The following is a 71,461-nucleotide window of genomic DNA, read 5'->3' as shown; positions in this document are numbered from 1 at the left end:
CTCATAGTCCAAAAAGTTATTTTGGAGTTTTAGATATTTTTTGATCTTTTAATGTGTTTTTATATGACACAAGAATAGAAAAATATCCTAAAAACACATTATAATTCGCACATAAAGCTTAATGGAAATCAAGAGTTAATGGCGTGAATAGTTTGATGGGTCAAATTGACTCATTTAAAAAATCTCAAATAATAAAGAATTAGAAAAAGTATATAGAAGGATCCACTAAGAGTGGGTGTTGTATTCAATTACTTCCGTCAACAAATCTATTGACGACGAAAAATATAACTCACGACTTATAAATCATAGTTGAGAAGGGATTCTAAATAATTTTAAAATTCCGACATGAAGATAATATTAATGGCTAGTGTAGTACTCCAAACAAAAATCCATTACTTGAAAACGAAATCTTTTGACCTTTGAGAAGGGAAATTGAAGTGGATGAGAAAGATTATACCTTTGGCCATTGAAGTGGATGAGAAAGATTATACCTTTGGCCATAAAGAGATTACTTTCCTAACAAAAATATTTAAATTTTTAATTAAAAATTAATTTTATTATAGTTATTACTTATTAAAGCTTACCATTGCAAATAAAAATTGAAAAGTAACCCTAAAACTTAAGTAGAATTAATGGACAATCAATTGTAGCATAATAATATACATATATATATATATATGTACCTATTTGTGTATGCATTAGTCAACCACCTATGATTTTGCTTCATGGAGCAGAAAGGAAAGATTCTTTCAGTAGCTAGGGGCAGCTGATGGGATCAATCTAAAACCTCCTCCATAACAATTATTGATGAACAATTTTTTTAATTCAACTTCTTAATTTGCAAGTTACAGCCCATTGGTTCAACCAATGCCTTCTGATATTGTTCTTGAGAAATGTCACCTGACACATGAAAATATTTATAAGACTAGAGTTTTGGTTTTTTATAGAATTTTTAACTATCAAACAAGGACTCGAAAAATACTCGTGTTTATCTACTAAAGATGTATCATTTATATATATAGGTGACCATTTAATTGGCGAGTGAGATTACTCTCCATAATTTTTCAAATGGTATAATGGGGCATTTGAGATGCGGTGGTACCCTCGAGCAATGAAGGAAAAAAATGTGATACGCGACATCTTTTGATAGAATAGACACATGAGATGTCACAATTGACTTGTCACAAAAAAAAAAATTATATAAATATAAATTTTCCGTCAAGTTGCAAATCACAAAAGAATTAAATAAGCTTTTAAATAAATTTTACAATATGTTTTTCATCATTAATTATTTGTGGTCCCCTAATACATGTCCAATAAGTTTAAGGGTCGGAGAGTTAATAATATTATTTTAAATAGAAAACAAGTACATGTTGAATTTAATTTACTAAATTGAAAAATAGCACCATGTGTAGCTAGGTGGTCAACCTAACTTTTTTCACTAAAGTAATCATAATTACAAGAATGACTCTTGCATTATGCTGACTAAAGTTTAAGCTAATTCCATACAATATTGACCCATCAAGGACAATAAACAAACCTTGATCAAAAGGGGAAAAGATGCTGAAACACCAAGGAACAGGGCAAAAAGAAAAACAATACATTATAATATGTTCTGATGTCAACCAAAAGATTAGACAAAGATGGCATACAAAATAAAACAAAATATATAGGATTTATATATATTTCCCTACTATGTGAATGACAAATGATTCAACTATGTACAATGCAACACCTATTTGTGGCCCTCCTTCATTTTTATACCTTAGATTATAGAATTTAAAAACATTACTTTTACCAACTCATTAAGTTGGTAGTTTCATTGGTGAGATGATGCTAATATTAGGGTTTGAATTTAGGGAGTGTCTTATAATTTATGAGTTTAAAATGAAAGGGTTAGTGTTATTGTCTTACGATTATTAACAAAAATTTATTTTTGTTATTACAAATAATCCGAATAATTTTGCAAGATTCTGATAGGTTAAGGGTTTAAATCAACTTAATTTTTTGAATGCAGAACACATATACAAATGGTAAAATGAAAATTTGAAGAGAAGTATATCGTTAAACTCCATTGAATATCAATAAACTCTCAAAATTATAAGAACTAATATATTATTATACAAGTAATAGAAGTATCTATTTTGAAAAATCCAGAAGTGAGTCAGCTGGTATTCAACTGTAGCTTGGTCAACCAGATGACTAATTGGATGCACAAAAGCTTCACTTGGGAGTGCACAATCTAATTATTTCTTGATAAGCTTTAGGGTTCTACAATAATGTTGAATGTGCAGCGATGCCAAACATTAGCAGTGTACAATATTCCAAAAAAAAAAAAAAAGAGTTATGGATCCATCATTTGAGGTGGAACACACTTCTCTATGCCAAATTGAAGTCAGAAAAAGCATATAAGATATGGATGATAATTAATGGAGTCAACTCCCCACATAAGAGGTCAAGTTTTAAATTAAAAAATATAAAAAATTAGGAGCAGAGAATGATGGCATTAATTCTTATTAGTGTCCAAATAATTAGTATATAAATACAATAGAAATAAAAATGAAAATTTTGTAACAGTATGTATCAAATGGGTTATATTTGACACACCTAGCTAGCAAGGATGCCTTTTAATTTGAGATGTAAATAAATATAAATATAGTTATAATTGTAGAAGGGTAATGAGGCCATCCAAATAATTGTATTCCTTCTGTAAAGTCAACAACTGCAATCTAAAGAACATCTCTTCTGGGGAAGCACCTAGGTCCATGTGCCAGCAGCTAGCAGGTCGAATCACTAGAAAAATGTAAACAAATGTTTGCAACTCTAGTGAAAATTAAAGCATCTGGACTAGTATAATAAATTAATATATGGAGGCAAGTCAATGTTACATGTAACCTACATCTTTGATGGATTATTTTTGTCAAGAGTAATGTTAATTTATTGGGGTAATAGTTAAGTTGTAATTAATAAATATTTTTTTGTTTATTGATTAACAACATGTTGTAAAATACCGTACATTTACTATAGACTAATATGAATATTTTTAAATGAGATATAATTACTCACTTAAACTGTAGTCTCTAAGACAATAGTTAATTGTATAGGCGGCCAACCCTAAACCCTCCCATATTAGATACAAAGAAAAATCAAAAAACGTAAGTATGATAATTTTGTAAAGAAAAGCCAAAATCTGATGGGCTCAACTCTCTTTTATTTATACATTAATTTTTATTTTTATTTTTTTTTGTAAAAATATATCACCCTTAAGCTTTACACTTGTCCCGTGAAGTTTAACTTAATAGATGGAACCAGCCACCAGGACTACTCCCTTCAACACATAGATATCTATCTGTTGAAATTCAGACTTATCTCTTTTATTTAAATGAAAAACAAAATTTAAATATTGCTAAAGAATATGGTTATCAAAGGTCATAGCATGAATTTAATTGAGACTTTTGTTCAAAAGTTTTCCTGAAAGGCTGAAAGTTAAGATGGTATTTGACAAACAAATCCCTCAGATTCATTGCATATATATATGTTTTTAATTGCTCACCAACCCACAAAACAAAAAACAACAAACAGATGAGAAAAAGAAAGAATCTATGGAGGTAAGGTTTCTCTTTGTCAGTGTGAACAAATAAATTAATTAAATTACTGTGTTTCCACGGGGTTGTAAAGTAAAAGCAGTTATCTAGAAGAGTTGAAACTGCGTCAAAGTTTCACGAGGAACAGTATCATTAAGCACCACATGCTCCTTGCAAATATTCCACCCCTACCCTAGTGGATTCAAACTCTCTCTTTCAGGGTTTACAGGGCTCCTTAACCTGGACCACTGCCCATTATATAATTACTTTTTTAAAAGCAAATCTCTATCACTAATAACTTTTATTTATCTTTTTTGTGTGTTTGTGAATTATATTACATGTGTAAAGTATTGGCTGGATATATTAAAATTGTCTATAAATACAAAGTCAGAGATGGAGGAGCCTAGCTAGAAAGCAAATTTGTCCAGTACTAACTCGCTAGTTTCAGCAGGTGCAGACATGAGAGCTCCATCTGCAGCTTTCTTCCTTATTTCCCTCATTTTCTTGGTAAGCAAACAAGCCCAGTACATATGATTCTATAATTTCCATTCTCATCCAACTTCATATGTAATTAATCTTAAAGATATTATGCAATACATATGAAGTAACGTTCTTCTTAATTTGTGGATCATCATCAGTTTGCCAACCTCAGTGATGCAAGAAAAGATCCAGAAGACTACTGGAAGAGCATAATGAAAGAGGAGGCTATGCCCGAAGCCATCCAAGAACTTCTCCAGAAAGACCCATCATCATCTTCCTCAGAAGAGAAGAACGAGCCATCTACAAACATGGAACACTTCATTAAAGACTTTGATCCTAAGCCTAATGTGATACTTTATCACAAGCATGGAGGGCAGCATCATCAAGAAGCCAAGCCGTGCCACAAGGGCTTAAAGCAGCTGCAAGCTGAATCACATAACAAGGCGAAGAAAGAGTAGACATATACATATATATATATATATATTCATGGGTTAATTAATCAGATTAATTACCAGATGATTAGTGTGCTTGAGATGGGCTTTGAGTTTCTGGCTTTGTTGATGGATCAGTATAGTAGAGTGAGTCCGCGATTAATGTTGTTGTAAGTTAATTACTGTGTGGTTGAATCTATATATAGTTAATATATATATATATATAAATATATTTGTATCTGTAAGCCAGTGAAGTTGCCAATGAACAAGATTTTGCTGTATTTGCCTAATCTGTAGTCCAATCTGTAGTTCTCGATGATCTTATTTCACTGTGATATACTCAAATAATTAACTAACTTCAATTCTGAGATTATTTTCTGCTTTCAGCTGTCTTGCTAAGATCCATGACAGAAGCAAAAATTAAAAGAAAAGGAAAATGATAGATTTTTATGTGTTAATTTAGTGTTTGTGATCTGTGAATTACTACGTCTATTCGTGAATTTATTTGAGATAGTACTGGTGAGCTTTTTCATTATTAAAACAAAATTAAAAAGAAAAAACAAAAAGGATCATAAAACATCGTGGTGTCAGATTATCTCTTTAAAGCAGTCAACCCTTATCTATAGATAGTGCTATCATGTGTGTATCTATACAGGTGGATAGATGACACAAGACTGATTCAACATTTGATGTTGATTTCATGTATCAGGAGGGAAAACTCATCAAATTCACACTGTATGTTCTTCAGTATGCTATATATATATATATATATATATATGAAGATGTCAAATTTTTGATTGATTAATTACCCAGAAAGTGGTCACCAAATTAATGAGTGCCCTCCATGTACTAAAGAAATCCCCAACTACTTGTTTTGGAATATTGGTTGGGCTGTGTTGTGCCTGAAAATGACAAAAATGGTTCTTTGCCATCCAGTGGTTTGACTTTGGGCAGTGCTCTTTTTGCTTGCTGGTTGGGCACTGCATGCCACTACCCCATATGTCTATTTCTCTATATATATCTCTGCAGAAATATATGTATGCATATATATATCTATAGATATATGTCCAGGGTATGGAATTATATATAACACTCTTATGGCATTCGGTATTAATAATTTGTATATTTTTATGATAAATGATTTTATGAAAAAGAATAATATGCTATATTAAGTGTCGTGTGATATATAAAAACTCGGTATCCAAATAATATTTCTGTGTATATATATGAAATTCGTCACACCACAAGTATAATCCTTGTTGGGGTCACATCCCACCACAAGAGTTTTTCAACTCTTTTCTAAAGTCTCCTCTCTTGTGTCCACATGCAGTGCATGCACACAAAGTGTTCTCAATCCTCAAATACAGTACCCCTCAAGAAAAAGGCATTTGAGAGCATCAAATGTATGGGCAACTTCAGCTCACAAAGCTACTTACTTCCACGTAAGAGTTTTGAGTGATGCAGCTGCAGGTTGGTCTCCACTCATAAGGGTTTAAACCCACATATTATCTCTTCATTGGACAACCATATATATGTTAGGTAATTAATAATAGTGTCGTTGTTTCATTCTTTGTGATTAAAACATTAATTAAGAGTATTTATGACTTTGGATAGACTCGAAAATCAAATCAAGTCAATGCGATTGGTTCAATCTTTCTAATGGATCAGTTTGGTCGTGGGTTCAAAAAATTGGATCCAATATAGAGATTGATTCAGTTATAAGTGGAGGCCTTTAGGTCCATTGAATCCGAACCGATCTAATATATAAATAAATTAAAAATATTTAGTATAATAATTACATAAACATTAATTACTTTCTCGTTTAAAGCAAATTGATAATTACTTGGGGTAAATTGCAACAACTATTTATGAGTTTCACATAGTTGCAAGAATGTCTCTTAGGTTTTAGAAATAGTAATAAATTCCTTTACGCTAAATAAAGGAATAAAATAATTAATTTATTCTTATTTTTTACTATTTCCTCTAATTGAAACATAAAAAATAACCCCACACTATACGAAGTCTACTGGATTCATAGCCCCTCAAACCTAGATTTAGGTTTGAAATGAATAATGAACTCACTAAGTTTTTTGTTGGCGTCGATGAGGAACCCAATGGGTTCTATGTCGGCATATGAAAAACTTATTTGGGTTCATCACTATCTTGAATCCATATTTGAGTTAAAAAATTGAAAGAGAGACTTCTATTAACTTTGTCATTTTTGTTGGGCTTTTTAGCATAAAAAAATTAAATATTTTTTGTATTTTTGTGATTTTATCCAAACTTTTAATTTTGCTAATAAAGACCTAATTTGAAAAATTGGGTATAATTTTATCCCGCAATCAAAATTGATTTGAGAGACATGTGACTTGTCACCTAACAATTTGAGTGGGCCCATGTTGACTGTTGTTGAAAAAAAAAATCAAATCAAAACAAAGGCGCTAACCGATTTAAAAAACAAAGGGCCGTGGATCTTATGTTTCTAAAAGTGTACTACGGACTGATTGCACTACCCTCAAAAGTTTCTTTTACTTTATGTTCTCTCGTGTATAATTATTAACTTAAATATTAAATGTGTGTTTGATTGTATTTAGTTAGAAAATAAAATATTTTTTAATTTTCATAGAAAATAAAAATTATCCCCTTCTTAAAATCATTTTTTCATGAAAAATAAGTCAAAACATACTTTAAAAGATTATACCATAAAATTTAATTTCTCAAATATAATATTTTTTATAAAATTTTTATACTATCAAACACACCCTAAATAGTACTTTTACTATCATTTCGAACTGTATTCTCCCTGAGGGATGTTGATGCAGGATAGGGCAAAAGGTGAGAGGCCGAATCCAACCCATTTCTTGAGGGCCCAATTCACCACGTCTCAATGGTATCATTGGTATTGGGTTGAAAGACACTTAGAATTCACATATATTAAATGGTTCATGGTTGTATACAATCAAACATCCTTTGTTAATGTCTTTAAGTTAAAGCAGTTAGCCATGCAAGGAGCAGATTTTGCACGCAAGTTTGTGGTCTATCAGGATATGTAAATAAAAGGATACTCTGGGTGATGATATTTTCTTAAAATAAGCAAATTCTGTGATGATTGTACAAAAATAGTAACTTTTATTTTGACTCATATGATGGTTATGAGCAAAATCCTCTCACTTGGTGACTTCTACAACTAAATGGTCCAAAGAAGTACGAAGGGTGAACAAAAGTTTAATTTACTCAAATTAATTGAATCGAATCAATTGAATTTGTCAGTTTGGTTCAGTTTTTTTTTTTATATTAGTTTGATTCGGTTAATTTTTTTCAAAAGTTTGGTTTTTAATTTTTGGTTCAATTTTTTAGTTGGAATAATCGAATTGACTGAACTGCCAAAACTTTAAAATAATATTATTTTGATATTTATAAAATGACATTATTTTCTTTAATTTTGTATATGTTACTTTAATTTTTTTCTTCTTTTTTTTTAATTTTTTCAATTTAATCAATTTGATTTTGGGGGGTTAATCAGTTGGTTCAGTTTGATTTTGTTTCTCGATTCAATTTAATCGGTTAATGAATTTTGATCAATTTGATAATCAAACCAACTGTTTACGCACCCCAACAAAATGTCAAGTTTAAATGAAGCTAGAGGACTTGGTGAATATTGGAGCAAATTCAAAGTAAATTTTAATAAAAAAATTTGAAATAGGATCAGCTTGTTCAAAGTGAAACTCTCCAAATTGAAAGTCTCCAAGTGAAACTCTCCAAATTCAAAGTGAAACTCTCCAAATTTAAAGGAATTCAAAGTAAATTTGATTTAAAGAAAAAATAGGATCTTTTTAGATTTAATTTGAAATTCTAAGTTAGGTTTTTTAGGAGAGTCTCAGTCATTTTTGGATTCCAAGAAGAACAAGTATGATGATGTTCTTGAGGAGTCATCAATGTATTTGTAGATCATTTGTGTTGAACTGTGAGCTACATACAGAGGTGGATGTAAAGGGGGTATTGGGATTGAGTTATATTAATGTTTAGTTGGGATTGAGTTGCCTGAATTTTATACATATATATATATTATTGTTTAGTTGAGAGCTCGTGCCAGCCCTACATCCGCCTTGGCGACATAGGTAATGTAAGTTTGAAAAGGAATTTTGCAATATTGATACTATTAAAAGAGCATACCTATTGAAATGTTCTCTTACTCTATTTATGCAGGTTTGTCAATGACACGCTTTGGTGTTGTTATATTACACCTATGATTGTAAGTGAGAGAATGGATCATATCAGTCATCTGGGGTTGCCCCAGCAGTCAGCAGGAAGTGGTAGATGGCTTGAATTTTTAGATTCGAATTTACTCTCTGCGCAATCACTGTAGATTAAACTTAGATTTATCTATTTTGTCAAAATTATGAGACCGAGCGACGAGAGCTACTGCAAGAAAAGGGTATCCCAAGAATAGATCACATCATGAGCAAATATGTGATTAATCTAGTTATGAGGTTTTATCTTATATTGTAAGACAAGTATAAAATTCAAATTATAAACGTCTCTAATGTCATCTACACATTTATAATAATCACCGCTCACCTTTTCAGTATCCTATTTTTAGTATCCTAGGCATGATTATTGCATGATTTTGGACATCTTCGTGATATCCTAGGATTGAACGAGGCCTTTCGTCGCTCAAGAGCATTTCATTAGTCTAAAAACAAATAATTTATTTTAGATTAAACAAAGTTGAATCGGTCACTATGCCCGAAGGAAACCCCATCCAAGGGTCTCATCCTTTTCATGCGATAGCTATGTTTGCGTTAGGTGTATTACAGTAAGACTTCAAAAACTCAATACTTGATTTGGGTTCTTTTGTTTAAACTCCGCATATGAGTTTTTCAATTTAATAAATGAGAAAAAAGGAACAAAAAGAGGGAATAAGAACGATTAAGTGTGAGAGGATAAGAGAATTACAAAAAAAAAAAAAAAGAGATAGAAGAAAATTAGTGAAATCTATTTATGCATGTAAAAATATGTATCTTGTCGTAAGAAAATTTGAATTATGGTCGCATAATAAATGATAAAATTAATAGTATAAAATATAAGATTGCTTTTTGTTCAACGAGTTAAACTTTTGAATGGAACGATATTCAATAATTTGACATGGTATTAGAGTAAATAAAGATTCTGAATTCAAATCTCATTTCTAACTCGATGTTTAAATTGTTACATGTACTTGATCTAGTTATATAGTAAAATTTAGCCACACTTGGACATAAAATTTCCTATTTTTTCTTCCTAATTTTTTCCCTTGAGTTAAAGGATAAAAAAAATACAAACGGGAAAATCGATATAACACATAAATTTTTATTAACTTACTTAATGCATACAAGAAAAGAGGGAACATCGATATAAAGATTGAAGCATCTTCATACTTTTTCTTGGGCAATTAGATAGATACTCTAAATAATTTTAAATTTGTATTTTGTTATATTGGCTGTTATGTAGTTTTTAATTTTAGTCTTTGAAGTTGTATTAAAAGGTAACTATTTTTCAAAAATGCTATTTGGGTACTTAAATTTGACAATTATGGTGGCACTTTATACTAACATTTTATATTTTATGTTATATCAATAGAAATATACAAGACATCAATACAGAGTTTTATCCAAAATGTCAATTTTAGTGTTTGAATAACATTTTAAAATATTTTTGTTGTTACTAAGATTCAATAATGAATTTATTCACGCAGGAGAATGTCTCAACAAGGATATGAGAGTGTGTATTGTGGAGTCTTTAGGAGACTTACAACAAAGAAATCAGTTAAGGGCATGAGCGAAGTCATTCATAAATTTTCTGATGCTTAAATTAATCTCGTGCTAAAAATGAAATTATAGTCTTAGCAGGGTTGTGTGCATACATTTGCTACAAAAAGAGTATTTTATTTATAAGGGAGAGAAGATTAATAGGTGGAAGGAGACCTTTAATTTTCGACGGGCATTTCGAACTCTTATCTGGATTTGTAGGCAAAAATATATAAATAGTTAATCTACTAGAGTTTTTCAAATAATAGATGCCAAGTGACTCATGAATTATTGAGATAATCTCTTGAAGGCATCAAGTGAGACTCCGAATAAGATTACTCTTTTTTGGTCTCAATCACTTGGATTGAGGGTTAATCAGGTTGAGACCTTGGTGACGTCAGTTGATTTCAATCATTTCGTCACTCAGGCAATGTCATATGATCTGTCATCAAAATCTCTCAATAAATTGTGAGTTTTTTTTTTTTTTTTACTTGAGTTTATTATTAGGCGGCACGAGTCTACTTTGTTAGACATCATAATTTTTATATATTATATATATATTTTTCTAAAATATCTTAATAAGATGTAAAATTATTTAAATATCTTTTATTATACATGTATTTATATATATAATAAAACTAATTTAATTTAATTAATTTCATACCCAGTCTAACAAAAACATGCCAGAAGTCCTAAAAATGGGCATCACATTATATAATTAAATCAAATTAAACTGTAATTTATGATTTCACGCTAAGGGCTCTGAAGTTCCGCCAATATTAATTGATTGAGAGCTGTGATTGCAGAAGTTTGCCATTTCCTTGGAAAGGGTAATATCTCCTTGGCTGTATCAATTTTCTCATGATTGCTTGAGTTCACATACATCGTCAGGCTGCTGCACATTTTGCAATTTCCAATCTGCGCCGTTACAATAATAGAAACCTTTTATATCATGAAACTGCACGGCTGAGATTAGTTTTCCTGGGCTACGCATGATAACATGCGTAGACCGCCGGTACAGAGGACCGGCACGATAGATACAAGAATGGTGTGTATCTTCGAGGAGTGTGAATCGAGACCCCAAACAAGCCCTTAGATGGAGGAGAAGCGCAAGGATACCGGGAATCCGCCGGCGGGGAGTTCTGCGGCCGCCGGGACGCCCCAGAAGCCTGCGGAGGTGGCGCCGGCGGCCGAGGCACCTTCTTCGAGGCGGAGAGGCGGTGGGCAGAAGAGAAAAGCCGGCAGCGGCGGTGGCGGAAACGCATCGACGCCACCAACGAGTTCATCGAAGCGTCAAGCTCGTGAGAAGCCCTCGGTGGCGGCCTCTCACGCTCCGATCCACAACGGTCCGTGCACCAGAGCTCGCCAGACGCCGAGCGGTGCCGCCGGAGTGGGGTCGTCCTCCGTGGGCGCGTCGTTTGGTGCAGCTATGAAAAATGAAAAGGAGGGGATGGTGACACTGGAGTCTGGCGGTGGAGAGAAGGCAAAGGCGGGGGAGGAAACGGGGATGGTTGAAGAGGATTGGGAGGCGTTGGAGGAAAAGATTGAAGCTGAATATGAAGCAATTAGATCTCGCGATGTTAATGCTCATGTGGTTCCAGCTCCAGCCGGTGAGTGTAATGCACCTTCTCAAACCCTAATTTGCGTGCCATGGGTTGATTTTGTAGACGAGAAATCGATTATTTTGCAGGAAAGGTGTGGATTACTTGGAATTTGCTTGTGCAATGCAAAGAAAATTGTGTGTCTATCTAAAAAAATGGACACTATCACTCCCTCGTTATTCGTTTCTGAATTTCTTCCTAAAATACGAACTGTTTAGGGTTTTTATACAGAATGGTGAAAGCTGCCCTAAATCTCTCTCTCTCTCTCGGGTATGCAGGTTGGTTTTCATGGACAAAGGTTCATCCGTTAGAGGAACGAGCATTGCCTTCCTTCTTCAATGGCAGGTCAAAAGATAGGACTCCTGAAATGTATAAGGAGATACGTAACTGGATTATGAGAAAGTTTCATGCTAACCCTAGTATACTAATTGAACTGAAAGATTTATCGGAGCTTTCCGTCGGGGAGTTGGATGCTAGGCAAGAGGTGATGGAGTTTTTGGACTATTGGGGTTTAATTAATTACCATCCATTTCCAGAGAATGATACTGCCATGGTGAGCTCTGACGGTGATGGGGCATCAAAGACAGATTCTTTGGTTGAAAAGTTGTACTGCTTTGAAGCAGAACAATCATGTGTCCCAGTGGTTCCAAAAAATAGCGTGACAACTCCAGCTGTGCCATCTGGTTTGTTTCCAGAGTCTGCCATCGCTGAAGAGTTGATGAGGCCTGAGGGGCCATCTGTTGAATATCATTGCAATTCTTGTTCAGCTGATTGCTCACGCAAGCGCTACCATTGCCAGAAGCAGGTTTGTTGTTTCCTAGAAGTTAGTTATTTTGTTGTTGGGCTGCGTACTGCCAGAGGGACAGACTGGTTGGCTGATTCCACTTTTGTGTTTTACTAAAGATGAATTCTGGAGCCAAAACCTCATGTTAGTTCACATTTCTTTAATGTATTTTTCCTGTATTGGTCTGTGAAATAGATTATACATGGAAATGCAGGATAATATTCACGGAACTATAACATGTGGGTGCAATGTAATTCTTGTGGTGTTCAAGCTTGCAGTTTACAAGTTTTTGGAACTCATTAATATCAACTATCAAGAGGATGTATTTTAGGTGAATGGACTGGGTTGAGGTCTAGAGATGTATTTAATGTATTATTATTTTTTTCAATTTATGAGGGATATATTTGAAGGATTCTATTTGTAGCTTAACATATTCCCTGATACTTTATAAAATTTTGTTTTATTTGAAGACTTCTAATTTGCATTTGATATACAAATATGAGTGTAATCGAGATGAGCATGTTTCGATGAAACGGTCATACAAGAACAAATAGAATTGAAAACAAGATTCTGCATGATAGGATTGGCACTAGACGTTCTTAGACAATTTAGACACGTGATAGGAACACCAATAGTCCATAGACACATCCATGAGTAGGGTGGATATGATGGAAGGAGTTTACAGTGAAAGTTGTAGAGAAAGAGTAAAAGTGGATTGGATGGAAGAAGTTTGTAGCAAAAGAGAGAGAGTGTAGAAGATAAAGGAGAATTCAAAAAGAGGACTGCCTTGAAGACTCCTACATTATAGGAGATAAGATTTATAAAGATAAGATTATCTAGTTCTAATTATTCTCCTAAATTTTAGAGATAGATTATTTGTATTTTAGATAACATAAATATCTTATAAAGTAGATTAGATTAGACTCTTACATCATGTAGATGTCTTGTGTATATATTGATATCATATCCAAGGGAAATAATAACGATTTATTCTCTCTAGGATTAATTTTCTGCATGGTATCAGAGCAGAATTCTCTTCTCCTTTCTCCCTGTTAGTCCTAACCAATTTCCGCCGATTCACTAAGGCGTTTCTGTTCGATTTGTTCCCTTTCATAGTCGCCGGACTTGATCAACTTGTGTCATGGCCAGAGTGAGCAGCCAACCCTCTGAAATTGTTCCTTTCCAAATCACCAATTCTGTGAACATGGACAACAACAGTCCATTCACAATCACCGGTCATAAACTGAATGGTCAGAATTTCATTCAGTGGTCACAATCCGTTATGATGTTCACATGCGGAAAATGGAAGGATGATTACCTCCCTGGAGCAGTCAGCAAACCGAAGGAGGATGAAGCACAATATCGGATCTGGAAGGCCGAAAACAACATGGTGATGTCTTGGCTGATTAACTCGATGAACAATGAGATAGGTGAGAATTTCTTGTTATACAATAGTTCCCAAGAAATTTGGGAGGCTTCCCAAGAAATTTGGGAGGCTGTTAAGGAAGCCTACTCCCATGTTGAGAATACTTCTGAGTTGTTTGAGATAGAAAGTGTTCTCAATGATTTAAGGCAAGGTGAGTCCCAAGTCACTCAATATTTCAATTCTTTGAATAAGTTTTGGCTTCAATTGGATAAGTGTGATACTATCCAATGGAAGTGCACTGAAGATTCAGCCAAATACAAAGAAATAGTGGAGAAGAAGCGGCTGTATAAGTTCTTGATTGGTTTAAATAAAAACCTAGATGGTGTGAGGGGTAGGATTCTTGGCACAAAACCTCTACCAAGCCTCAGGGAGGCGTTTGTTGAGGTTCGCAGAGAAGAAAGTAGGCTGAAACTGATGTTGAAGCCCTCAAATTCAGGCCTGGATCATTCTGCCCTATTTACCTGAGGAGGCAGCCTATCAAATCCCAAGTAGAAGAAGGGCCGTCCTTGGTGTGATCATTGCCACAAACCTGGTCACACAAAGGATACATGCTGGGATATCCATGGCAAGCCCCTGGATTGGAAACCAGCACATGAAAGGAAGAGTAAGGGTAATTTTACAGTAACCGAAGAGACAACTTCTGCCTCAAACTCAAGCTTATTTAGCAAAGAGCAGATGGAGTGGCTGCATCATAATTTTGGGAAAACCCAGCTGCAGGGTTCTACAGTGGCAGCAGGTTCTATAGCCCACAAAGGTAATCCTCTACATGTTTTTATTGCTAATAGTAAGCTATCTATCCTATGGATTGTTGACAGGAGCTTCCGATCACATGACTAGTAATGGTGGACTGTTAACAAATATTCAGCCATGTGACAAAGAGTGGAAGGTAAGGATTGCTGATGGATCATTAGCAAAAGTAACAGGAATTGGATCGGCTGTTCTGTCCACTGGTTTGACACTAAAAGATGTCCTATTTGTGCCTAATCTGGACTGCAACCTTTTATCTGTTAGTAAGCTCACTATTGACATGAAGTGTATTGCAAAATTCTCAAAAGATATATGTGAATTTCAGGATCGGATTTCAGGGAAGATGATTGGCAGTGTTGAGGCATGTTTGGGACTCTACATTATTCAAGGGACTGACTCCAGAAAAACTGAAGTAAAATCCAGCTATTGTCATTCCACTTCACCTCCTTGTTTCTCTAATTTTTATTCCAATAATAGTGCAATTATGTTGTGGCACTATAGATTAGGACATCCAAACTTTGCTTATCTTCAGAAATTGTTTCCTTCTTTGTTCAAGAATTTAGATTTACACATGTTTCAATGTGAAATTTGTCAATATTCCAAGCATGTTCGGACTCATTTATCCTAGTCTCAAGTATACTCCATTCTATCCGTTTTCTTTGATTCATAGTGATGTGTGGGGGCCTTCTAAAGTCAAAAATGTTACCGAGGCTTGTTGGTTTATTTCTTTCATTGATGACCATACCCGTCTTACTTGGGTCTTTCTCATGAAAGAGAAATCTGAAGCTAGCCACATTTTTCAAACCTTCCATACCACGGTGAAAAGGCAATTCAATGCTAACATTCAAGTTTTTAGAACAGATAATGCTAAAGAATATTTCAATTCAATTCTAGGCACTTATTTGCCCCAACAAGGCATCATTCATCAAATTTCTTGTGCTGATACACCCCAACAAAACGGGATTGCAGAACGCAAGAATAGACACCTATTAGAAGTGGCCCGATCCTTAATATTTTCTGCTCATGCTCCTAAACATTTTTGGGGTGAAGCTATTCTTACGACTACCTACCTTATCAATGGAATGCCCTCGCCCATCCTCAAATTTCAAACTCCTAGTCAGCTTCTTCTTGCCTTTTTTCCTCACACCCGGGTGCTTTCTCACCTTCCTCTCAAGATTTTTGGCTGCACCTCATTTGTTCACATTCACTCTCAATTTCGGAGTAAACTTGACCCAAAATCCATCAAGTGTATATTCCTTGGCTATTCTCCACACCAACGAGGTTACAAATGTTATTCTCCCAGCCTTAAGCAGTTTTTCACATCCATGGATGTAACATTTTTTGAAACACAACCTTATTATCCCAAAACTGATATTCAGGGGGAAAATACTCTAAATCCTCAAGAATATCAGTTTTGGGATTCTTTTTGGGATCCTCAACCTAACCACCAGCAACCAGAACTTGGAATTTCTCTATCTAACCAACAACAACAGTTTGAAAATCAGCCACTGCCACTTGTAAACCCTATAAATCCGTCTCCCTCTCCTCATGAACTTCAAGTTTATTCTAGAAAAAGGTCTAAACAGGAAGAATGTGGGGAACCAACATGTCTCGAGGCTGACAAAAATTTTGATCCAGATTTGGAATTGTTGGAAAAGGGGAAGACTATGCCTACTGGACAAAATTCTGAAATTTTAGAAAATTCAGCCTTGGATGAGGATTTACATTAGCCTATAGCATTGAGAAAGGGAGTACGATCATGCACTCAACGCCCCATTCACAACTACATTTTCTACAAAGGTCTCTCACCTAATTTCAGTATTTTTATATCAAATATCAGTAAGGTGCAGGTTCCTAGAATAGTTCAGGAGGCTTTTCAACATCCTAAGTGGAAGGAGGCAGTTCTTGAGGAAATGAAGGCTTTGAAGAGAAATAGGACTTGGGTAATTACTGAATTACCTCTCGGAAAGCATCATGTTGGCTGCAAATGGGTATTTACAATTAAATACCGAGAAAATGGAGAAATTGACAGGTATAAAGCTTGTTTAGTGGCAAAAGGGCTCACTCAATCTTATGGTATAGATTACCAAGAGACTTTTGCTCCAGTAGCAAAATTGAATACAATCAGAGTCTTACTATCCCTAGCTGTAAACCTGGATTGGCCACTACCAATTGGATGTGAAGAATGTTTTTTTAAATGGAGACCTCGAAGAAGAGGTATATATGGAAATCCCTCATGGATTTGAAACTAATCTCACAAGGAACAAGGTATGCAAACTAAAGAAATCATTGTATGGGCTCAAATAGTCTCCTAGAGTTTGGTTCGAGAAATTTACAAAGGCAGTCAAGAAATATGGATATGTTCAATGTCAGGCAGACCACACATTATTCATCAAATACCCCTTGGGAGGTAAAATTTTCATACTTATTGTATATGTTGATGATATAATTGTTACAGGAGACAATATTTTTGAAATCAAGAAGCTTAAGGAAGTGTTGGCAAAAGAATTTGAAATCAAAGATCTTGGAAGCCTAAGGTATTTCTTAGGTATGGAAGTTGCAAGGTCCAAAGAAGGAATATCAATTTCTCAACGAAAGTATATCCTAGATCTCCTTACTGAAACAGGAATGTTAGGATGCAAACCAGTTGATACACCAATTGAAACCACTTTAAAGCTGGATGTGGGCAAAGAAAGTGATCCAGTGGACAAAGAAATATATTAAAGATTAGTGGGAAAGCTTATATACTTGTCTCATACAAGATCGGATATAGGCTTTCCCGTGAGTGTGGTAAGCCAATTCATGAATGATCCTAGAGAAGGACATTTGGAAGCTGTATATCGGATTCTAAGATATCTTAAGATGACACCAGACAAAGGGCTAATGTTCATGAAAACTGCTAACCAAGGGGTGAAGATTTACAATGATGCTAATTGGGCATGATCAATTTGTGATAGAAGGTCAACCTTCGGATATTGCTCATTTGTTTGGGGAAATTTAGTTAGTTGGTGCAGTAAGAAGCAATCTGTGGTATCTAGGAGCAGTGCAGAGGCTGAATTTAGGGCTATGGCCCATGGGTTTTGTGAGGGGATATGGCTAAAACGATTGCTACAAGAGTTACAGGTATCTATGGCACAACCAATACAAGTATTATGTGACAACCAATCGACTATCAGTATTGCCAAAAACCCTGTCCACCATGACCGAACAAAATATGTCGAAATTGACAGGCACTTCATTAAAGAGAAGTTAGAAGAAGGAGTTTTTCAACTGAACTATACTTCCACAAATAGCCAAGTTGCAAATATTCTAACTAAGCCACTACCAAGAAGAGTGTTTGATGAGCTAAGTACCAAGGTTGGCCTGAATAATATATTCAGCCCAGTTTGAGGGGGAGTGTAGAAGATAAAGAAGAATTCAAAAAGAAGACTGCCTTGAAGACTCCTAAATTATAGGAGATAAGATTTATAAAGATAAGATTATCTAGTTCTAATTATTCTCCTAAATTTTAGAGATAGATTATTTGTATTTTAGATAACGTAAATATCTTATAAAGTAGATTAGATTAGACTCCTACATCATGTAGATGTCTTGTGTATATATTGATATCATATCCAAGGGAAATAATAACGATTTATTCTCTCTAGGATTAATTTTCTGCAGAGAGGAAGACTAAAGAAAACTTGGTGAGAAACCCTTTGACATGACGTGGGATATAATGGCCTTACAAAAATATGACAATGAATAAAGATGGTTAGAAAGTTTGATTTCATGTAGTTCGCCCCATAGTGGGATTAAGATTTATTATTGTTATTGTTAATAATTTGTATGTGATACAACAATTATAGTGCTAATTATTTTATGAATTTTGTAGAGAAATATATGAAATTTTTATTTACCAAAATGTATAATATATATACATCTTAGTTATGCCCAGAAAATTAATAATAGCTAATCATATGACTTAATAAACTGAACAGGGAAGAAATCAGATAGTGAACAAACTATAAAAGGGGAAAGGAATCCAGCAATTGAAGATTTTTGAAAAAGAAATATGTAAAGGCTTCTTCTTGACTTTGTTGTTTGGACTTGGCCATATGCTCTCTGTGCATTCGAGCATTGTTTAATATTTAGTCTTTGCCTTCACTTAGTTACTAGAATTAGCATCCTTGAAAAAAAATGTTGGACACAACTGCCCTATGGTTAATGAGTGGAAATTGATCATCTTAATGAATTTATCTGGATTTTGTAAATGTGGTGTGTTATGACAACATAGAGTATATGTCCATCCATTTCTTAGTCCCCCCCCCCCCCTCTCTCTCTTCCCTTGTAGAAGTGACTTTACTATATCTTATTCAGTTCTAATTTAGTTTTCACCAAATCAACACTATATTCATATTCATTCCAACTAGCTGTAACATTTTTTGCAGAATAGATTTGTCAGACTTAAGCGAATCTGACAATGAATTCCAAAGAATTCCGAGAATTCTCTAGAGTTAGGGAGATAGAATCACGAGAAAGAGAGGGAAGAGAGATCGGGGAAGAGAGAGAGAATTGAGAAAGAATTCAGAATGAGTTTGATTAAAATTCAACACGCCTCAATACAGTTTGCGTGGTCCCTTATATAGAGAGGATTCCGCATTTCTATTCTCGCCAAAGGGAGTTTTATTTACAATAGCGCCCCTTCTAGAATTAATTACTCAACTGCCTACCCGCGTGCATGTGACAACTCGCCACTTGCATGATTTATTCCCCTGCTTATGGTTTATACCATGACAAACTCCCCCAAGCTTGAGACATTTCTTGTCCTCAAGAAGTAGGCTGGCCGCTTGCGGGAATTGCCTTAGTAGGTCAGGTTAGTATTCCCAAGTGCTGCTATCATGGGGAAGATTGGACCATTTAACCAGCACTTGAATAATTGGGGCCTCGTGCTTGTATAAGACCCTTCTGTCCAAGATTGAGCTAGGCTGAGCTGTCACTTCCGCCTCCTGTGACAGTTGCGGTAAATTAGAGGCCACCTGCTGATCTCCTACGGACTTTTTAAGTAATGATACATGAAAGACCGGGTGGGTCCTGGTCTCCTGTGGCAATTTCAGCCTATATGCCACATTTCCTACCTTGGCTTCAATGGAGTAGGGCCCATAGTACTTGGGAGTTGGGACTTAACTTGGTGATCTGTCCCTGGGCAATCTTCTTGTGGTGTGCTGGCTGGAGTTTCAAATAAACCTTTTCTCCTACATTGAATTCCCTCGCGCTTCTCTTTCTATCTGCGTATTGCTTCATGCAGTTTTGGGCCACGACAAATTCCTCCTTGAGCTGTTGTAAGACATCCTGCCTTTTTTCCAAATAAGCCTCCACCGTGGCCATCGTAGTGCCCTCCCCAACAGTTGGAAGGAATGAGGGTTGATAGCCAAACAACGCTTCAAAGGGTGACCTTTTGATCGAGGCTTGGTGGCTGGAGTTGTACCACCATTGGGCTAGAGAAAGCCATATGTGGCATCCCTTAGGGTGGAGGAAACATAGGCACCTTAGATACCCTTCTACACATTGATTCACCCTCTCAGTCTGGCCATCCGTTTGAGGATGGTAGGCTGTGGACATCTTCAATTTCACTCTTAAGGCCTTCATTAGCTCTTGCCAGAATAGACTAGTGAAAATCTTGTCTCGGTCAGAAATTATGGAGTGGGGAGCTCCATGCAGATTCATGACTTGGTCTAGGAAAGTCTTGGCCGCTTCCCAAGCAGAATAAGGATGAGTTAACCCAATAAAGTGTGCGAACTTGGTGAACCTGTCCACTATGACCATAATACAGTCTTTTCCTTCTGATTTAGGCAAACATAAAGTCCATGCTGATGCTCTCCCATGCTTGAGCAGGGATAGGTAGGGGTTGTAATAAACCTGGAGGGGCTACTTTTTCATGTTTACTATGATTGTAAGTATCACAGGCTATCACGAATCCAGTCACATATCTTTTTAGTTGAGGCCAATAGAAGATTTGCTTCACCTTGTGGTAGGTGTTCTGGATACCTGAGTGGCCCCCCACGGGTGACTCATGTAGGGAACTCAATATCTTCTTCTTGAAGATCTTGTTGCCCTCAATCATCAATCTCCCTTTATGTCTCATTACCCCTTGACGCAGTATATATCCCAACTTGCTTTGGGGCTTAGGATTAACTGTTCCTTAAGCTCTTGCATCTTTGGATCTCCTTCATAACTTTCCTCCACTTCTTTGTACCAATCCGGAGTCACTATCGTGAGGGCAGCACTGTGCCCTTCTTCAAAGCACCTAGAAAGGGCATCAACAGCCACATTCTCCTTTCATTTCTTGTATTGTATGGTGTAGTCCAACCCATAAGTTTGGCCATCCCTTTCCTTTGAAGATGCGTCTGCAGTTTCTGTTGGAGAAGAAACTTTAGATTTCATGGTCAGTGAGTATGATGAACTGACCTCCCTCTAAATAGTGTCTCCATCTTTCCACGACCATCACTACTGCTAACAACTCCTCCTCATACATGCTCACCCCCTCGTGTTTGGAAGATAAGGATTGACTGAGATAAGCCAGGGATGATGTAGCAGTAAGACTTGAAAATCAAGTTATTTTTATAAAATATCAATTTAAATATCTTGGATCAATTGTTCAAAGAAAGAAAGATCATCGAAAATGTTATTCATAGATTCAAGACGAGATGGTTAAAGTGGAAAAATTCGTTTGAGCACTTTGTATCAAGCCTAAATCCCACTATACTAGTCAATTACAAGAATTCTAGGTCTCCAATCATTTTTATTTATAGCTTTATCTTCGGTAAGATGAAGATGGTGTTGAAACTTTATCTCATCATTCCCTAACTAAAAGGTTGCTAGGATGGACATCCAATGTAAAATTTTGCCATATTGTTCTTTTGCATGGGTTTGTATTGTTAATATGACTTCTAGAAGTCAATTGACATTATGAATGTTGTGTCACTGTCCTAAACTTGGTTAGGATAAGGTGCGATTGATGACGACGACGACGACCCTTGTAACTCATATCATATCTAGGAATCTCCCACTAAGGTTTTCTTGGTTTTCTTTTGCCCCTTTTACAAGATACTTGTTTTATTCAATTTACTCTTGTCACATGAGCCTTTATTAGTCTTCTTCTCGCATTATTAGACCATCGTAATCACATCTCACATATCTTATTTTCAATAGGAGCACTCCAACCTCACTAAAGTTTTATCATTTCTTATATGGCACCACATCCATCTTAACGTCCTTATCTACATTAAGCTCATATTTTGCATATCTTAGTGTTTTACTTCTCAACATTTTGTGTCATATAACAAAGCTGATGTGATAATTGTCTTATTTTTTTTTTTTTAGCTTTAATGAAATCTTATCTTACCAATACATAAAACTTTGGATGCAATTTTTTATTTTAATTATTATGCCTTAATTCTATGGATAACATCCTCATTAATCTCTCAATCTTTTGGATGAATGATTCAAGATATTTGAACTGATCATTTCTTGGTATGACTTGATCTTTAAAATTTACCATAACATCATCCACACTTATACTTCTACTAAGCTCAACTCCATATATTCAGTTTTCAATTTGTTTAACACCTTTAGATTCTGAAGTGTTCCTCCATATCTTAGGCTTAGTATTTACGCATTCTTTTGTCTCATCCATTAATGCAATGTTCTACAAATACCATACCTAAGGCATCTTCGCTTGGATATGTTTAGTGAGTTAATCTATTACCAGGAAGAAGAGGTAAGGCCTTAATGTAGTCCAATGTAATTGGAAATGCCTTGGTACCTTCTCCATATGTTTTGACAAGTTTTTGCTTCAGGCTACATGTTTTTAATATCTTGTATATATCTAGCTTTTTTTGCGATCCTAAAATTATTTTACAAGTCATTAGTGAAGGTTTGTCATCCAGTAAAAGATGGTTCTATTGCTCATAATAGTGGACGGTTAAGTGCTGATATGTGCAAAGTATGAGTGCTATTGAGATGAAGATGTTATGTTGGACATGCAGCTATGCAAGAATAGATGAAATTAAAAGCCAGTAGACATACTTATGAGGTGACTGAATAGAATGTAAGAAGTTCATAATAAAAGAGAAGGCTAAAGAAAACTTGGTGGAAAACCCTTAAGACATGATAAGGGACATTATGGTTTTACAAAAGAGGTGGCCATAGATAAAGATAATTAGAGAGCTAGAATTCATGTAATGAACTCTACGTAGTGAAATTAAGATTATGATAATATTGTTGTATCTTTAGGTGCCGGAGGGGCATGTCCATTCCAGCCTGATTTGCCTATCCATGTGCATCCTAGCAAGTGAATAAAAATTTAACCAAACGGATCTTAAGTCCAAATATATGGGTCAATATATTACATGCATGCATTGATATTTAAGTTTCAAAAAAAGAAAAACAAGTAAAATGGATATGGAATCATTGAAATAAGTATTACTAGGGAAAGTAATTCATAATCGAATTTTTGGCCATTGTAAATGAAACTTATCTTTGACATATATATATATGTGTGTGTGTGTGTATCATTCAAGGGGATGTTAAGTCCAAATATATGGATCAATATATTACAGGCATACTCAGGTAAAATGGATATGAAATCATTGAAATAAGTATTAGGAGGGAAAGTAATTCATAATTGAATTTTTGGCTATTGTAAATAAAACTTATATTTGACTTACTTAATATGATTGTACATTGTTGCATATGTCAATAACATCAACCATTCAACTAGCATGGTACTTGATGATATCAGCACTAAGCAAGGTGTGTGCACTGATACATGCAGACGGAGTTCAATACATTGATGGAAATCATTTGCATGTACATGTTCTTAAGCTTGAGTACTAGTAGCAAGCCTCTGTAGATTAATACTCCAATGAATTAATAGATGGTTCAAACCAAAAAATATCACATGGTACTCCGTATGAAACAATGAAATTTTACTATTCAGTTTTCCAATGTAAGCTACTCATATCATTCGGTTTAAGAAATTTCTTGATGAAGTATAAATGTCTTTAAATCTATTTTGTGATGACATACTCCAATACTCTTTAAGTGGTTGGTACTTATGGTACCGTCACACTTGTTGTGGCTGAGAGACTATTCTGAAAGTGAGAGTTGTCATGGGGGAGGGGTAGTTTTTTATTTATATGCCAATGATATGATGTTTTCATGAAAAATATATACATGCCGAATTCGTGGCAAACAAGGGGGAGGGGATCCATGCATGAGTTGGGTACATGCATGACTTTTGAATGTTATTATTATACTTTGGCTTGTAACTTTCTTTTTTGTTTAATTAATTGGAAAATTTTGTATACAATCTCATTTCCCATCCATACTGCCTTTCTGATTTCTAGATCCTACTAAACGGGGTTGACATGCATATACTATTGTAGCATCATTAGCTTGTTTCAGGAGAGAAATCAGGATTTTACATGGCATTACTCTTATTTTATGGAAATAGGTTTTAAACATGTAAACTAATATTTTCTGTCACCAGGTTTAGTTTACCAAACTGCCTTCGCACAGTTTCTTTTATTAACTGATTAAGTTTAGTATGGTATATCACAATCCTTAATTCCACTAATTGGGGTGGTTACTACATGAATTTTAGACCATCAGTCATTTTTATGCATGACCATATTCCTTATAAAGCCATTGTATCTTAACCCTTAATGCGTTGCACCAAGTTTCTTTGGCTCTTTCTTCCTCTTTTCTTACAAACTTCCTCCATTTTACCCATCTACCTCATGGGTGCTTCCATTGGTTTTCTGCTTATATGTCCAAACCATCTTAATCACTTCTCCCACATCTTATATTGAACAGGAGTCATTCCAACTTTGTTATATAATCTCATTTCTTATTTTTTCTTTTCTTGTATTGCTGCGCAATCACTGTAACTTTTTATTCTCAGTTACACTCATATTTTAGTCATGTTAATAGTTCATTGCCCAACATTCTTAGTCATATAACAGTAATGATCTTACTGTTTTAAATGTTAGATAAAGTTTCTCTTTTTGCTTTAAAGGGATTTTACAATTGCATTTTATTATCTTATTTATCAAAAGAAACTAAAATCAAATTCCTGCTCTTACTTATATGAGATGTGAGGGAGAGGATTGTGTAAACATAAAAAGTTGTGTATTTAACAGCCTCGCTAGTTTGAATAACAGTAATATTGATGCAGTGATATCTTATATATCTTATGCGAGCTGATTCATATGATAAAAGTATGATTTTGCTTGGTCATGGGGGGCACATGATATTTAATCATATATCATTTAGAACATGTTTGCCCAAAACAAAATATTGCGTGTGTGATATATCATGACATATTCTGAATCGAACCAATTTTGAGATTCTGAGGTGAGCTTTAACAGATATCGTGCAATATATCCCTGTAGCCTACTTCATTTTGTTGTGTCATTAACCTGTGCACATCTCCTCATTCAAAATCACAAGCAGCACATATTTTGATAAAATTCAGTATTTATTCTATGATTGTCGAAGAACTCTACTGCCTTGTTAACAGATATGAGTTTTAAGTGTATTAAAAATGAAATTTAATACTTTGCTTTAGGGGCCTTGAAAATTTTTCCATGTCAGAGTAAAGGCTATCTGCTCTCAGAAGTTGAGTCAGAAATAGACTTCCATAGCTTTGTTACACACATCATCTCTTACAAAGATTAATTTGTTAAGGGCTGGGCTTGATATGATGAATCATTTTATAGTTTTATCTTATTGTTTTCATCAAGGTCTTCTGAATGCTAATTTTGTTATTGCTGCACAGGCAGATTTTGATTTATGTTCTGAATGCTTCAATAATGGGAAGTTTGACTCTGATATGTCCCCAATGGATTTCATTCTCATGGAGCCTGCAGAGGCTGCTGGTGTAAGTGGAGGGAAGTGGACTGACCAGGAGACTCTCCTCCTCCTTGAAGCATTGGAACTTTATAAAGAGAATTGGAATGAGATTGCTGAGCATGTTGCTACAAAAACAAAAGCTCAATGTATCTTGCATTTTGTTCAAATGCCAATTGAAGATACTTTTATGGACTGTGATGAAGAAACTGATGCTGGTCTTAAAGAAAATGGGGATCATGCTAAAGCAACCAGTGATTCATCTACTCCAAAAGATGCAACAGAAAGAACAGAGGGTGAAGGTGCTGCAAATGAAAATCACCCTCAGTCTTCCCCGATGAAGATTTCAATGCCAGAAGATTCCAATGAACTGAAAGTTGGTCAGGAAATCAATGAGAATTTTGCACTAAAGGCACTCAAGGACGCATTTGAAGCTGTGGGGTCTTTTCCTACACCTGGGAACCAATTTTCATTTGCTGATGCTGGAAACCCTGTTATGGCATTGGTCAGTTGGATCTTATATGCAGAAAAAATTAGTGATTTCACTTTATGAAGTGGCTTTATAACCTTGCTGAAATGACTAGTCTTTTTTGGTATGACACGATTAGATTCTGCAGATAAAGTCCCAACACATTAAATAAGGTGTCTTCTATATCTATTATTTGAGTCCCCAAAGCAGGTTCCATGTAGCTAAAGTATTCCCTTCCCATGCGTTTGGTGTCTAAGTAGCATCAGTACTTATAAAAAGGTTATATTTCATGTCAGATAATGTCAGATACTGAGGCTTGGCAGGCACTTTTATATATGAGTTGGATACTTGTCCAACCCGCTCTCTCTAGGTGTGGCAGAACCTGAAATTTCTCTGCACTTCAGGATCATACTTAATTATGAAACTAGGCACTTCCCTAACACTTCAGGTACATTAAGGTTCAAATAAAAGTATGTTTGTTAATGATTTAAAAAATTAGACTAGCGTTATAGGTTAGACTGTATCAATCATCTTCATTCACCTCTATCTCATGAAACTTTTCCATGTGAAGATGGCGTTGGAACTTTATTTTATCATTCCTTATCTACAGGGTTGCATCAGGAAGGACATCTAGCTAAAATTTTGCCATATTGTTATTTTGCTTGGATTTTTATTGTCAATGTAACTTTTAGAACTCAATTGACAATATGAATGTTGCACTACTGCCCTAATTTGGCTAGGAGAAGATGCAGTTGATGATGATGATGAGACTAGTATTATGGGGTTTAAAATACTAAGTTGCAAATAAATCATAATATTAAGAATAATATGGATTTATATGTACTGGTCCTTTCTCCTCTAGGCTCTTTTTATTTTTAGAACTCTGAAATCCTTAAGTTTTGTTCAATCTCTTTCCTAATATGTATAATGTGAAGAATAATTTCCTAATATTTATAATTATAAACATTATAATTTTATATGCAGTTCAAGGACATTAGTTGATGTTTCCATATAGATATAAAACATATTGTTAACTACTGATGTGTCACTGCTGTATATTTTCCTAACTTATTTAACGCCAATCCAGCATCCATGTTTTTATCTGGGTGTCTGTTGCTTCAGTGTTTCCAACAGGGCTTATGGCTGAAAAAAAATTTGAAGTACTTCGTTGGAGCTGAATTAAGCTACCCTAATTCCTGCATGCCTGCTTCATCTCGTTGTCTTTTACTGCCTGCTTGAATAGGCTCATAAAAATTCTCATAATGAGTTTTCTAGCTGCTGCATTTTTTTTTCAGGCTCATTCTCATAAAAATTATCATGAGTTTTCTGGCTGCTGTATTTTGTTGTAGTATGTTGTTTCTTTTTCATTTTTGTTTTGTTAATTTGTAACAACCCCCCCCCCCCCCCCCCCTCCCCCAACCCAAAAAAAAAAAAAAAAGTTGATGTCTACATGCAAATTTGACATGCTACTTGCTGATCTTGTCTTCTATAGGCAGCATTCCTGGTAAGATTGGTGGAACCCAATGTAGTTACTGCCATGGCCTGTAAATCTACAAAATCCATTTATAGCAACTCTTTCAGCATGCAGCTGGCTGCTAGGCATTGTTTTCTTCTGGAAGATCCTCCGGATGACAAGAAATCAGCTGATTCTGACAGGTCTGTGAGCTTATTTGTAGCTCTAATTTGAAGCAGTCCACATTATTACATTCCTCACTTGAAATGTTATATTATGCAGGGCTGCTACTGAAACAGTTGAGCAGGACACTCAGAAGAATGAAAAAGAGAATGAGATAAAGCAGAAAGAGGAGAAGTCTAACTCAGTTTTGAATGATGGTGGTTTACCAAATGATCACAATAATGAAAAAGATCAGGATTCTATTAGAGAAAAGAAGGAACTGTCAGGTTCTCCTGTTGAATGTGTAGAGAAGTCTCACACTGTAAATGATACAGATGTGATAGGTACCCATGAAAAGGGACAATTCCATTCTTTGAATGAATCCGAGAACCCAGATATGCCAAAAGACCAAGCAACAAGAGATGCAAAAGAATCAGATTGCTTGGCATCTGGATCAGAGATTTGTCCAAGTTCTTTGAAGGATCCTGGTGATAGAACTCCAGATGTCATCAGAATTCATGATGAGGGAAGTCTTGTCTCTTTAACTGAATCAGATAAGCCAGATTTGCCTAATCACCCATCAAGAGCTGGAAAAGAATCCGATGTCCTGATACCCGAAAAAGAGGCGCCTTCAAATTTTGATAAGGTTCCAGGTGCTGGAGCTTCAGATGAAGTGCCCTCACAATGCACAGACTCTGCAAAGGATGCAGTTGCAGTTCCAGATTCTCTTCCTTCTGATAAGGGAGAGCCTGAGGAGCCAATCACATCAAATCCAATTCCAATTACTGAAAATGGAAGAAATACAGGTTCTATTTTTGGGTAGTTGGTGTTGTTGTAGAAGTGTAATAGAGTTCTTTGGACGCTGTTGGGAAATATAGTTTACAATAGTGAATCCATGAAATACAGGTTTTATATTAAAAGTAGGGAAGTTTACGCAGAAACTTATTCAGACTATATGCAATTTTTTTTATTATATTCACATTATTATTGTTATTTGCTTATTTTATTTATTTATTTACTTTTTTTGGGGGGGGTGGGGGAATCGTTGATTAATATTTGTAGTCAAGTAGAAAATTATGTTCTTTAATGAACAAATATACCTGTATGTTGCTTCATGCAGGCGAGGAAGAAACAAAAGATTGTCACAATTCTGAGAACGAAGCATTTCCTAAGACCAAAGATGACCACAATATTTATAAATTGAAGCGAGCTGCTGTCACTGCACTATCAGCTGCAGCAGTGAAAGCAAAGCTTCTTGCGGACCAGGAAGAAGACCAAATTCGACAGCTTGCTACCTTGTTGATTGATAGACAGGTATTACCATGTTCATTCAGATTTTTGTCTATAGGGTGGTCTTGTTATTTGAGGAAGTTTGTACCATTCAGAGTTTGTATTTTAATTGCAGTTACACAAGCTGGAAGCCAAATTAATGTTCTTTACTGAGATGGAAAGTTTGGTAATGAGGGTCAGGGAACAAATGGAAAGGTCTAAGCAGAGGCTTTACCAAGAGCGAGCACAGATAATTGCATCTCGTCTTGGTGCCTTTCCAGCTTCATCTTCTAGACCTATGCAACAATCATTACTTATCAACAGAGCGGCTATGGGTTTTGCTAACTCAGCATTGAGGCCCCTAATGAGCATACCCTCTCAAAGACCACCAATGTCAAGATCCATGATGACATCCATTCCTACTACAAATCCTTTTGTACCTGCTACAGCATCAGGAAATCCTGTTAGGCCTACCAACCAGGACAAAATTTCTTCAGTTGTAACAAAATAACTATTTCAACGTGAAGATATAACCTCATTCAGAATTAGTGGTTCTTCACGACCAATATCTACCAAGTGAGTATTTGGTTATTGTTGCTATAATCATTATTCCACGAGTTGTAAATTATCACCATCTTGATTTGCTGTCTGGGGAACAGTCATCAGCCAATAGAATTTGGTCTAAAGCCTGAAATGTAGTTTTGAAACATAGAATCATAAACTAGGCACGGACATTTTCTTAACATGCTGGTTTACTTCGTAGGGATTGGAGGTTTTGAAAGAACCTGGAAATTTTATTAGGACAATTTCTTGATGGTGCTTTGAGTGAGGCGTTGTTTCAAGTGTCCTGGTGAAATACCCAATCAAGCAGGATTTGCCTTTTTGGATTGCAGCATGCATTGCAACTTCAGGATATGCGTGTCAATATGTGTGTGAAGGGTGAGGGGTTGGAGTGGGGGTATAGGAGTCTCCAATCATCTTACTCTTTGGATGAGCTGCATGGACATCGAGCTTTTTTGTCTGCAGTTTGACCTTAAAGTTTCCTCTGGTCCTGCTCTTTTTTGTATGGCCACCACGTGTCTAGGATAGATTTAGCAGATAATTGTTTCCATGGTGTTTCCATTTATTGTATGTTGTTTTTGGTGTATGGGTATGTGTTTGTGCCATTTTTTCTCTTTCGTGTAGTTCCCCTAATATTATTCTTATGCTTTTAACAAGGAATTCTTAATTGCTTAACTTGAATTACTGAATTTTGTTTAGTGTCATGCATGGACCAAATTTTTGGCGTGTAGTCCTGAAACAAACAACATATTGCCCATTGTACACTTATCAATGCTTTGGTACAAAACATAGAACTGACAAGATTACAACTAGTAGTTCCTGATATTTTTGCTTCTCGCTTGAGCAAGTAAAACGCCACTAAGTCTGCACTCATCGGTACCAAGTTGTCTGCAGAGTCTATTAGTTTATCCACAAATTACCCTTGTAGAGCACTGTTTTTGGCTGCTAGAAATCATGGAGCTGACCTTGCCTCGCCTCTATTATGGAATCATTTTCCTTTCTTTTTTGACTTCGTGATGCTATTTTTTGAAACGAGGATTTGCGGATGGAAAAGAAAAGCAAAGGAAAATTAACACGAATAAGTATGGATTTGGGTTATGTTATCTCTTATTCTCTTTCTTGAGCGCAGTTTCCTTGCCATTGAGAAATGTTTGATCCACACCCTACTGTTTAGGCGTTTTCATGGTTCTCTTTCGTCTTTCCATTCATTCACCCTTCTCTTTGTTGAGCACCAAACAATTCAACAGGTATGTAAGGTGCCCATGACTTCTGGCAGGCTATATATATATATATATATATACATATTGGGGGTGAAGTTTTACCAAAAATGAGTGGGAATGTGCTTTCCATGCGACGCCTTTGTACATGGCAAGATGAAGAAATGTGGAAGGCTGGGACTCAACTCGGTAAGGAGTGGCTTTACAGTTTTGGTATCATTGTTATGTGAAATTTGGCTCTTCCATGATCATATGATTGTGGGTTCCAGTTATGCTTCAGTGTTGAGTTGAACATTATTATTGTCCATCCTCCTGCATGCCTTTATTTTATTTTGGGGCCATTTGGGAAGAGCATTCTTGTCCAGGTTTTCTTAACCTTCTTTTTAGCACAAAATTGTTTGAATATCAGTGCTCAGTGCTCCATTATAATAAGAACATAATTTTTCTTTTCTTTTTTATCTTTTATAAAGTTCTTAGGGATAAAAGGCACAAAATTAGATAACTTCCGTTTTCTGGTATTTCTTTTTCTTATAAAGACAATTATGTGGACCAAATCCTGGACAGTTAAAAGAGTTCATGACACATCAACTGGGAGTCTAAAATCCAAAGATTCTATTATAAAGAAAAATTCAATAAAAACAACCATTTAGTTGTTACCATTCACCTCCCTAAACTTATTGACTGGCCAAGGCCAAACATAGCAACTAATTTGATTCACAAAGGGAAGCAAAATATAGGTTTTGAGGCAAAATTCCCAAAAGAGATCAAAGGGCGAGTTTCCACGGCAGCTCCACGAACCAAAGAGAAGACTAAATAAAAATCAAACCTGGCTTACACAGACTGCAGAATGCATCACGAAACCAACTGTACAATACTCTTCCTTTAGGTGACATTGTCAAACTGTACATAATCCACAATCTACGGGGTTTAGTAGCAACATAATTAGAAATGAAGCAATAAGATTAAATTTAAAGAATACAAAAATAAGCTAAGAAAAATAGTTTATTACAATTTAATAGTAAAGTGTTATTGACGCCTGCCTTATGATATGACGAACTCGCAATGAATTATTAAATCTGTCTGCGTGTAACCCATTAAATAGATGAAATTGGGTCATTCAAAAAGAATAATAAACTTTTAACCACTCTTGAGATAATCGTCTTTGTACAGTCTTCGGTGCTCATGTCCTCGATTATGTCAGGGGAGATAAATCGCAGATGTAAAGTTTCGTCTCACTGTGTAGAACGAGAATTGAACTCATACACTTTTACCACTTTTTGAACAATACAAATGGGTGGTAATAACGAGAATAATTGAAAAATATCTAGTAAACTATAATATTGGGAAGTAAATATTAATTATTTTATTTGATAATGCTAATAAAAATAGGGTTACAATTGAATTGGTCAAATATTAGATATGCTTATATATATATATATTGTCTTAATTTTATAATGTCAGACTCACATTCTTTCGTTATAAATATACAACAATCAATCTCTTTTTACAAGAAATATATAACATGATACAATATCTTAAAGGATATGGAATTCACAAATCTTACATGTCATTCCTTGCACTAATGAAGGTTAAATTTAATAAATATTGAGAGAATAGGATAGGATTATTGGGTAAGGTTAGTAGCATGAAATAAGCTGCTGATTATTTTTAGTAAATTTCTTCAAGTGTATTTGATTTAAAGAGAGAGGAGTAGACATATACCTTATCTTTGTAAATCTCGAGTGTCTCTTATTACTTCACTTTATTACACTTCATCGTCTCAACATTAAGTTAGTAACAATTATAAAGTGGAAGCTTAAAAATTATATCTCATAATTAATAATTTAAAAAAAATTATATTTGTAACATCTTGCCTTCTTGAGGTGTTAGGTAACGTAAGATTTTGAGAATATTTTTTTTCCAATCAACAGAAACTCAACTCAAAATCATTCCCCAAAGATCCCGTTACACATTCTCAGTGTATCATTTATGAATTATCAATAAACTAAGACAGGTTCATCATCTCAAAAGCGGAAGTTAAATCGAAACCTCAATAAATCATAATCGAACTCACTTTATTTATATCATAAAGTCAACTAACGTTTACATGACGCCATCAAAATTAACAACATAACTGAAAATGACACAAAGTAAACTATCTTCTAATTGTCGTCACTCCTTGGCGATCCCTTTCCCTTTTGCACTGCTGCCTTCACTTGGAATGTTTGAATATTTCAAGGACAAAGTCCATATTAGATGATGAATTATCTATTTGAGAGTTCAAAACACATTTTTCATGAATAAATGCAAGACATGAAATAAACCAATACAGCCGACAAGCCTTAACCTAAAAGAATTCCAAGCGCTTAACCCTACCACGAGAAAAAAACAATCTCTCTAAAAATTATGCCACCATATTGACTCGACGACACGGCGCAATTCTAGCTTAAGAGGGCAAGCCAATGCATCTCTCCAGATTACGTTCTCACTCTAAGCATTCGGGAATCACCATACAATCCCAACTCCAAAATTTTACATGGACCACCTAATCATCCTAGTGCAACTTCCTTGACCAAATGGCCTGGGCACAGAAACCAAGGCGACTATCTCGGCATACTCACCAGCACAAGATACCTCTATTATTCCGTCACGCCCTTAGAGAATTATGGTTACACTATCCAGACAACATCCTAAGCTAGCATCCCACATGAGCAACACAATATGGACCACCTAGTCGTCCGAGTGCAACTTTCCTGACCAAATGGTCTGGCACGGAAACCAAGACGGCTATCCTGACATGCACACTAGCATCAGAGACCCCTATTATTCCGTCATACCTTTAGAAAATTATGGCTACACTATCCAGACAACATCTTAGGCTGACATTCCATACGTACACACAAAACTTAAGATAATGCCACATTTCACAATTCAAAGATCATATAACAACAGCTTTATAAAATGCAATGCACAAGTATTAAACGTTTAAGGACGAGCCTCCCTTATAAAAACCAACTATTACCGGTTATCGTTTACATGCAACAAAACCATTTTGCATGAATTCACAATACTTTTAGATAGAACAAACATTAAGTTTTTAGGGTAGATATACCCACAATAAATGAAGTTTTGGGGACAAACACTCACCTCGATGTATTTGGATCACTTTGATCCTTGTGTACAACCTCGTTTTGCGTTCCAAAACACAAGTACTTGTACTCAATCTCAAGCCACGACATTCCTAAAACACCATATTTAATTAAGGAAATATTAAAATCCATTTTTTCCAATTTTTTTCCTTAATTTCCTCTATTTTTCTCCCAATCTCCACCTTGAACATTCTAAAATAATTATCTCCTCAAATATTTTTTCAAATATTTCAACATGATAAATCCTAAAATAAATTAATAAAAATTATGGAATCAAAATTACCAAAAAACCCCTATCCACTCGCCCTCACGCGCTCAACACATGGCTGTGTGTGAAAGCTGGTGCGTGTAGCCATGCGCTACTGTCTTCCTCATTTTTTTTTGGTTGCTGATGATGGCTCCGATGGCCACGAAAAGGGTACCCCCTTGAAGCCCACTCAACGTCGATCACGATGCCACCTGTTTCAGATCGAAACACCACCGAAAAAGACCCAAAACGACTGATTGCAGGCGGCGGTAGGCGGTCCACCTTACTTCTTCCGGCCAACTTCGAACAACTTCCAGACTTGATGAAAATGCTCCCCAAACCTCCCAAAATCTGCCCCTTGATGCAAGGATCAATAGCCCCTTATCCCTTGCCTTCGATTCTCACCAAAACGCGAGCAATTTGTGTGTAAAGATTCGGCCGAACCCTTACCCTTTTATAGGTGATTTTTGGCCAAAATTCGGCCAATCAGGGACCAATCCTTGGCTACCAAGTTTCCCCATCCCGTATACAACCTCCCCCAGCTCTTCCCCGACTGTCCCATTGTCAAGATCGGACTCCACATGCGGTGGCCGTCTACTCCTCTGTGCGTTCACATTGCAATTTTTCATTTATTTCACTTTGACCCCCTGATTTCTTCCAATCTCATTTTGGCCCCTTCCATGATACCCCTAATCTTTCCAACACCATCATTAAGGCCCACAAGTCTTGTACTATTCATTTTATCCTCTAAATTCCCAAAAATCTATCATCTTGACCTCCCTCAGACAAAATTAGAAGATTGCACTTAGGCTCGATTGACCGTTTTGATCTTAAATCCATTAGTTTCAACCCGAAATCGCTCAAAGGTTGTTCTATATGTAAAATATTGGTTCTTAGGACGCTCAGTTGACTTTTCGGATGTTTCCTACATCGATTCAATCTTCTCAGCCCGGTCGATAACTGTACCAAAAACTGTTCCCGATCCCATTTCTTTTACCACCTAAAATCATTACTCGAATCACTCGTCTTTACTATACCATTTTCCTTAATCATCTAGGGTCCGGGGTACTTCTTCTGGTTGATTTGGTCGTTTTAAACTGCGATAATGTATCTTACAGCCTTATTATTTCGATAATTCCACTTATACCCTTCATCAAATACCATCTATACCCTCAAGGATTTCTCGGGTATTACAATATCACATACCTAATTATATATAATCATACATAAAAAAGCTATAATCACTGTAAACTAACTAAAATATATATATATATATTTCTCAAATGAGGAATTTTTTTGTAATTTTTTAAATATTTATAAATTTTAATATAGTTTTAAAAGTGTAATTGGATATCATTAGAAAACTAAAAGATGAAAACTATTAAAAATAGAACTTTCAATTTTCAAACTTTTAATTACTAACTTCTAAATGGAATTTGTATTTTAAAAAATATTTTTATGTCTTATATATTAATTAAATGAATAAATATAAATTTTAAAATTATATTAAAATCAAATTGGATGGACAAGTTTATGTTAAGATAGGCCTATTCAATCTTGCAAGTCTAAGCTTGACCTAACCTATCTTGGATGAGCTCATGGGTCAAATAGGGCTCTATTTTAAAGTAACAAGTTGATCAGAGGCCCAGTCTGTCGCATGAATGAGTTAGGCTCAGTCTAGCCTATAACCCAACTTATTTGACAACACTAGTTAAAGATACGATATTCAATACTATTCTCATAAACTTTCATGCTCTCTCACCCAAATTTTTTATTGACTTAAATATCATAGTGGCATTATTATCTCACTCGAGCACAGGGTAATCATTCTTGTTTTGTCTGCAAACACCTAACATACATATCAACTTGGCATGTGGTTAAGATCTTATTTAAATCTTACAAATTCAATTGGTGACTGATACATGTAGCATCATAGAGATAAAAAAAAATAAAAAATTATCTTTGATGAATAAACAAATTCGCTCATGAAACACCAGTAGAATTAACAGATTCAATCTTGAAATTGGAAGAACCAAAGATAACGACAAATGAGAGTTTTAAGGGCCAATTATTGTACGCTACATTTAGATATTGACTTTGGGACTTGTAGTTAAGAGTCGGCACCTTGGGAATTATATATACCTACAATAGAAACACATTACGAGAATTGTGCCTATAAGGAAATGAGACAAGGTTGGATCTCTTGGTTAAGCTTTTGATGCTCAAATTAGTAATCTCACTCAAAGAAAGTAATAATGAATTTCTAGTCAAATAATTTTATCAATAGAGGTCCCTCCTTTTATGTATATAGATTGAAGGAGGCGAGGTACTTAGAATTATCCAAACATTGTTTGGATTATCAAAATTTTCTCTAAAATTCTTGAGTTTAACTACTATCAAATAACAAAATCTCTTATTTGAATTTAAATTAAGATAAATATATCAAATCTAACATGAATTATTTTAGATTAAAATACGAGAGTTAAATTTGTATTAATCCTTTAAATCTTCATCAAGGAAAATTCTACAAAGCATGAAAGAACTTACCGACGGGCTTATAGAAAGACCATGATTTGACAAAACTACCCCTCACGTTTTGTTAATATTTAAAAATAACCATTGAAACCCTGAAGTCCCTTTCCTCCTAGCTCTTCTAGTTCCCACCCAAAACCCCCTTCTCCTCATCATTTCAGCAGTGGTGGTCGAAGATCGCTCGTCAAACCTCTTTTGACAAACTAAAATCAGGTAAAAATAGAAACAGAATGTAGTTAGTTTGCATTCATATATAGAAGCACATTATTATCAACCAGGATGAGAACAATTGAGAGACTGACTCTAAATCTACAGCTCAAAATAACAACCCAAAAGTCTACAACAGATTGAAATTACCCCCAACTGAAACGACGTATCTGGTATTCCTCAGATTAGCATTGAACAAGTGCATTATGATTTTACCATTTTCTTAGTTTGAAAGTTGTTAATCATTGCAAGATATCTACACGTTATCCCATACAATAGAATCTATTCTAATAATATTATGCTATACTAAGAATATATCAGTTTGATTCTTTATATTTGTTTAACAATATCATGAAAATGAACTGACATAAAACATAATGACTAAGCCGGTAAAATAGAATTATCCACCAAACCTCTGATCTATCTTTTTAACCAAGAACACAAAATGATATCCTTGTAATCTAAAATCAACAACAAAGATCGGTCCGAAGAAACCAACTAAAAGCCCTTGACAAACTAAAATCTGAAGGAAGAAACCGAAGAAACCAACTGGAGGATTATAATTGTAACACCCTGCTTTACACATGCGCGTCACTATAAGGAAATTCTTGGGAATCTCTCTCCTTTTTTTTTAAAGACTGTCACAAGCGGCGCCATGAGAACAATCTTCACATGCAGATGAAACACCCGTCACATACAATGGCCGACGCCGGCGATGATTCCAAGAGCAATCTTCACATGCAAGTAAAAATCCCGAGAACCCCAGTTTTACTCGATTAACTAACAAGATTAATAGATTTAAAACTAAACGAGATATGATATAACAGAACGGAATAAATACATCAAAATGTCGTGGCCTACCACGAGTTTCATACAAGATATCCCCATACCGAAATATGTAATACAAACTATCAAATGATACAGGGTTGACATACAGGTTCATACATATACCAAAATAAATACTAACACTTCCAAAATGGTACAACGACTATCCACTAAACACTGCTGGCCCCATCGGCCATGTCCTTGACCTCGTAGCTGTCCCTGGCTGGAACGTTGAATGTTCCAGGGGCATAACCCAGTTTAGATGATAAAAACATCTAAGTGATGGCATGAAACAGTTTATACAATGCATGAATAACATACGAGCATGGCATATACAGACAACGACAACATGCAACATGTCTAACTTGAGAAATCTTCCTGACATACTCAACCTCCCGTGGAAAATCTATTCCACACATCGTTGGGGTTGACCTTGCCGCGACATACTTAATTCCTCGGGTGCCCTACCGTGTCACCCATTCACCAGGATTAATCTTGTCCCATTCTTAAGAAGACCCCATCCCGTCCCATACGGACCCAACAACGACACGAAAATCGACACCCCGATGATATGAAAAATACATGCCATGCACCGACTCGTTTTAAAAGTAAAAAAACTTGATACAATATATCACATGTTAAATATGCGAATGATGCCACAATGTATATAAGTGTAACACTTTTGTAAACAACCCAGGTTCATGAGGGTATAATCGCTCACTAGAACCGGACCGATCATGTGAATCCTAAGCTCGGGAGGGCAAAACCACTCACCAGAACTCACTACACACACTCCAAAATACATTCAAGATAAGATAAAACTAGAATCAAACCACTCACCTCAATTTGGAAAATTTTGGATTTTGTCTCGAAAAACGTGCCACTCCTCGAAAATGGTGCAATCCTTATTTTCGATACACCACTCGTCTCCTATTCACCATTAGGACCTTAGAAATCAATATTTCTATTTTTCCTCAATTTTCTCTATTTTTCTTTATTTTTAAACCTTTCTTACCTTCGAAAATTCATAAAAAATATCTAACATCAAGTTTCACAAAATATTTTTTTATGAAAATTCCTAAAATAATTTTACCAAAATTCTAAAATTAAAATCAAGAAAAAATACTACCTCACCCGCCCTCACGCGCCACCTAGGGGCCCGGCGAGTGAACCCCACGAGCGGCTGGACTGGTTGTCTTCTCCGGTCTTCTTCTTCGATTCCGACGACCTCCAATGCTCTAAATTCTTACAGGGGCTTGTAGAGCTTGATGAGACGACCTCAATGGTGCCTTTAAACGTCGGAAAAAGCCACCGAAAATGGCTTTAAAAGCCAGTTGTAGGTCGCGATGCCGGAGAACCCGATTTTTCGGCCAACTCATTAAAATACCCCCAAACGTACACGAAACTCTTCGAAACTCTCCAGAAATGATCATTGTGACTTGAAGAACAAAAGCCCTCCAATCTCTTTGCTTAATTCAGCCTAAAACGAGAGAAATTTTAATCAATTTTGCTTTAACCCTCTTGGCCGAGAACTCCTTTTATACTCGACCTCGAGGCTCGACCCAAATTTCCTCCACCAATCGATTGCTCTTATCCCTTTAACCATAGATCTAGCCTCCAAACCAATTGAACAACCCCAAATCACGAGCTACAACCTTCGAAAGATTCGGCCAAATAAAAAATCCCATCCGCCATTAAACCCGATCACACCTCACCATTTTTCGGCTAATGGCAGCTCCAATGGCCTCATCATAGCCTGGAGGCTTCCCTAGAGCCTCCGGGCGACCTTCCCAATGCCTCAAAGGCGGTCGGTCGGTTTCACACCTTTCCATTTTTGAGCTTTTACATTTTAGCCCCTAGCACATCTTTAATTACATTTTCCCTCAATCCTAGTTACCCCTAGACTGTCTAACACTTTCACATTTTCCCATAAGTTCCATATTCTCCATTTTCCTCAAAAAATTCCAAAAAACTTGCCGTTTTGACCTCCCTCGGGTAATTTACAAAATCTGCACTTTTGCCCGAATGCCCATAATTGCGTGTTTTTGACTTCAATTCTTCAAAAATCTCTTGATTTTGTCGAATATCGCTTATTTGAACAATTTTACCTTTATTGGCTTGCTCGACATTGTCCCTCATCCTTCGGTTGTGTTTTGAATATTACATAAAAACCTGAAACTATATTAAATACCAAATTTGACCCTGTAATTTCTAAAAATACATTAATATTAAACATTGGGTATTACAATAATAGCCTGGCTTACCTTGCTTCAACGTCAGCGAGGAAGAACAGCGACGAGACCGAAGATCAGTCTCCATCGCGGAAGATCGATCTCGATTGTGGAAGGTCAGTCTCAATTGCCGAAGGTCGATCTCGATTGCAGGCCAAATGAAGGTCTCGATCGAGATCATTGTCTGTAAGCTCTATCTCCTTGTTTCAGTGGGAAATATGCAAACGCAAACCGAAGGAAGGAAAGTTGGTCTGGGTAAACCCTAAAAATTTTCCCCTATCTCTGGGATATGTGCGAGCGCTTCTAACCAAACCAAAATCTCGCGATTTTTTGATAATAGAAATATTAGGAGATTTTGCTTTTGTAAACCCGTCTGTAAGTTCTTTCTGGCTCTGTAAAAGAACTCATTTGGGAAAATTCTATAGAGCCAGAAAGAAGTTACTGACAGGCTTACAGAAAGACCATGATTTGACAAAACTACCCCTCACGTTTGTTAATATTTCAAAATAACAACTGAAACCCCAAAGCCCCCTTCCTCCTGGCTCTTCCAGTTCCTGCCCGAAACCCCCTTCTCCTCATCCTTTTAGTAGTGGTGGCCCCGCCTGAAATCCCTTTTCCTCATCCTTTCAGAAGTGGTGGCCGAAGATCACTCGTCAAACCCCTTTTGACAAACCAAAATCAGGTAAAAACAGAAACAGAATGCAGTTGTTTGCATTGATATCTAGAAGCACATTATTGTCAACCAGGATGAAAACAATTTGAAGACTGACTCTAAATCTACAACTCAAAATTACCCCCCAAAATTCTACAACAGACTGAAATTACCCCCAAGTGAAACGACCTAGCTGGTATTCCCCAGATTAGCACTGAACAAGTGAATTATGATTTTACCATTTTTCTTAGTTTGAAAGTTGTTAATCATTGCAAGATATCTTCCTGTTATCCCATACAATAGAATCTATTCTCATAATATTCTGCTATACTAAGAGTATATCAGTTTGATTCTTTATATTTGTTTAACAATGTCATGAAAATGAACTGAAATAAAACATAATGACTAAGCAGGTAAAACAGAATTATCCACCAAACCTCTGATCTATCTTTTTAACCAAGAACACAAAATGATATCCTTGCAACCTAAAATCAACAACAAATATCTCTTAAAGAAGAAGCCTCTAGTAAGTTTAAGCAGTATCGAGTACAACTCTTGACAAACTAAAATAAAAAATCAGTCCGAAGAAACCAACTAAAAGCCCTTGACAAACTAAAATCTAAAGGAAGAAACTGAAGAAACAAACTGGAGGATTATAATAGTCTGGCTTACCTTGCTCCGACGTCTGTGAGGAAGAACGGCGACGAGATCGAAGATCGGTCTCCATCGCGAAAGATCGGTCTTGATTACGAAAGGTCAGTCTCAATCGCCGAAGGTCGATCTTGATTGCGGTTCGAATGAAGGTCTCAATCGAGATCGTCGTCTGTAAGCTCTATCTCTCTGTTTTAGTGGGAAATATGCAAACGCAAGCCGAAGGAATGAAAGTTGGCATGGGTAAACCCTAAAAATTTTCCCCTTTCTCTGGGATATGTGTAAGCGCTTCTAACCTAACCAAAATCTCGCGATAATTTGATAGTCAAAATATCGCGAGATTTCACTTTTGTAAACCCGTCTGTAAGTTCTTTCTGGCTTTGTAGAAGAACTCATATGGGACAATTCTACGGAGCCAAAAAGAACTTACCGACTCGCTTAGAGAAAGAACATGATTTGGGAAAACTACCCCTCACGTTTTATTAATATTTTAAAATAACCACTGAAACCCTGAAGCCCCATTCCTCCTGGCCCTTCCAGTTCCCACCCGAAACCCCATTCTCCTCATCCTTTTAGCAGTGGTGGCCTCGCCTGAAACCCTCTTCTCCTCATCCTTTCAGCAGTGGTGGCCGAAGATCGCTCCTCAAACCCCATTTGACAAACTAAAATCATGTAAAAACAGAAACATAATGCAGCTGGTTTGCATTCATATCTAGAAGCGCATTATTGTCAACCAGGATGAGAACAGTTGGAAGACTGACTCTAAATCTACAGCTCAAAATTACCCCAAAAAGTCTACAACAGACTGAAATTACCCCCAAGTGAAACAACCTAGGTTGTACTCCCCAGATTAGCACTGAACAAGTGCATTATGATTTTACCGTTTTTCTTTGTTTGAAAGATGTTAATCATTGCAACATATCTTCCTGTTATCCCATACAATAGAATCTATTCTCGTAATATTTTGGTATACTAAGAATATATCAGTTTGATTCTTTATATTTGTTTAACAATGTCAAGAAATTGAACTGACAGAAAACATAATGACTAAGCAGGTAAAATAGAATTATCCACCAAACCTCTGATATATCTTTTTAACAAAGAAAACAAAATGATATCCTTGCAACCAAAAATCAACAACAAATCTCTCTTTAAGAAGAAGCCTCTTGTTAGTTTAAGGAGTATCGAGTACAACCCTTGACAAACTAAAATCAAATATCGGTCCGAAGAAACCAACTAAAAGCCCTTGACAAACTAAAATCTGAAGGAAGAAACTGAAGAAACCAACTTGAGGATTATAATAGTCTGGCTTACCTTGCTCTGACGTTGGCGAGGAAGAACGGTGACGAGACCGAAGATCAGTCTCCATCACGGAAGATCGGTCTCGATTACGGAAGGTCAGTTTGGATCACCGAAAGTCGATCTCGATTGCGGGCCAAATGAAGGTGTCGATCGAGATCGTCGTCTGTAAGCTCTCTTTCTTTGTTTCAGTGGGAAATGTGCAAACGCAAGCCGTAGGAAGGAAAGTTGGTCTAGGTAAACCCTAAAATTTTTTCCCTTTCTCTGGGATATGTGCAAGTGCTTCTAACCTAACCAAAATCTCACGATATTTTGATAGTCAAATTATCGCGAGAATTTGCTTCTGTAAACTAGTCTATAAGTTCTTTCTGGCTTTGTATAAGAACTCATATGGGAAAGTTCTACAGAGCCAGAAAAAACTTACTGACGGGCTTACAGAAAGACCATAATTTGACAAAACCCCTCACGTTTTGTTAATATTTCAAAATAACCACCAAAACCCTTAAGCTCCATTCCTCCTGGTTCTTTCAGTTCCAGCCCGAAACCTCTCTCTCCTCATCCTTTCAGTTGGAAGACTGACTCAAAATCTATAGCTCAAAATTACCCCCAAAAAGTCTACAACAGAATGAAATTACCCCCAAGTGAAACAACCTTGGTTGTATTCCCCAGATTAGCACTGAACAAGTGCATTATGATTTTACCGTTTTTCTTAGTTTGAAAGTTGTTAATCATTGCAACATATCTTCCTGTTATCCCATACAACAAAATCTATTCTCATAATATTCTGGTATACTAAGAATATATCAGTTTGATTTTTTATATTTGTTTAACAATGTCAAGAAAATGAACTGACAGAAAACATAATGACTAAGCAGGTAAAACAGAATTATCCACCAAACCTCTGATTTATCTTTTTAACCAAGAACACAAAATGATATCCTTGCAACCTAAAATCAACAACAAATCTCTCTCTTGAAGAAGCCTTTTGTTAGTTTAAGGAGTATCAAGTACAACCCTTGACAAACTAAAATCAAATATCGGTCCGAAGAAACCAACTAAAAGCCCTTGACAAACTAAAATCTGAAGGAAGAAACCGAAGAAACCAACTGAAGGATTATAATAGTCTAGCTTACCTTGCTCCGACGTTGGCAAGGAAGAACGGGGGCGAGACCGAAGATCAGTCTCCATCACGGAAGATCGGTCTCGATTACGAAAGGTCAGTCTCGATCGCCGAATGTCAATCTCGATTGCGAGCTGAATGAAGGTCTCAATCGAGATCGTCGTCTGTAAGCTCTCTCTCTTTGTTTCAGTGGGAAATGTACAAACGCAAGCTGAAGGAAGGAAAGTTGGCCTAGGTAAACCCTAAAAATTTTCCCCTTTCTCTAGGATATGTGTAAGTGCTTATAACCTAACCAAAATCTCGCAATATTTTGATAGTCAAATTATCGCGAGATTTTGCTTATGTAAACCCGTCTATAAGTTCTTTCTGACTTTGTATAAGAACTCATATAGGAAAATTCTACAGAGCTAGAAAGAACTTACCGACGGGCTTACAGAAAGACCATGATTTGACAAAACTACCCCTCACGTTTTATTAATTTTTCAAAATAACCACTAAAACCTTGAAGCCCCATTCCTCCTGGTTCTTCCAATTCCCGCTCGAAACCCCATTCTCCTCATCCTTTCAGTAGTGGTGGCTGAAGATCGCTCCTCAAACCCCTTTTGACAAACTAAAATCAGGTAAAAACAGAAACATAATGCAGTTGGTTTGCATTCATATCTAGAAGCACATTATTGTCAACCTGGATGAGAATAGTTGGAGGACTGACTCTAAATCTACAGCTCAAAATTACCCCCCAAAAGTCTACAACAGACTAAAATTACCCCCAAGTGAAACGACCTAGCTGGTATTCCCCAGATTATCACTGAACAAGTGCATTATGATTTTACCATTTTTCTTAGTTTGAAAGTTGTTAATCATTGCAAGATATATTCCTGTTATCCCATACAATAGAATCTATTCTCATAATATTTTGGTATACTAAGAATATATCAGTTTGATTCTTTATATTTGTTTAACAATGTCAAGAAATTGAACTGATAAAAAACATAATGACTAAGCTGGTAAAACAAAATTATCCACCAAATCTCTGATCTATCTTTTTAACCAAGAACACAAAATGATACTTTTGCAACCTAAAATCAACAACAAATCTCTCTTTAAGAAGAAGCCTCTAGTTAGTTTAAGTAGTATCGAATACAGCCTTTGACAAACTAAAATCAAAGATCGGTCCGAAGAAACCAACTAAAAGCCCTTGACAAACTAAAATCTGTAGGAAGAAACCGAAGAAACCAACTGAAGGATTATAATAGTTTGGCATACCTTACTCCGACGTTGGCGAGGAAGAACGGTGACGAGACCGAAGATCAGTCCCCATCACGGAAGATCGATCTCGATTGCGGAAAGTCAGTCTCGATCGTCGAAGGTCGATCTCGATTGCGGGCTGAATGAAGGTCTTGATCGAGATCGTCGTCTGTAAGCCCTCTCTCTTTGTTTCAGTGGGAAATGTGCAAACGCAAGCCGAAAGAAGGAAAGTTGGTCTGGGTAAACCCTAAAAATTTTCACTTTTCTCTGTGATATGTGCAAGCGCTTCTAACCTAACCAAAATCTCGCAATATTTTGATAGTCAAATTATCGCGAGATTTCGCTTCTGTAAACTAGTCTATAAGTTCTTTCTGGCTTTGTAGGAGAAGTCTTCTAGGAAAATTCTATATAGCCAAAAAGAACTTACCGACGGGCTTATAGAAAGACCATGATTTGACAAAACTACCTCTCACGTTTGGTTAATATTTCAAAATAACCACTAAAACCTTGAAGCCCCCTTCCTCTTGGTTCTTCCAGTTCCCGCCCGAAACCCCCATTCTCCTCATCCTTTCAGCAGTGGTGGCCGAAGATCACTCGTCAAACCCCCTTTGACAAACTAAAATCAGGTAAACACAGAAACAGAATGCAATTGGTTTGCATTCATATCTAGAAGCACATTATTGTCAACCATGATGAGAACAGTTGGAATATTGACTTTAAATATACAGCTCAAAATTACCCCCAAAAAGTTTACAGCAAATTGAAATTACCCCCAAGTGAAACGACCTAGTTGGTATTCCCCAGATTAGCATTGAACAAGTGCATTATGATTTTACCATTTTTCTTAGTTTGAAAGTTGTTAATCATTGTAAGATATTTTCCTGTTATCCCATACAATAGAATCTATTCTCATAATATTCTGCTATACTAAGAATATATCAGTTTGATTCTTTATATTTTGTTAACAATGCCATGAAAGTGAACTGACAGAAAACATAAAGACTAAGCAGGTAAAACAGAATTATCCACCAAACCTCTGATCTATCTTTTTAACCAAGAACACAAAATGATATCCTTGCAACCTAAAATCAACAACAAATCTCTCTTTAAGCAGAAGCCTCTAGTTAGTATAACTAGTATCGAGTACAGCCCTTGACAAACTAAAATCAAAGATCGGTCCGAAGAAACCAACTAAAAGCCCCTAACAAACTAAGATCTGAAGGAAGAAACCGAAGGAAGAAATCGAAGAAATCAACCGGAGGATTATAATAGTCTGGCTTACCTTGCTCCGTCGTTGGCAATGAAGAACGGCGACGAGACCGAAGATCGATCTCCATCGTGGAAGATCGGTCTTTATTACAGAAGGTCAGTCTCGATCGCCGAAGGTCGATCTCGATTGCTGGTCGAATGAAGGCCTCGATCGAGATCGTCGTCTGTAAGCTCTTTCTCTTTGTTTCAGTGGGAAATGTGCAAATGCAAGTCGAAGGAAGGAAAGTTGGTTTGGGTAAACCATAAAAATTTTTCCCTTTTTTTGGGATATGTGCAAGCGCTTTTAACCTAACCAAAATCTCACAATAATTTGATGGTCAAAATATCGCGAGATTTCGCTTCTGTAAACCCGTCTGTAAGTTCTTTTTGGCTCTGTAGAAGAACTCATATGGGAAAATTCTACGGAGCCAAAAAGAACTTATCGACGGGCTTACAGAAAGACCATGATTTGAGAAAACTATCTCTCACGTTTTGTTAATATTTCAAAATAACCACTGAAACCCCCTTTCTCCTGGCTCTTCCAGTTCCCGTCTGAAACCCCCTTCTCCTCATCCTGTTAGTAGTGGTGGCCCCGCCCAAAACCCACTTCTCCTCATCCTTTCAGCAATGGTGGCCGAAGATCGCTCGTCAAACCCCCTTTGACAAACTAAAATCAGGTAAAAACAAAAACAAAATGCAGTTGGTTTACATTTATATCTAGAAGCACATTATTGTCAACCAGGACAAGAATAGTTGGAAGACTGACTCCAAATCTACAGCTCAAAATTACCCCCAAGTTAAACGACCTAGCTGGTATTCCCCAGATTATCACTGAACAAGTGCATTATGATTTTACCATTTTTCTTAGTTTGAAAGTTGTTAATCATTGCAAGATATTTTCTTGTTATCCCATACAATAGAATTTATTCTCATAATATTCTGGTATACTAAGAATATATTAGTTTGATTCTTTATATTTGTTTAACAATGTCATGAAAATGAACTGATAGAAAACATAATGACTAAGCAGGTAAAACAGAATTATCCACCAAACCTCTGATCTATCTTTTTAACCAAGAACACAAAATGATATCCTTGTAACCTAAAATCAACAACAAATCTCTCTTTAAGCAGAAGCCTCTAGTTAGTTTAAGCAATATCAAGTACAATCCTTGACAAACTAAAATCAAAGATCGATCCGAAGAAACCAACTAAAAGCCCTTGACAAACTAAAATCTAAAAGAAGAAACCGAAGAAACCAACTAGAGGATTATAAAAGTCTGGCTTACCTTGCTCCGACGTCAGCGAGGAAGAACGGTGATGAGACTGAAGATCGGTCTCCATCGCGAAAGATCAGTCTCGATTGCGGAAGGTTAGTCTCGATCGCCGAAGGTTGATCTCAATTGCGAGCTGAATGAAGGTCTTGATCAAGATCGTCGTCTGTAAGCTCTCTCTCATTGTTTCAGTGGGAAATGTGCAAACGCAAGCCGAATGAAGGAAAGTTGGTCTGGGTAAACTCTAAAAATTTTCCTTTCTCTGGGATATGTGCAAGCGCTTCTAACCTAACCATAATCTCGCGATATTTTGATAGTCAAAATATATCGAGATTTTGCTTTTGTAAACCCGTCTGTAAGTTCTTTGTGGCTCTGTAGAAGAACTCATATGGGAAAATTCTACAGAGCCAGAAAGAACTTACCGACGGGCTTACAGAAAGATCATGATTTGACAAAACTACCCCTCACGTTTTGTTAATATTTCAAAATAACCACTGAAACCCTGAAGCCCCTTTCCTCCTGGCTCTTCCAGTTCCCGCCCGAAATCGCCTTCTCCTCATCCTTTCAGTAGTGGTGGCCCCACTCGAAACCCCCTTCTCCTCATCCTTTCAGTAGTGGTGGCCGAAGATCGCTCGTTAAACCCCATTTGACAAACTAAAATCAGGTAAAAACAGAAACATAATGCAGTTGGTTTGCATTCATATCTAGAAGCACATTATTGTCAACCTGGATGAGAATAGTTGGAGGACTGACTCTAAATCTACAGCTCAAAATTACCCCCCAAAAGTCTACAACAGACTGAAATTACCCCCAAGTGAAACGACCTAGCTGGTATTCCCCAGATTATCACTGAACAAGTGCATTATGATTTTACCATTTTTCTTAGTTTGAAAGTTGTTAATCATTGCAAGATATTTTCTTGTTATCCCATACAATAGAATTTATTCTCATAATATTCTGGTATACTAAGAATATATTAGTTTGATTCTTTATATTTGTTTAACAATGTCATGAAAATGAACTGATAAAAAACATAATGACTAAGCAGGTAAAACAGAATTATCCACCAAACCTCTGATCTATCTTTTTAACCAAGAACACAAAATGATATCCTTGCAACCTAAAATCAACAACAAATCTCTCTTTAAGCAGAAGCCTCTAGTTAGTTTAAGCAATATCAAGTACAATCCTTGACAAACTAAAATCAAAGATCGATCCGAAGAAACCAACTAAAAGCCCTTAACAAACTAAAATCTAAAAGAAGAAATCGAAGAAACCAACTGGAGGATTATAATAGTCTGGCTTACCTTGCTCCAACGTCGGCGAGGAAGAACGGCGACAAGACCGAAGATCGGTCTCCATCGCGGAAGATCGGTCTCTATTGCAGAAGGTCAGTCTCAATCGCTGAAGGTCGATTTCAATTGTAGCCTGAATGAAGGTCTCAATCGAGATCGTCGTTTGTAAGTTTTCTCTCTTTGTTTCAGTGGGAAATGTGCAAACGCATGCCAAAAGAAGGAAAGTTGGTATGGTTAAACCTTAAATTTTTTTCCTTTTCTTTGGGATATGTGCAAGCGCTTCTAATCTAACCAAAATCTCGCGATATTTTGATAGTCAAAATATCGTAAGATTTCGTTTCTATAAATCTTTTTGTAAGTTCTTTCTAACTCTGTCCTGATAATTTTACTTACTAACAAACACCAGCTGCACCATAGTCCAAACATCAAGATTATTAAATAGTAATCCGAGCAATTTCATTCGAATAATCTGACTTAATTTGTGTGCAAAGTTGAAATTAATTCACTCCTTGTTGAATTCTATTTCTGGAACATATATATGGTGGTGGCTGCCTGGCTAGTGTGTGGTTTAGAATCTTCAAGACGCTAAAGCTGGAGAAGAATGACAGTTGTTTGGCCCGAGTACTGATCTGTGTGGCTTCGCCAGCCGGCGCTTTGACAAATTAATAAAGGAAAACACGTAATTAAGGGGGAATTATTTAAGAGACTGATTAATTATTATTATATATATATATATGATCAACTAGCTAGTTTAATTTGGTTTTAATAAATACGTAATTAATTAATAATTATTTTTAATTTGCATGAACTGTCTGCTAAAAGAGGACTCCAAATTGGGGGGGAGGGCAATGGCAAATACAGCTCAAGAATAAGCTTCCTTGTTTCTCGGAGCTAAGTGGGCATTCCGTTCCTTTTTTTCTCTTTTCTTTTGAGAATTCTCATTTGTCCTTCCTCAAAGGGCCATTGATTTCCTCTCTCATTCTTTCTCTGGATCGATCGATCGATCCATCCACAATAAACTAAGAAGAGAAGATCATGATCTTGTTCGATTGGTAATTAAATTCATCGGAGGAGAATCCAAGTGAATCATTAACTATATATATATATATATATATTGGTTTGTTTGTTGAATGGTGATTAGTGGCTCCTTTGTTGGGGAACGGACGGGTTTTTCCGGCGAGATTTGGCGCAGATACTTGCCGGTAAAGATGATGGTTCTGTCGCGGAAAGATAGCACGGATTCTCCGCCGCCGCCTCCTCCGCCTCCACCTCCACCTCCACCGCCTCCTCCACCCCCGCCTCCGCCACCTCCGCCGCCTCCTCCTCCGCCGAATGATCACGTTCATCACCGGCCGCATCACGCCCATTCCTCAAACAACGGCTCGTTAAGCAGTGACAAAATCATTAAAGGCGCCGCGGCGGCGGGAGCGGCGCTGTTTCTGATTTTCATGATAGGCTGTTTGGTGGCCAGCTTCAGAAGGAAGAAGAGAAAGTCGCATGATCAGATGGCATATTACAGGGACAATTCTACTGGAAAGAGTACGTGTGATCATCCTGCCAATTATACCTTATTTTTTGCAAAGTATCCATTCCATTTCCAAATTAAATGCCCTTTATTTGATCCAAAAGGAGATTTGAAAAAGAGGAGGAATTAGGACCAATTTCCTTTCCAATTATGGGTAGTTTTTTTTTTGTTATGATTTATGTGTTTTTAATTATTTTCTACCTAAGTTTACATAATGTGACAAAAGATTTAATGAAAAGGGATGAACTTGTTTGATAAAACTGCCCACAATAACTTCTAATTATTGTTTTTACCAATCAATGGCCAATTGCAGATAGCAGCCTTTACACTGGAAATCAAGCAAATTGGAACACTGCCAATAGCCACGAATTCGCCATTAAGATCCCGCCCGCGCCTAGTTCGAACATCAGCTCGGCGGAGCAGTGGACGGCCCTCCCTCCTCCACCGCCGCCGCCAATGATGTACAGCAGCGAGCTGAGCTCCGCCGGGTTCTCCGGCCCACGCCAGGCGCCGCTGCCACCGCCGCATCCGTCGGTGGCTCTAGGGTTCAGCCAAACCACATTCACCCACGAGGAGCTATCGGCGGCCACTGGCGGCTTCTCCAACTCCAACCTACTGGGGCAAGGCGGCTTCGGGATCGTGCACAAAGGGGTGCTTCCGAACGGGAAGGAGATAGCGGTGAAGTGCCTGAAATCAGAGGGCCGCCAAGGGGATAGAGAATTCCAGTCGGAGGTGGAAATCATTAGCCGCGTCCACCACCGCCACCTGGTGTCGCTCGTTGGCTGTTGCGTTGCGGATTCTCAAAGGATGTTGGTTTATGAATTTGTTCCCAATAACTCTCTTGAATATCACCTTCATGGTATGCTCTTCTCCCATATATAAATTTACTCTTCTCCCATAAGGTGTTGACTAATACACACACTGGTATGAAATTTTGCAGGAAAGGGTCGGCTAGTGATGGACTTTCCAACCAGGATGAAGATTGCTCTGGGAGCGGCCAAAGGGTTTGCTTATCTTCATGAAGATTGTAAGTGATAATTCTCATTTATGATTAATTAATTTTCATATATATGTTGTTACTTTTAAAATTATTTATTAACCCTTCTCCTCTTGGTCTTGGGTGTCGTCTCTGCAATGTACGTGTCAATGTGCAGGCCACCCTCGGATCATCCACCGAGACATCAAGGGTGCCAATATTCTCCTTGAGAACAACTTCGAAGCTAAGGTACGTATTGCATGACCCCAATTACGTACCTGCAGCTCTTATATACTTTATATATCAACCCTTCTTCTTTTTTATTAAAATGAATATGTTACATTAATTCGTTTAATAAGATATATAATAATTGATGATGATTATAATTAATGAAATTCTACGTATTCGACCCCAGGTGGCTGATTTCGGGTTGGCGAAGCTTTCCAACGACGATTACACCCATGTCTCAACGCGTGTTATGGGAACATTTGGGTAATTAATTAATTAAAGAAAAGAAAATTTCCAAGTTTATTTATAATTTATGTGTGTTTGTTAAATGATTAAACAATAATAAATAAATGTATCCATTATTAATGCTTAGAATATTATTGATTAGTGTTACCAGTACTACTCTTACGTACGTATGTAAAATTCTTCTATACATGTGCAGGTACCTGGCGCCTGAGTACGCATCGAGCGGGAAGCTAACAGAGAAATCTGATGTTTTTTCGTACGGCATTGTGCTCTTGGAGCTGATAACTGGGCGACGCCCCGTATACGTGAGCAGCGAAGATGATGGCTTAGTAGACTGGGTTAGTCGAGTCTGACCCTGATCACTATCCCGGCCCTTATGAACAATATTAATTAATTAATTCTCTTCGTAATTCATGCTCTAATCTGCACGAATATATATATATATATATATCTTCATCAACAGGCTAGGCCGATTCTAGCGCGAGCAACGGAACTACATGGGAGCTACGAAGAACTGGTAGATCCGCGCTTGGAGAACAACTACGATCCCCAAGAGATGCTGCGCATGGTGGCCTGTGCTGCTGCCTGCATTCGGCATTCCGCTAAACGACGCCCCAAGATGAGCCAGGTATATACCTTGCTGACCTGAAATTTTGGATCAAAAAGTGACTTCAATGCAAGATATGAACTAGACCCACTCCACCCGATTAAATTTAACGAATCTGACGCGAATCAAGTTCAAAAGATAGCACCGAAATCAAATAAATCCAATTATATTGGCTCAGTTCCATTCGATTCGATACGCCGGTCTACTCGGAGCTGTTTACTGATGAATAACGGGGGAAACTGCAGATTGTGCGGGCGCTGGAAGGCGACGTGTCGCTGGACGACTTGGACGAGGGAATAAAGCACGTGCACAGCCACAGCTCGCTCTTCGGCTCGGGCAGCTCCGACCACGAGGGCGGCTCGTCGACGTCGTACAACAAAGATATGAAGGGATTCAGGAAGCAGCGGGGTCTCAACTCAAGCCAGGAATATAGCAGCAGCAGCAGCGAGCACGGCGCCAGCACCGGCGAGTTCGCCGCCCGCCCTTCCCGTTCCGGCGAGTCACCGGATATCGGGCTGAACGTAAACCTCGGCGCCGGACACTGAGCTACAGCCCATACATACATGCATTGTTCCGGCAAAGAATTTGGATGGCATTAAGCTCGACACGTCAGAGGAAGTTAATGATGAGGGAGAGCTTTGGGCGTTCATGGCGAGAGAAATTAAGCAGAGTCCGGTTGCTTGAGGTTGAGGCGCGAGCTTGAAGGCAGCCACGTGCCCAAAACGTCCTTAGTTGCCTATGTTTTTTATGAAGGTTGATTAAATTGATTGATTGATTGTTCATAAGATGTTGGTTTTGGGGTTTAATATAACATTCCATTTGTATTACTAATTCCTTTTTGTGTATGGGCCCCTGCGGCTGCGGCTTCGGCTTTTGTTCAATTTGTTCCTCCCAATTGTCTATTCAAAATTTCATTAATTCAGGATAAATGGGTTAATTAGTAATATTTTTTTTAAATATTATTTTACTTTTCATAATCCTAACGTTATAAACAGAAATTATTTTTGTCTCTAACAAAAATGCCGAGACAACAAAAACGACATTACTTCCGTTTTTAACGTAATTATAGAAAAAAATACGTTTCTAAACCAAAAATATATTTTTAATATATTTCTAATTGAAAAGATAATGAAAAAATCCACCATTATATTTGGTGGTGATATGCATATTGAATTTATATAATATTCTCTGCAAGATAATAATTAATTGATTTACAACAAAATCAAAGATTTTATCAGTGTTCAAAAATGCGATAAGCACTAGTTGGGCGTCAGACTAGCGCCTAGAGCCTAGGGCCCCTAGGCGGCGATTAGATCAACAGCAAGCTTACTGTTGCAGCAAAGGAGCAACCAGCAAGTTGCTGTAGCGAGCAGCAAGCAACTACAGCATGCAGCAAGGAACAGCAAGCAGTAACACAACAGACGAGATCAATGAGATCGGAGGAAGATGGATAGATACCGGAGGAAGATGAGCTCGGCGACGAGATATGACAGCCAACATATGAGATCGGAGGTGGCGAGAGAGAACGGCCAACAGATGAGATCGACAGCGGCGGTGAACGACCAAGAGACGAGATCGACAGCAAGAGAGAGAGAGAGAGAGAAACGACTCAAGATGAACGACAAGAGACAGAAAGGAAAGGGGGTAATAGGTTTGCCCAGGACACGCACGACCTAGGCGACCTTGGCCGCACGCGATCTAGGCGGTTTGGCATTGCCTAGGCGGCCTAGGCACCATCGTGGCCCGATTAATCGGGCCTGGCGACTAGGGGTGCCGAGTAGCCCTTAATCGCGGCGGCCAGTGGTCGCCTAACGCCTAGGCGGCCGCCTAGGTCAAATTTTCAAACACCGAATTTTATTTACAATATGATCTATAATTAAAGGATTGCCTAAAATCATGTGATTATGATATATATGATGAGATTTGAACGGGAGGTGATTCTTGCATCCTTCCATAACTATATTACTAATATTCCTTAATTTTTTTTCAAAATTATTAAAACTATCCAAAAATCTATTTTTGAATGTTTATTAGCGTGTCGGGTTTAGAAATGTAAGCATAAGTGCCGCCCGGCACCAATAGCAAAGTTTGGTATCTCGTAAATATATTACAACTACGAATGGCCTGTTGGCACGTTATTAGTCAAATACAAAGCAATATATGGAAGGGCCAACCAAAAGCCTGTTTAATTGGGCTTCAGTAGGCCTTATGCCCACCAAAATGGGCTCAATGTGGGCCCAAACACATCTTCTACCCTTTTTTGGTACAAGTGTATTTTGAATATATAAATGGAGTGACAATACTATTTACTTGGCCCCTTTAAATATTTTCCTCAAGTTTCATGTTGTTTTTCCTTATCACTATTTAAGTTTGGGGATCAACCAGTGTTATAAAAGTCTAACTCTATTATAAAAGTCTAAGCAATGGTGTGTTTAATCTAATTAAATGGTTGTTTGACGATAAATTAAGTAATGTAACGAGTAATACATTATTATCGAGACTAACTTATTTTGTTATTTATATGACTCATTTTATTAAAAGATTTTATTATTTTTTATTATGTTTTAATTTATTTATTTTATATAAGTTATTATTTGATGATAAAGATAATAATTTCTTAATAGCGTTTTATGATTATAATAAAATTATAAGTTTAATTCGTCAATTGTAAAATTAAAAATTTATTATAAAACTATAAAAAATCTAAAAATTCAGGTATTGAATTACAAGAACTTAAGTTGGATCTAAAATTATAACAAACATATAATTTCTATAACTTTTTATTTTAATTGACCTTTTAACTAACAATCTTATTTTGACGTGTCAATAAACCATTGGTGCAGTAGCTAGTGTTAGCAGAACTCGGTTGTAGAGAATATGTTTTGGCATTCTTCTTATTAACCCCTTCCGCCACAGGTGAAACGTTAGTACTAAGGATCCAGAGATCTGCATTCTACAATTACGCTTAAATTTGAGAGAGAGAGAGAGAGTGTCTCTGCTCTAAGAGGCAGATCTTTATTTGCTCGCTTCTTCGGCCAATTCGACTCTCGCTTCTCTCGTAATTCCTCTGCGGTTCCGACGATCTCTCGATGGCTCAGCCTCTCGTGAAGAAGGATGACGATCGAGACGAGGAAGGTATGTCTCGGGACTTCAACAAAAACCTGCAATTATTTGTTCAATTTTCCTATTAGCGAATCGATTCGTTCGATCCTTATTTGTTATATCTCGTATCAGATCTTCAAATTATTCCTGTACACTGCTCAAAATTTTGCCCTTAGTTCCAGATCTGCTTGTATTCCTGACATTCTTGTTCGATTTTGAATGTCTTCCGACGGCTCTGCATCCAACTTATATGATTGTAATGTGATAAGTTGTTTGAGCGGTCATTTTGTTGTGAAAGAGATGCACTATTAATTATGTTATTTTTAGATCGTTGGATTCGTTCGAGATCTCTGTGTACTTATGCTCTTTTTTTACCTATAATATGTTCGTTCTCTGGATATCTGAAATGCATTGTGATGGTAACTGCCTGAATCTAATGTTTTTGCAGCGGAGTACTCTCCGTTTCTTGGGATTGAGAAGGGTGCAGTCCTTCAAGAAGCTAGGGTTTTCAACGACCCTCAGCTTGATGCAAGGCGATGTTCGCAGGTACTTTTGCCTTTCTGCCACATAATTTTAGGACTGCGTTACGTTTGATTTGTTCTTCTCACCAAATCTATTTATACGGATCTTATTTTGTGTCTATGGTTTTTTGTTGGTATTTTCAGGTCATTACAAAGCTCCTTTATCTTCTAAATCAGGGAGAAACATTTACAAAGGTCAGTTTTCTGTGCCACAGGCTGTTTCCAATCTCATTCACTGGTGCATCTTTCACGGTTACACAAGCAATCATATGACTGTTATTGGATATTAGCTTTCTGGTTTCTGTTATTGTATATCACATGCAATCACAAAGTTGGACTTGTGTATATGCTTTATCTTTTCTAGTGCTGTTGACTAATTGCTGAATTGGCAGCTCTGTTTAGAGTGAGGTTGCTCATTTCATTTTTCCTTGAATAAACTTGCTTTTGTTTTAAAATCTACAGATTGAAGCTACGGAGGTATTTTTTGCTGTCACAAAGCTTTTCCAGTCCAAAGATATTGGATTAAGAAGAATGGTATATCTGATGATAAAGGAGCTCTCTCCATCTGCTGATGAGGTAGGCACACATTGCTTTTCTTTCCCCTTCCCTTTTTCAAATTTATTTATTAAGTACAAACTTTGCTTGGTAAATAAGAAAATGACATTTTGCATACTGAATGAAGGTTATCATTGTCACAAGCTCACTCATGAAGGACATGAATAGCAAGACTGATATGTATAGAGCAAATGCTATTCGGGTCCTTTGTCGGATCACGGATGGAACTCTTCTGACGCAAATTGAGAGATATTTGAAACAAGCCATTGTCGATAAAAATCCTGTGGTTGCCAGTGCAGCCCTCGTTAGTGGTATCCATTTACTCCAGGTACACTGTCAAATTGTTACAACTTTCTAAAGAATTGGTTATGTCAAAGTCTGTTAACATTTTCTTCCTATATGTTACTTGGAAACAGACAAATCCAGAGATTGTGAAAAGGTGGAGTAATGAGGTACAAGAAGCTGTTCAATCCAGGGCAGCACTTGTGCAGTTCCATGCCCTTGCTCTGCTCCAGCAGGTATGAATGAATTATAATTTGATGTTGATGCTTTTGGTTGAGGATTCTACAAATAATATTAGAAGATTTATTATATAACTGGATAATGGATTTCTGTTTTGAGATCAATATGCACAGCTTCCAGCATAATTTGATCTTGAAGTTATAAATGCTGGTTGTGTTTGGATTGGTTGACTCAATCAAAAACATTGATGTACCTTTATTTGTGTTAGCCTATTGCTTCTTTTATATTAGTTTCAATACATCATTCAAATTGTTTTATATAGTTTTTTCTTAATCAGAAGTAATTAACAAAAAACACTAAAAGAGTTGCCTTAATGGGGCTAGCGTCATACAAGAAAACCTACTGAACAAAAAAATTACATGAAGAACTCATCAAGAAATTGTACAGAGGTTCAAAAGAGATATGTACAACAACCCCTATAAAAACATGGAAATGAGAATGGTTCCCTGAATCCAAAGGACCATCTTTCAAAACTCTTCTAGGCGTCTTGGCTCTCGCACCAAATGTGCCACCACACACAAAAGGTGTCAGCAGCTTAATACTTGTATGAGGCCTATTTGGTACTTTTGGCTTGGTAGTTATAGTAGTTGTATTGATAGCAAGCTACCATAGGTTGCACATTTGAAATGGCAGCAGGCAGCCTCATTGGCACCGATTCATTAACTACCGCCTATGTTGGATTAGAATATAAACTAATCCAGCTGAATGAAAGAGTGATCGAAGTACATTTTGGAAAACATTCTGTCTCTCTCTTGACTTTCTCTCCCTTGATCCTGCTTCCCTCTCGCCAGTTTCTGTTCTTTCTCCTTCTCTGATTTTCTCTCCAATTTCTCCCTGATTTCTGCCCTAAATTCTCTCAATTAGCAGAGAATTTCCCTGTCAGAACTCACTATACCAACTCATTGGACAAGATCAACCCCATGAGGACAAAAATTCAAGTACAGAAACTGGCATTGGCCACTGTATATGAAAAAGGTAAAAAGACCCCCCCCTCTTATTGCTAACAATGCTACAGTAATTAAACAATCTACTGATTCCCATTTATGCTTATATAAATGGCATAGTTGTCAAAGGCGTGCAAGGCGCAGCGCCATGGAACAGGCGCTGCCTAGGTGCATGAAGTGCACCCCTCATGCAAGGCACAAGGCAAATGAGGTGCATGGCTTGTATATTTAAGTGTATTAAAACCCTATTTCTTGTCCATTTGTCATCTTAGATCCCATTTCTTGTTGATTTGATTGCATATTCTTGTATATTGGTGAGAGGTGAACCTAGTGGTGTAAGCTGAAGGTCTGCATGGATCATTTGGCAATGATGTTCACTTGCTGGAGAACTAGTCACATGTCTGCGTTCTGCTTCATTTTTCTTTTTTTTCCTGCTAATTTCTTTTGCAATTTAGAAGAAACTAATGCCTTGCTGTAATTGTTTTTTTGCTTTATGTTCTACTTAACTTTTTCTTTTTCTTTCTTCTAATTTCTGTTGCAATTTAGAGGAAACTGTTATGAATTGGCAAGGAAAAACTGACTTTATTTCCAGCCTATAGCTCAATATATATACAGTTTTGAGAAGCACTCCCCACTTCCTCAAATTAAGGATCCACTACCCAACTACTAATCTGAACACAAAACACAACTTGAGGGCTATAACTTCAGCCTACTGACAGATAATGTAACTGAAAAACAAACCAATAACCATATAGAAAAAACAATAATTCATAAATCCTATAATTTTGTAAAAATGCTCCTTATTTCCCGACAGAAATCAAGTATAAAGAAACAAATCGTTTTTCACTCTGTGCTCTATTGATTTTTTTTTCTCTTCTTATTGTTTTTGTATAACTGTTTTTTGCGGTGCCATCTGCTGTAATTTTTTCCCCTAATTTCTTTTGTAGTTAGAAGAAACTAATTGCAAAAGAAACTAACTGTTTTTGCAATAATATTAGTTGTTATTATAGGGTTTTTTATTTGTCATTTAAGATCTTATGAGTTTGCATCTACCTCCTTATAGGTACATATTGAGAAGCATGGTGTATTAAGTATTTTATAAGCCTTTTATAATCATTTTGGATAAATGTACACCTATGAGGCTCGCACTTTGCCTTGCACCTCATGCCTAGGCCTCAAGCACTAATTTGTGCCGCTGTGTGCCTTTGACAACTATGATAAGTAACACCAATTAGTTACAATTTGGCCTATCCTTCTCAGAATATTAGTGTTAAGAATAGTTCCAAGCGACGCCATCCAAACAAAAATGCCACCTTCAAAGGAGCTCCCTATTTCAATAAAGATTTCCTTCGCATCTTATCTATCTTTGTCACAGATTTCTTTCCAAGCAAATGGTGGATACCTGTTGTCTCTCTTCTATATTTTCACATTAGCAATACGACTGTTGCAGTTAGTTTTTTCTTTCTTGGTGTACTAGTTAAGTATGATGTTAAAGTGAACTTATGTGCTAAAAATAATAAGCCTTAACCCCCCTAGGTGCGGTTGGCTAACTGAATTCTAGATTTCCATCTCTATCCATGGTTATACCTTCTGTAAGACCATTATATCCTATGTCATGTCTAAGGTCTTCCCACTAAGTTTTCTTTGGTCTCTCCCTCTCTTGCTCTTGCTCTCGTGCGCAGTACAAAATTCTTCTCCTCTCCTCACAGGTGCTTCTATTAGTTTTCTTCTCACATGTTGAAACCATTTTAATCATGATTTTCACATCTTGTCGTGATGCCATAGAATGTCAGTGGCATAAGAACTAGGGAACTGTTATTTGTGAAGGAAAGCAAGAAAAACTCTTGGCAAAGAAAAATAAAGAAAAATTATGAATACATCATTGAAACTAGTCTCTCTCCCTTAAAGGGTAATCAAAAGCAAATATCGTACAAAACATGTGGACATTATGACAAGTTGTTGCTTCCAACTGATAGGTTCTTCTCTGATGGTAGGTTTTCTGTAGCCTAATATGTTATTCATTGTGTAGAATCTCCATTTATCAAATTCTGGATGCTTCTACAATTGGTCTTGCCACGTGAAAAATCAATATCATAGGTAGCTTGGGAGAATGTGCTTTCTTTTTCCTTGATAAGTGAGCACAAAAGAATATGTTTTCCTATAATAGTTTCTGCTATCAGGAACCTTCCTGTTACTTGTTGTTTATGATGTATTCTAGGAAATAAAGCTGTGACTAAATTGAGTTTATATACTTTTACATGCTTTAAGATGTTGACAGTTGAACTATCAAACTTGCAGATCCGGCAAAATGATCGATTAGCTGTTAGCAAGCTAGTTACCAGCTTAACTAGAGGGACTGTTCGTTCACCTTTGGCTCAGTGCCTCTTAATTCGTTATACTAGTCAGGTGCATTTCTTCCCCTGCAACATGAACACTAGTTGTTTCACTGTCTTGCATCTTATTCTTCCTCATTATTTTTCAATGTTCTCAGGTTATCAGAGAGTCTAGCATGAACAACCAAACTGGGGACCGCCCATTTTATGACTATCTTGAAGGTTGTCTTCGCCACAAAGCAGAGATGGTTATTTTTGAAGCAGCTAGGGCAATTACAGAATTAAGTGGTGTGACAAGTAGAGAGCTGACACCAGCAATTACTGTTCTGCAGCTCTTCTTAAGTTCTTCCAAGCCAGTGCTTCGCTTTGCTGCAGTCCGCACTTTGAACAAGGTTTTATTTTTGAACTACCACTGCCACAACAAGAACAAGATTGGAAAAAAAAAAAAAAAAAAGAAGAAGCTATTTTGTTGTTACCCATGATTAGTAAGAATGCTCTGGTTCCTGTTAACTTCTATTTGTTATGTACACCTTTTGTCTCCATGATTGTCTCTTTGCTTGTTTGGAGCCAAAACTTATGTTTATATGCCTTGACTTTATTTTTTGGCCTACTTGTTTTCTTAGAAAAGATAAGATAACCTCATTTGAAACTAAGAAAAAATTATTAAACCATGAAACCTGAAGCAATGAAGCTATGAAAGGACCTAAAGTTCGAGATGAATCTACCAGGGGTTTTAACGAAAACAATGTTATTTTGTTTAGCCAAAGAATGTGATCTATATATACGTCCACTTGATTTGTAGAGAGAATCTTTTTCATGGACAAACGACTGGGTTGTGTCAAACAAATTAAAATTAGCCTTTTCCAGCAAGTGTAATCTAATTTCATGGGAAAGTTTTGACTGGGATTCTTTTATAGGTTCTTATAAGACGTTGATTAGAATTATAACTTGTGCTAAAATCTTCTTTGCAGTTGAATACCTTTAGTGCAACTGCCACTTCAATTTGTTTTAGCAGATAATGGTGCAATTTTAATACGGTACAAGAGTTATGTTCTTTTACATTTGTTAATTATCTATAAGAAAAAGAAAGAACTCCTTTTGAGTTGTTTACATGCCTTGGTTTAATTAAGGAATAAATGCCTTGCCTTTATTTTAGTATTATCCATAAGCACCTTGTACTAATGGTTTAACTATATACACTATAATTATTATGGAGGTGGGGTTAGGCTATATCTCAAACCTGTTGAGGTCTCCATCTATGCCCCAGTTCCTTAGTGGGATAGGCTGCCATGGTGGCTGGGTTGTCAGCGGTGGTTGCCCCACTTCTCTTTTTTTCCCTTTGCTAAAAGAAAAAAAAGAAAAGGGCTTCCACTCCTATGGAAAAATCTAATATTATTATTTCTCTTAGGAAGGTTCTGTTAATTTTCTGTGTCCCTGACAGCTCATTTCTCAGTCTATCTGATGAATAAATTTTCTGTTGTAATGGATCATTCAAATTATGTGCAGGTGGCAATGACCCATCCAATGGCTGTAACAAACTGCAATATAGACATGGAGAGCTTAATTTCAGATCAAAACAGAAGCATAGCCACTCTAGCAATAACCACACTGCTGAAAACTGGCAATGAGTCCAGTGTAGACCGGTTGATGAAGCAAATAACAAATTTTATGTCAGACATTGCTGATGAATTTAAGATAGTTGTGGTGGAAGCCATTAGGTCTTTATGTTTGAAGTTCCCACTCAAATACAGATCTTTGTGAGTGAGCTTGAACTTTGCCTTGGAAATGGATGTTTATTTATGTCATTTGCTCCATTTTTTCCCCCAACTTTAGTTTTCAGGATATGTTTTTCTTCTTGGATACTTGGTTAAATAGTGAGATATTTTTATAATTATTTATCAAAAACGTATCTTTTACATATTTTTCTTTTTTGTAAGGATGAATTTCTTGAGCAATATTTTGAGGGAAGAAGGTGGTTTTGAGTACAAGAAAGCAATTGTCGATTCAATTGTTATTCTTATAAGAGACATCCCAGATGCAAAAGAAAGTGGGTTGCTTCACCTGTGTGAATTTATTGAGGATTGTGAATTCACCTATCTTTCTACACAGGTTTGCTTTTCATCCGTGATGTTTTTGTGCAGTTCACATACTTGACCTTTTTTTTCTTTTGTTTGCATTAGTTGTGGTTTCATTATATTGTTTCTTCATGTGTCATTAGATACTCCATTTCCTTGGTATTGAGGGGCCAAAAACATCCGAACCCAGCAAATACATACGGTACATTTACAATCGAGTAATACTTGAGAATGCCACTGTTCGGGCTAGTGCTGTCAGCACATTAGCGAAGTTTGGTGCTATGGTTGATTCTTTGAAAGTAAGGTTGCCTTCTTTTGTTCCATCAATATCACTTTTAGGCGAATTTCTGATTTGTTGATGTTCTTTCAAACATTGTGTTGCAGCCGCGTATATTTGTTTTGTTGAGACGCTGTCTCTTTGACAGTGATGATGAGGTAAGCTTTTGTTATACATGCTTATCTATTAATGTATGTGTTTTTGCCTTTTAGATCAGGCCTGCTCCATTTGTGTTTTATGGTCACATTAAGTGTTTACTCTTTTAAATTTCAAAGTTTCCGTTTTCCCTTGTCCTCATAATTGGAGGAAGGATGTCGTACTTTATGCATTTTCTATTTGGCTCTTGGTCTTGCTTGATGGACCTTGGTAAATGATGACATTAACTGATGATCTGTTGTAGGTTCGTGATAGGGCCACTTTGTATCTGAATATGCTTTGTGGGGATGGTGCCATTGTTGAAACTGATAAAGGTGTGAAGGACTTCCTCTTTGGGTCACTTGATGTGCCATTGGTCAACCTGGAGACAAGTTTGAAGAACTATGTGAGTGTTCCCCAAGAGTAAAGGCAGTCTGTTTACATTATGCAATTCATATGTCATCTTCTCATTCCTTTGTTCAATATAGGTTCAAGAACCTTCAGAAGAGCCATTTGATATCAATTCTGTACCTAGGGAAGTCAAATCTCAGCCACTTGTGGAGAAGAAGGCCCCTGGTAAAAAGCCAACTGGCTTAGGTGCTGGTCCTTCTGGCCCTACATCCACTGTTGATACTTATGAGAAATTGCTGTCCTCTATCCCAGAGTTCTCAAGCTTTGGGAGGCTTATCAAGGTTCTTTTACCGGATACTCCTTTCATACTGATGTTGATTATTATCGATATTGTGCTGATTCAGGATTTTTTCCATGTATCTTTTGTTTCCAATGTAGTCCTCGGCACCTGTGGAGCTTACAGAGGCTGAAACAGAATACGCAGTTAATGTTGTTAAGCACATTTTTGAACAGCATGTTGTGTTCCAGTACAACTGCACAAATACAATTCCTGAGCAATTGCTTGAAAATGTAATGACCATCTCAAGAAAGCAGTATTTCACTGTGGTGGTAACTTGGGATTTCCTCTCAGTTCTTTTGTTTATACTGCCAGGTCACTGTTATTGTGGATGCTTCTGAAGCTGAGGAGTTCGATGAAGTTGCATCAAAGCCCTTAAGGTCTCTTCCATATGATTCACCGGGACAAACTTTTGTGGCATTTGAGAAACCAGGAGGAGTCCCTGCAGTTGGAAAGTTCTCAAACATGTTGAAGTTTATTGTGAAAGAGGTACTGTTCTCTCCTCTGCCTGACTATGCTTGCATTGTTCTCATCCTGTCTGATGTGCCCCAAAGGTTGCTGTTCTCTGAGGACTGCATAGTAACCGAGTCAAGCCAAGTGACTGAAGCTTGGCTCAGTTAGATTTGGACTTGTTCAAGCTCGCTTGAGCTTGAAGTAGCCTTGATACTTGTGTCCAGCTTTAGCCCAATGTATACTTGACTAGCTTCTTTACTGGTTGGGCTCCTGTATGCTAAGCAATTTGAAAAGGGTTAAATAACTGCTCCCCCCTTCACCCATTTTCATGTTCTGTTTTGCAGTAGAAATTCACTTGAAATCTAAAAGCCACAAATATAATAGACTGGGAGTTTGGTAAACATTTTGTTACGTCAGAAATAATGGGGTATGGTTGAAGGTTAAAATGATAGGTTTCTCAATTTGTGCATCTCTCCGTATATGTTGTGATTTGTGAAAGCTGTTGTAGTGACAAATTGTGACTGAGTTACTGCACCTGGAAAATTAACATCATGTTCACACTACATGCATTAAAGCCGGCTTCCAGGAGAAACTTGAGTCAAACAAGAAGTGATAAACTTGGGTGCCTTTTTAGTTTTTTAGCATCAAATTGTATTTAACGTCCATAAAGGGCATCCCCAGTGCATGAGGCTCTCCGCATTGTAAGGGTCTGGAGAGGATCTGTTTTCATAACTTGAACCTATGATCTTTCCATTACGAAGGACCAACTTTACCGTTGCTACGAAGACTTTCCTTCATATAATGATGCACGTAAGAAGATTACTTAGCTTGCATTGATAGTGACACAGTTCAATGCAAAGTTTTCTGCTGTGATGTAACTTATTGCCTTATCATGGAGCCAAACATCTGGTACATCAACTACTGAAGTAAGATTCTCCTGCTGAAGTTACATATTTACTGCAGTACTGGGAAGACAGGTTATATTTCCACTTTGTCTCAGTCCATCATGACTGTAGAATGTAATGTAATTGTGTAGGAAGATTACATACGGAAATACTTTAATGACGTGGCCAAGAGCCTTGTGAGAATGAAATTAAATTGATCTTACCTTTTTCTGTTTGTCCTTTTTGAACCTAAGTTGTTGCTATCTGGTTAGGATGTTGGCAGCTCAATCTAATCTACCCATTATTGAATCCCCTGATGTGGTTTTTCTTGTTATCCATATCCTCTCATTATTTCCTTATTTGCTATTAGTCTTCAATGGTATGCTGTAATTCTTTGTTGTTTCTGTATATTTTTATCATTCATGCCATCCAACTGATGACATACACAGACAACAGGATTTGTCGATACAGATTTATTTCTGCATCTGTACTGTTTCTGTTTTAAGCATTGTCCCTTAAGGTCCAAAGTTTTATGCATTCTCCACTTAAGTCCATTTCTACGAAGTGTTCTAGCATGGATTGTCAACAAGATTTGCTCATATTTTGCTTGATGTAATGAACTAGTCACCATTCCCCTGCTTAATTATTGAGTGATTTTACTAGGTTGATCCAACAACTGGTGAGGCTGAGGAAGATGGTGTGGAAGATGAGTACCAACTGGAGGACCTTGAGGTTGTTGCAGCGGATTATATGTTAAAAATTGGGGTCTCTAATTTCAGGAATGCTTGGGAAAGCTTGGGTCCAGATTGCGAGCGGGTAGATGAATATGGTCTTGGACCAAGGGAAAGCTTATCAGAAGCTGTAAGTGCGGTCATCAATCTTCTTGGCATGCAGCCCTGCGAGGTGAGTTTCTTACTCTAATTAGATATATATATATATATATATATATTCGCACATGCTTCCTAGGGAGCTGTAAAATACGCCATGGTTTTTGTTCTTTTTTATGTGTAAAGCTGAAAGAAAATATGCCCTTTCCCGTTTTCTGGTGTCCTCCAGGGAACAGAGGTTGTCCCAAGTAACTCAAGATCACATGCATGCTTACTATCTGGTGTGTTCATGGGCAACGGAAAGGTGCTTGTTCGGTTGTCTTTTGGAATAGACGGGCAAAAGGAAGTTGCGATGAAACTTGCTGTCAGATCTGAGGATGAATCCGTGAGCGATGCCATTCACGAAATTGTGGCAAGCGGATAGGTGGATTCTTCAGGGATTTATTCTACTGCGTTTCCTTTCAAATGGGGTTGAAAATTTATATATCTTTAAACGGGTATTACTAGCTTTGATATAAAATGCCGGTCGCTCTTGACTTGGAAGTTCGGCTTGCGGAGAGGCTGCTTTTATTGTGTTTTTGTTTTTTTTCCCGTTTAAAAGAAATTGTGTAGGTATGAATGTTCAATTGCTTCTTCCTCAGAAATATCAGATGAATTTTGAAACAGAAATAGTACTATTGGAATTCGACGTATTCGTCATTTTTGTATTCATTTTGAATTTCCTCTTCTAATGAACAGAATACAGGTTCGGCCATGTAAGAAATGAAATCTTGTGAAGCAAAGCATAAAGGTAAAACCGACGGTAAGCTAATATTTTATTGGTAATTCTTATAAGCATGAATCCAAACCGGCAGTTTACTTCCATTTGGCGTAAAATCTTTGATCGCTCCACAAGAGCATTTTCCTCAAGGGAATCCGGACGCCCCTCTCTTGCAAATGCAAATGCCTGGGCACTATCTTCTTCTCCAAACTGAACCCAAAGTACTGAGGAAACTCCAGTAATTCTTCCACGCCCCTCCTCATCTCCCTCACCAAATACCCGAACTTGGGCCTCAAGTTATGCTCCACGCTGTAACCAAATATCGCCGGCATCCTCGCACATATCATAGCTGATTCCTCGTCCGAAAACCCGACACCTCTGAGAAACCTAATCTTCTCTTCGAGCTTGTGAACCCTAGTGTTCAAAAGATGGGCATTTAGATTAGTAGGGACCTGTAGATTTTCCAGCCCTAGTTCGCTAAGGTAAACAAGGGTTGGCCTTAAGCAATGCTGGACGTCGGAAAACAGGATTCTGGGGAATCTGAGAACCAGCCCACGTGATTGTTCAACAGAGGCAGCCAAATCAAGGGTTAGGAAATCAAAGACCGGTTGTAAGTCGGAGGTGCAGAAGGTAGGGGAGAAGAGTTGCGGGCAAACGAAGGCCAGTCTGGGGAAGTCGTGATCTGAAAAGGCCTTGGATTTGAAGAAGTTGACGGTGTAGAGGATTTGGGTCAGGCTCTCAGGGGACTGGGTTTTGGTTGCCGGGGCGACGACGCCGATGACTTTCAGGTAGCGGAGGTTCTCACGGTGGGAGGTGGGGAACCTAAGACGGCGGGGCTGGGAATCAGGATTTTTGGCTGAGCAGAGCGTAGGGAAAGAAGCATTCCTGGTTTGGCGGGAAATTAAGATCATCAGGCTTGGATTGGAGATGACGATGACGATGAAGACGAAGACGAAGACGAAGACGGGGAGAGAGAGCCTGAGCAGATAAAGAAAGAAGGATAATGGCTGGCTGGCTGGCTGGAAACGGGCTTTGGAGTGGATATACTTCAGTCTTTTGTGGCCACCAACAAAATATCTATGTATACGTTGAGTTTAGGTCATATTTTAAGGAATAAAACACCTTAATGACATTTGACAATGAGTACTCATTTAACGGTTATTTACAGTAATTTGAATTTACTTTGCTTGCGTGCAGCAATAGCATGAGCATTAAAACCAACATCAAATGCCTCATTAGCAGAATAGGAGCTAGGAGAAACTTATTCCAAATAGTTTTAACTTTTTAACCAGAAAAAAACAAAAGAAAGAGAATGTAACACCAGATTCTTTATTTTTGTAAATATATATCATTTTGCTAAGCTTTATTATTGCATTAAATAGGTAGTTTCTTTTTCTTTTTCTTTTTTCTTTCAAGAAACCATGCTTATCATTCAATTTACATGCTTATCATTTCTAGTTGTGAATTGTGATAACCATTATATTATGATTCAAATTTTAGTCCATCCCACAAGTAATGGCATCTTTTCTTAAAATATACAATATTTGTATTGAAAATACTAAATCTCAGAGATTGACTGGCTGACTGACTGACTTCACTCATAATTGGGGGCGTTTTTGCATTGCATTCCCCCTATAAAAAGACGAGGGGAGGGCTCTCCAATGAAGAAACCATGCCAACTGCGGCAGAGAGAGCAGACCAATTTAGCCTCCATTTGGATTTGATACGCAGAACAAACAATTTCTGTTTCCACAACCACAAAGACCCAATTTGTACATTCTACTACTATGAACAGAACCATACCATACCATACGAAGTTGAATCCTCCGCCGGCGATCGATTCGGAGCAATTTGTTCCGCAAGCAACCAACCATACATTGCGAATTGCGAATGCGGTCCAAACTGCAGCAGCCGGCCGCGCACGTTTTCACAAGATTAGCAAGGCCAATCGAGGCCTCCGCATGGCCGTAAGGAACCAAACGGCGGCGCACTCGATGTCCTCCAGCAGCGGCATCAGAATCGGCGCCGCCTGCGACCGGAGAAAGAGGAGGAGGAGGAGGCCGGCGATCTCCGGCGGATAACCGCCTCCGATCCGGACGTGGAGATCGAAAATCCTTTCCTGCGGACGCATCACGAACAGCAGGTTCAGATCAAGCCTGAACCGGTTGATTCCGAGGCCAATATTGAGGCCAAGCCTCTCCAGTGCGACGGTGTTGCCGCCGTCGCCGTCGTCGTGTTGGGGATTGAATATTCCGCGGACGAAGATGAAGACGGATCCGAAGGCGATCACGGAGCCCAAGCAGGTGATGAGCATCAGAGAGGAGGAGGAAGAAGAAGACGGTAGCGATCCAAAGGACAGAGACGTAGCCATCGGCGCATGACTTTGGGCGAGAAGTAAATTGGATGTTTCTGATTTTCAGGTGAATTTGGGTTTTCATGGGTTAATATGGTGCGTGGAACCTCGTGTCCTGCCCTGTTGTCCCCTGCCTTGAGGTATATATGTACATGCATATGTGGATGGTAATATTATAGGTTACCTAGAAACGAAAATGAGAAATATTTTTAATATAGAATGAAGATATGAAAATGAATATTTTTTTTAAAAAAAATAAATATAAATAGAATTCGAAATGAAAATAAAAAACATTTTGAATGGAAATTCTTTTAAGGTAATGGGCACTGGATTAAATATCTAATCATTTTTAGTTTAATTATTTTAATTTATATTTTTCTTCCTTTGCCCTTTGGAATGAATGTTTATATGGATGGAATATGGGTTAAGTGCATTTGTCTCTTATTTTTATTTATATATATAATTTTTAATATCTTGTTAAATAATATACTTAGGTAGTATTTGTTAAAATAAATAAAATTAAATTAAAATATTTTTCAAACTAAAATATGAAATAATCAAAATAATACAATGAAGTATTTTAATATTTTTATCAACTGTTTGTTAAATTTTTTGAAATGTATTGAAGGATATATAAGTTATTTTTTCTTATTTATAAGGTTTAACATATATTTATCTGAAAGGAAAGAGATAAGCATATTTAAAAAATATTAAATAAAAAATCACATGACTTTTTTTTTTAATAGTCGTCATATAAATTTAACAAATATATTAAAAATAACAATTTATAATATTTTTTATATCTTAATTTTTTTTTATATATGTCTTAATTAACAAACATTGTCTTAATCATTTTCTATATAAATTTAACAAACACATTAAAAATGATAAAAATTTATAATATTTTTCATATTTTTATTTTTTTATTTATGTCTTAGTTAAGAAACATTATCTTAATCATTTTCTATTATTGTCGAGATAAAAAATTCTATACGTTATGAGTTTTGCCTTATGTCTTCGCAATAAAGAGACGAGAAAGAGTGAAAATAGAGAAACGAGAGATAGAAATGAGATAAAGGTATTTTATGTATTTAGAAAAAAGGTAAAAGATATATCTTTTAAGGTTTAAGTTGAGAAAATTTAATAGACCACGGCACTAATAAACTTGAAGATTTTAATTTTGAATTTTGTGAATCTTAATTGCTATCTCACTATGTCTTTAGTGATATAAATTATACATATAAAAATGAAAACCCAATACTAAAAGATTTTAAAAGAATATGTGTCAAAAGTATTTTTCAAAAATGAAAACAAAATACATTACATTTCAATTGGATGAAACCATAATTGATATATATAGAAAAAGCAAAAGGGAATTGAGACAGACTTTTCGGCTATTCCGTTACCGGGAATCGAACCCGGGTCTCCTGGGTGAAAGCCAGATATCCTAACCGCTGGACGATAACGGATTGCTGGTGTTGATTTATCCTTGATAAAACTAAAATCTCTCATATTCAGAAACTAATTTTTTAAATAAGGGTAATGCTAATTATTGAGAATAATAATAATAATAATAATAATAATAATAAAGATATAACAAGTGCAGTTTATTTTTAATTTTTAAAATATAATAAGATACAATTTATTTAAAAATAAAATATACTTGTTACACCTTAAATAATACTTAACATTCCCCTTTAAATTAGCATAGCAAATATGTATTTCCATAATTATGGTAGTTCCATGACGATGAAATAAATTTTCGAACTCTAATCCTTTTTTAAATTATTTATAATTTATGTGAGTGAAAGCATAAATGTATTTTTGTATTTTATTAAAAAAAAGTATTATGAGATCTCGAACTTTCAAAATGTCCTACATCTGTCCTTCAAAAAAATAAAATTATTAAATACCCCAACAAATAATAATTAAGGAAAATGATAGAAGTGAAATACACATGCGATGGTTTTAGATTTCTTCTTTGCAGACCATCCAACTAGCCATTTCCATTCGTTGTTCCCTCAGTCATCCCCATCATTATTCTCACATTTGTCGTTCGTGTACCAAAATGTTGGAATTTGTTGAGCTTGTCGTCAAACTAGTCTAGTCCATCGTCGTTTGGTTCTCGTCATTATTCCTAACAATCATTTCTTTTTACAGTAGATTGATTATAAATATATATACATAAATCTACTATTGCTCCGATTAATTAAACTCATTGTTGCTTTAATCGATTAATTAATTATATATATACACACATATATATATATATATATATATAAACTCATTACAACAATAGCCATGTTCTATGTGCTCACTAGTGCGTGTTCTCACCTATTTTGTTGAGGTATTTGATAATTCTATTTTTTTAAATACAAGTGTTTAATGGAATGTTTTAAAAGTTTAGGGTGTCACAATACTTTATTGATAAAGTTAGTGCATTCATATATTCACCCAATTTATGTTGCCATTTAAAAGTTGATGTGTACGATGGCTTTAGAAACAAAACTACAAAAGTTAATATAATTTATTTTATTTTTGAAAATGGACATATTTGAAGAAAAAAAAGGTCTAAAAATAGATTGTTGTAAAACTAACAAAATCTTTTTAGT

The 71,461-nt window shown here is 36.7% G+C and overlaps 6 protein-coding genes and 1 non-coding gene across 9 annotated transcripts; 4 read left to right on the top strand and 3 right to left on the bottom strand.

Annotated features, from left to right (window-relative positions):
* Positions 1-3,966: 3,966 nt before the first annotated feature.
* LOC127802464 (organ-specific protein P4) lies at positions 3,967-4,785 on the top strand. The gene is made up of 2 exons (XM_052338297.1): positions 3,967-4,091; positions 4,223-4,785. The coding sequence occupies exons 1-2, from the start codon at positions 4,044-4,046 to the stop codon at positions 4,520-4,522; spliced, it is 348 nt and encodes a 115-aa protein (XP_052194257.1). The 5' UTR covers positions 3,967-4,043; the 3' UTR covers positions 4,523-4,785.
* A 6,338-nt stretch (positions 4,786-11,123) lies between these two features.
* Positions 11,124-30,330, top strand: LOC127801837 (SWI/SNF complex subunit SWI3D). Of its 2 annotated transcripts, XR_008023195.1 has the most exons (8): positions 11,124-11,891; positions 12,161-12,687; positions 25,662-26,237; positions 27,694-27,857; positions 27,937-28,622; positions 28,937-29,130; positions 29,222-29,661; positions 29,849-30,330. XR_008023195.1 is itself a non-coding variant. In XM_052337283.1 (7 exons), the coding sequence occupies exons 1-7, from the start codon at positions 11,378-11,380 to the stop codon at positions 29,594-29,596; spliced, it is 3,036 nt and encodes a 1,011-aa protein (XP_052193243.1). In that variant the 5' UTR covers positions 11,124-11,377; the 3' UTR covers positions 29,597-29,719. The 2 variants fall into 2 exon arrangements, 1 of the variants encoding a protein (XP_052193243.1); XM_052337283.1 differs by lacking the exon at positions 29,849-30,330 and having other exon boundaries at positions 29,222-29,719.
* A 19,638-nt stretch (positions 30,331-49,968) lies between these two features.
* LOC127802236 (proline-rich receptor-like protein kinase PERK7) lies at positions 49,969-53,214 on the top strand. The gene is made up of 8 exons (XM_052337948.1): positions 49,969-50,377; positions 50,677-51,222; positions 51,304-51,390; positions 51,518-51,588; positions 51,755-51,831; positions 52,010-52,151; positions 52,277-52,441; positions 52,666-53,214. The coding sequence occupies exons 1-8, from the start codon at positions 49,969-49,971 to the stop codon at positions 52,963-52,965; spliced, it is 1,797 nt and encodes a 598-aa protein (XP_052193908.1). The 3' UTR covers positions 52,966-53,214.
* Positions 53,215-55,339: 2,125 nt separating this feature from the next.
* On the top strand, positions 55,340-66,447 carry LOC127801726 (coatomer subunit gamma-2). The gene is made up of 18 exons (XM_052337093.1): positions 55,340-55,555; positions 55,971-56,068; positions 56,188-56,238; positions 56,506-56,619; positions 56,726-56,926; positions 57,015-57,116; positions 60,363-60,470; positions 60,556-60,789; positions 61,904-62,154; positions 62,335-62,506; positions 62,616-62,771; positions 62,857-62,907; positions 63,150-63,290; positions 63,373-63,576; positions 63,674-63,805; positions 63,888-64,061; positions 65,573-65,812; positions 65,966-66,447. Exons 1-18 carry the CDS (start codon positions 55,510-55,512, stop codon positions 66,158-66,160), a joined length of 2,670 nt encoding a protein of 889 aa, XP_052193053.1. The 5' UTR covers positions 55,340-55,509; the 3' UTR covers positions 66,161-66,447.
* LOC127801727 (transcription termination factor MTEF1, chloroplastic) lies at positions 66,235-67,623 on the bottom strand. Its single transcript, XM_052337094.1, has one exon. The coding sequence runs from the start codon at positions 67,405-67,407 to the stop codon at positions 66,592-66,594; it is 816 nt and encodes a 271-aa protein (XP_052193054.1). The 5' UTR covers positions 67,408-67,623; the 3' UTR covers positions 66,235-66,591.
* Positions 67,624-67,940: 317 nt separating this feature from the next.
* On the bottom strand, positions 67,941-68,972 carry LOC127801728 (uncharacterized). Of its 2 annotated transcripts, none has more exons than XM_052337095.1 (2): positions 68,295-68,972; positions 67,941-68,175 (listed from the first exon to the last, which is right to left on the bottom strand). In XM_052337095.1, the coding sequence occupies exon 1, from the start codon at positions 68,865-68,867 to the stop codon at positions 68,424-68,426; it is 444 nt and encodes a 147-aa protein (XP_052193055.1). In that variant the 5' UTR covers positions 68,868-68,972; the 3' UTR covers positions 67,941-68,175; positions 68,295-68,423. The 2 variants fall into 2 exon arrangements, with proteins under 2 accessions (XP_052193055.1, XP_052193056.1); XM_052337096.1 differs by having other exon boundaries at positions 68,305-68,972.
* Positions 68,973-70,246: 1,274 nt separating this feature from the next.
* On the bottom strand, positions 70,247-70,318 carry TRNAE-UUC (transfer RNA glutamic acid (anticodon UUC)). Its single transcript has one exon. It is a non-coding gene; the product is annotated as a tRNA-Glu (tRNA).
* Positions 70,319-71,461: the final 1,143 nt, after the last annotated feature.

The sequence above is a fragment of the Diospyros lotus genome, chromosome 5 (assembly GCF_014633365.1).
Source record: "Diospyros lotus cultivar Yz01 chromosome 5, ASM1463336v1, whole genome shotgun sequence".
NCBI classification, from domain to species: Eukaryota; Viridiplantae; Streptophyta; class Magnoliopsida; order Ericales; family Ebenaceae; genus Diospyros; species Diospyros lotus.
The sequence above is the reverse complement of the archived record's forward strand: the minus strand, read 5'-3'. Positions and strand labels throughout refer to the sequence as shown.

Excerpts from the sequence above, each read along its gene's own strand:
- LOC127801727 (XM_052337094.1), bottom strand. The coding sequence starts at position 67,407 with ATGATCTTAATTTCCCGCCAAACCAGGAATGCTTCTTTCCCTACGCTC.
- LOC127801726 (XM_052337093.1), top strand. The coding sequence starts at position 55,510 with ATGGCTCAGCCTCTCGTGAAGAAGGATGACGATCGAGACGAGGAAG. Across the intron at positions 55,556-55,970 it reads TGACGATCGAGACGAGGAAG|CGGAGTACTCTCCGTTTCTT; the intron begins GTATGTCTCGGG and ends ATGTTTTTGCAG. Across the intron at positions 63,577-63,673 it reads GCTTTGGGAGGCTTATCAAG|TCCTCGGCACCTGTGGAGCT; the intron begins GTTCTTTTACCG and ends TTTCCAATGTAG.
- LOC127801837 (XM_052337283.1), top strand. The coding sequence starts at position 11,378 with ATGGAGGAGAAGCGCAAGGATACCGGGAATCCGCCGGCGGGGAGTTCT. Across the intron at positions 12,688-25,661 it reads GCTACCATTGCCAGAAGCAG|GCAGATTTTGATTTATGTTC; the intron begins GTTTGTTGTTTC and ends ATTGCTGCACAG. Across the intron at positions 28,623-28,936 it reads TGAAAATGGAAGAAATACAG|GCGAGGAAGAAACAAAAGAT; the intron begins GTTCTATTTTTG and ends TGCTTCATGCAG.
- LOC127802236 (XM_052337948.1), top strand. The coding sequence starts at position 49,969 with ATGGTGATTAGTGGCTCCTTTGTTGGGGAACGGACGGGTTTTTCCGGC. Across the intron at positions 51,589-51,754 it reads AGAACAACTTCGAAGCTAAG|GTGGCTGATTTCGGGTTGGC; the intron begins GTACGTATTGCA and ends ATTCGACCCCAG. Across the intron at positions 52,152-52,276 it reads ATGATGGCTTAGTAGACTGG|GCTAGGCCGATTCTAGCGCG; the intron begins GTTAGTCGAGTC and ends CTTCATCAACAG.
- LOC127802464 (XM_052338297.1), top strand. The coding sequence starts at position 4,044 with ATGAGAGCTCCATCTGCAGCTTTCTTCCTTATTTCCCTCATTTTCTTG. Across the intron at positions 4,092-4,222 it reads TTATTTCCCTCATTTTCTTG|TTTGCCAACCTCAGTGATGC; the intron begins GTAAGCAAACAA and ends GATCATCATCAG.
- LOC127801728 (XM_052337095.1), bottom strand. The coding sequence starts at position 68,867 with ATGGCTACGTCTCTGTCCTTTGGATCGCTACCGTCTTCTTCTTCCTCC.